Genomic DNA, 72,089 nt, shown 5'->3' on the forward strand with positions numbered 1-72,089 from the left:
CCATTTCGGAAAGAAGACACCCCAAGGTATTCCGTGAGGGGCATATTGAGTCCATTAAAGATTGACATTTTTGTCCCAAGTTAGCGGAAAGGGAGACTTTGTGAGAAAAAAAATTAAATAAAAAATTTCCGCTAACTTGTGCCAAAAAAAAACAAATTATATGAACTCGCCATGCCCCTCATTGTATACCTTGGGGTGTCTTCTTTCCAAAATTGGGTCACATGTGGGGTATTTATATTGCCCTGGCATTTTAGGGGCCCTAAAGCGTGAGAAGAAGTCTGGGATCCAAATGTCTAAAAATGCCCTCATAAAAGGAATGTGGGCCCCTTTGCGCATCTAGGCTGCAAAAAAGCGTCACACATCTGGTATCGCCGTACTCGGGAGAAGTTGGGCAATGTGTTTTGGGGTGTCATTTTACATATACCCATACTGGGTGAGATAAATATCTTGGTCAAATGCCAACTTTGTATAAAAAATGGGAAAAGTTCTCTTTTGCCGAGATATTTCTCTCACCCAGCATGAGTATATGTAAAAAGACACCCCAAAACACATTGCCCAACTTCTCCTGAATAAGGCGATACCACATGTGTGACACTTTTTTGCAGCCTAGGTGGGCAAAGGGGCCCACATTCCAAAGAGCACCTTTAGGATTTCACAGGTCATTTACCTACTTACCACACATTAGGGCCCCTAGAATGCCAGGGCAGTATAACTACCCCAGAAGTGACCCCATTTTGTATAGAAGACACCCCAAGGTATTCCGTGAGGGGCATGGCGAGTTCCTAGAATTTTTTATTTTTTGTCACAAGTTAGCGGAAAATGATGATTTTATTTTTTTCTTTTTTTTTTCTTAGAAAGTCTCATATTTCACTAACTTGTGACAAAAAATAAAAACTTCCATGAACTCACTATGCCCATCACGAAATACCTGGGGGTGTCTTCTTTCCAAAATGGGGTCACTTGTGGGGTAGTTATACTGCCCTGGCATTTTAGGGGCCCGAATGCGTGAGAAGTAGTTTGAAATCAAAATCTGTAAAAAATGGCCGGTGAAATCCGAAAGGTGCTCTTTGGAATGTGGGCCCCTTTGCCCACCTAGGCTGCAAAAAAGTGTCACACATCTGGGATAACCGTACTCAGGAGAAGTTGGGCAATGTGTTTTGGGGTGTCTTTTTACATATACCCATGCTGGGTGAGAGAAATATTAGTTGTATGACCGAGCAATAAACGGTGAAAGTAGTGTAGTGCAGAAGTGTAAAAAGTGGCCTGGTCATTAAGGGTGTTTAAGCTAGGGGGGCTGAAGTGGTTAATGGTGTTTATCGGACTGGGTCGATCATGATATATATTTATAGTGCCGACCGTCACGGATGCGGCAATACCAAATATGTCTATTTTATTCAAATTTTTCTATTTTTAACATTTTTATTTTTATTTCTTACATGTGGAATACAGCGCTGTACAGCCTCAGAGCAGGGCTGATCGAGGTCTCTGAAAGACCTCACACAGCTCCTGCACTCTCCGGTCCCGGCGATCACATGGCCGCTGGGCTGGAACAGGAAGCGCATAGCGCTCGGCGAGCTCTGTGTATACAGCGATCTAGAAGGCAGTGACATCGGGGCACTGTCCCTGCCTTCTCTAAGGGTTGCCCTGCTGTCACTGACAGTGGGCAACCCGATCTGCAGCTGCACGATTAGCGTGCAGCTGCGATCTCTGAATGGACATTCAGAAACATCCATTCAGAGATAGAGAACCACCTCCCGGACGTTTATATTCAATGGGCGGACGGGAGGTGGTTAAATGTAGAAAATGCTGCAGAATTTTAAAAAATACTATATTAGTAAGCGCCATATGATCAATCATCTCTCAAACACCTTTGTCAACAATAAGCAGAAAGTGGCTAACCCCTTCAATGTTCAAATTGTACGCCAACTACAATTTATTGATACTTCCTGACTTCTGCCACAAGGTGGCGCAGGTATTCTCTCATGATAAACTGAAAATGACAGCTGTGCCCATGCGCAGTGCTTTACTTCCTACATGGTGCTCAGCACAAACAGAAGTTGGGAGCTGGTGCTGGTGACAGCGGTAAGTAATGTACACAATTTGCATCAGTTTCTCTAGTCACTCGGTCTAACAGAGGTGAGATTTGTTTCAGCAGTCGCTGAAGCCCAATACAACAAGGTAAGAGACTGAGCAGAGCAGCAGAATAGTGTATTTGTAAACAGCTTGTTGTATGTGTTTGTATGTTTCCTAGCTAGACACGCCCCAGACCTGGGTAATACAGAACACTGACCTCACGAACACTGACGGGGTGGCATAGCATTATATTGATTTATGATGCTATGTAACCCTTACATGGAATGTATTGGATAACACTTACAAAAAAATGTGCGTATTCTGCTACATTGGCAGGTGACCTAAGCCAAAATCAGGAGTGGATCATTACAGGAGAGAAAGTATAAAAGACAGATACGACTTCTCTTCTCTATTTTTTTTATTCACTCCTGGTTTTGGGTTTACATCAGGAAACCTGACCATGTGGTCACACCCTAAGGGCTCATGCACACGACCGTTGTTGTTTTGTGGTCTGTTTTTCACGGATCTGTTGTTCCATATCTGAGGTTTTTTTTTCTCTGATTTAAGTCCTTTTCTGTTCCGTTATTCCACAAAACATATCCGTATGGTTTCCGTATGCGATCCGTTCTTTGCAGATCGGAAACGGAAACAGTAACTTATTAATCACCAAACACATGAGCAATATGGGTGGGGCATAGCATTTCTACAGTATGGATCCGCAAAATACGGATGACATACGGATGTGTTCCGTGTGCGTTCCGTATTTTTTGCGGACCCATTGACTTGAATGGGGTCTCGGACTGTGATTTGTGGCCAATAATAGGACATGTACTACTTTTTTGCGGAACGGAAATACGGAAATTGAATGCACACGGAGTGCCTTTTGTTGTTTTTGCAGACCCACGGAAGCGTAAAGAAAATTTGTTTGTGTGCATGAGCCCTAAGGAGAATTTCATACAAATATATAATATAGGAGCAAATCCTGGGCTGATCGCAGGTCTGATTCTGGTCAGGTTCATAGTGATCAGACCCACAGCTTGTCTGCTATTTACGACTTTCTCATGCATACAGAAATGCTTATGTTATTTAATGTTCCCTGGAGAATGGCTGAATGAAGAGTTTTTCTCATGAAGCATAACTCCCAACGTTTGAAAAGTAGAAAGAGGGACATTTTGTGCAGCACATTTTTCATAATAAGTTAAGCCTGTAACTTTGCCCAAAAATAATTATACACACCCAATCCCACCCAGTCCCCTCAATGCCCCCACATAGAAATTATTCCCCCTTTATGCCATTACACAGTAGCTATGCCCACATTGGGCCCCCTTCACGGTAGTTGTGCCCACATGTGTGCCATTCACACTATTCATATTTGGTATTGTCGAGTCCGTAACAACCTGCTCTATAAAAATAGCTCATGAGCCAACCTGTCAGATGAACGTTAACAAAAAATAAAAACAGTGCCAAAACAGCAATTTTTTTGTTACCTTGCCTCACAAAAAGTCAAATATAGAACAAGCAAAAATCTTCTGTACCCTAAAATAGTAGCAACAAAACTGCCATCTTCTCCCGTAGTTTCCGAAAGGGGGTCACTTTTTTGTAGTTTCTACTCTAGGGGTGCATCAGGGGGTCTTCAAATGAGGCATGGCAACTTAAAATTATCCCAGTGAAATCTTCCCTCCAAAAACCATATGGCTTTCCTTCTGCGCCCTGCCGTGTGCCCGTACAGCTTTTTCACGACCACATATGGGGTGTTTCTGTAAACTACAGAATCAGGGCAATAAATATTGATTTAGTTTGGCTGTTATTTCTTTGCTTTGATAGCGGAAAAAAATGATTAAAATTGAAAATCTGCCAATTAATTCTTGTGGAACAGCTAAAGGGTTAACAAAGTTTGTAAAATCAGTTTTGAATGCCTTGAGGTGTGTAGTTTCTAAAATGGGGTCACTTTTTGGGAGTTTCTACTCTAGGGGTGCATCAGGGTGGCTTCAAATGGGACATTGTGTCAAAAAACCAGTCCATCAAAATCTGCCTTCCAAAAACCATATGGCTTTCTTTCTGCGCCCTGCCGTGTGCCCATACAGAAGTTTACGACAACATATGGGGTGTTTCTGTAAACTACAGAATCAGGGCAATAAATATTTAGTTTTGTTTGCCTGTTAACCTTTGCTTTGTTAGCGGAAAAAAATTATTAAAATGGAAAATCTGCCCAAAAAAGTGAAATTCTGAAATTTCATCTCCATATTCCATTAATTTTTGTGGAACACCTAAAGGGTTAACAACATTTGTAAAAATCCGTTTTTAATACCTTGAGGGGTGTAGTTTCTAAAATGGGGTCATTTTTGGAAGGTTTCTATTATGTAAGCCTCACAAAGTGACTTCAGACCTGAACTGGTCCTAAAAAGTGGGTTTTGGAAATTTTCTGAAAAATTTCAAGATTTGCTTCTAAACTTCTAAGCCTTCTAACTTCCCCAAAAAATAAAATGGCACTCACAAAATGATCCAAACATGAAGTAGACATATGGGAAATGTAAAATAATAACTATTATATGAGGTATCACTATCTGTTTTAAAAGCAGAAAAATTGAAATTTAGAAAGTTGCGAATTTTTCCTAATTTTTGGTAAATTTGGTATTTTTTTATAAATAAAAATGAAATATTTTGATTCAAATTTACCACTGTCATGAAGTACAATATGTGACGAGGCTTAGAATAGCCTGGATAAGTAAAAGCGTTTTAAAGTTATTACCACATAAAGTGACACATGTCAGATTTGCAAAAATCAGTCTGGTCCTTAAGGTTAAAAAATTACCCGGTTAACCGCCTCCGGACCGCCTAACGCAGGATCGCGTTCCGGAGGTGGCAGCCCTGCGCACAGTCACGCATATATGCGTCATCTCGCGAGATGCGAGATTTCGCTCCAAGCCGGCCCGCGCATGCGCATCGCGGGCCGGCAAAAGTTAGAGGACAAGTTCGTCACCAGCCTGCCAGCCAATGATCGTTGCTGGCAGGCTGGCGATTTTCAAAAAAGCAAATGAAAAGCCAGATAACACATCATATTAGTAAATATGATGTGTTAAATGGCTTGTCTGCTCCTCTGCTGGTCCTTTTCGTTGGTTGGTTCCAGCAGAGGAGCAGACATCACAGTGAGTAGCACCAACACTTCACCTTAGCCCCAGATCACCCCCATTACCCGAATTAACCCCTTGATCACCCCTTGATCGCCCCCTGTCAATCACCTAGTGAAAGGAAAAAAGTGATCAGTGTAAACTGTCACTTTTTTTTTCACTGGTATTGACGGTTAGGTTTAGGATAGTTTAGGCCCCTTGGTTAGGTAGTTTAGCGTCAGTTAGCGCCCAGCCCACCGCACCGCAGTCACTGATTCGCTGATTAGCGTATCGCTAATCAGCATTTGTACTTTTATAGTATCTGTAAGTGATCAAAACTGATCACAGTCAGATCTAAAATAGTATTAGTGTCACCTTAGCTCGCCCTCCACCCAAAACGCAGTGTTTGCCCGATCAGGCCTGATCAGTCGCACACACGTGCGTTCACCCACACCCGCCCTGCCACAGTGACAATAAAATATATATTTTTTTGATCACTGCACAATCACTTTCCAAGCGCTGCGGCGATAAAAAAATCTGTTTTGATATTTTTTATCGACCGCAGCGGCCTCCGGTACTTCGCTAGCCTCCCCTTTGTAAGACAGGCTTGCTTTTTTTCTTGGGTAGTCTCAGGGAATACCCCTAAATTTAGTAGTCCAAATGTCAAACAGGGGGTATTCTTCTGAAGAGGCCTACAGGATTCTGACCCAGTCGGATGAGGAATGGGAATCCTCATCTGACGAATCTAGCGGGTCAGAATATGAACCTGTAGAAAGCAGTGGCAGTCTGACCCAAAGTTCGGACAAGGAGGTGGAGGTCCCTGATAGAACCAGGCGTACCCGGCCCCGTGTCGCTAGACCACAGGTTGCGCAGGATCCGCTTCAAGAGCAGCAGAGTGGGGCTGGCGCTGTCGGATCACGTGGTAAGGCATACACCAGCAGCGCAGCCCTCCCTGGACCTAATACCAGCACTGCCATACAACATGGCGAAGTGGCGAGCACTCGAAGGGCAGTTGAAGCTGGTACGGTGGCACGTGCAGTAGTTACCCTGTCGCAGCCCCTAGAGTCCCTGAGGTGCTGGCAAATCCTGATTGGCAGTCACCAACTTCAGCCGCACCATTAGTTCCCCCTTTCACCGCCCAGTCTGTAGTTCGGGTGGAGACAGCTCAGATCTGGGATTTTTTGAGCTGTTCTTGACTGCGGAGCTCTTGGACTTAGTCGTGGCAGAAACAAATCGGTATGCCACTCAATTTATATCCGCCAACCCGGGAAGCTTTTATGCCCAGCCTTTCCGGTGGAAACCAGTCCAAGTTTCCGAAATTAAAATTTTTCTGGGCCTTCTCCTCAACATGGGTCTAACCAAAAAGCATGAATTGCGGTCATATTGGTCCACGAACCCGATTCATCACATGCCCATGTTCTCTGCTGCTATGTCCAGGGCACGATTTGAGGCCATCCTGCGTTTCCTGCACTTTAGCGACAACACCACCTCCCGTCCCAGAGGCCACCCAGCTTTTGCTCGGCTCCACAGAATTCGGCCCCTCATAGACCACTTCAACCAGAAATTTGCAGATTTGTATACCCCAGAGCAAAACATCTGCGTAGACGAGTCCCTAATACATTTTACCGGGCGCCTTGGCTTCAAACAATACATCCCAAGCAAGCGCGCCCGGTATGGGGTCAAATTGTATAAGCTCTGTGAAAGGGCCACAGGCTATACCCACAAATTTCGGATCTATGAGGGAAAAGATCAGACCCTGGAGCCGGTCGGTTGCCCTGACTACCTGGGGAGCAGTGGGAAGACAGTCTGGGACTTGGTGTCACCCTTATTTGGCAAGGGGTACCATCTTTATGTGGACAATTTCTACACAAGTGTGGCCCTCTTCAGGCATTTGTTCCTAGAACAGATTGGCTGCTGTGGCACCGCGCAAACTAGTCGCGTGGGCTTCCCCCAACGGCTCGTTACCACCCGTCTTGCAAGGGGGGAGAGGGCTGCCTTGTGTAACGAAGAACTGCTCGCGGTAAAATGGAGAGACAAGCGTGACGTTTACATGCTCTCCTCCATTCACGCAGACACGACAATACAAATTGAGCGAGCAAACCGTGTCATTGAAAAGCCCCTCTGTGTCCACGACTATAATTTGCTCATGGGAGGGGTGGACTTCAATGACCAGATGTTGTCTCCGTATTTAGTTTCCCGACGCACCAGATGCTGGTATAAGAAGGTGTCTGTATATTTAATTCAATTGGCTGCATATAATAGTTTTGTTCTCTACAGTAAGGCTGGGAGAACACGATCCTTCCTCAAATTTCAGGAAGAGATCATCGAGAACCTCCTGTATCCAGAAGGTTCCGTGGCCCCATCCACCAGTGTAGTTAGCCGTCTACACGAGCGACATTTCCCCAGTGTCGTTACTGGTACCTCAACCCAACCGTCACCCCGAAATAGATGTCGTGTCTGTAGCAGGAGTAGAATAAGGCGTGACACCCGCTATTTCTGTCCTGACTGTCCTGACCACCCTGCCCTATGCTTTAGAGAGTGTTTCCGGAAGTACCACACACAGGTACACTTAGCATAGGGATTGCATCTCACAGGACAGGCACACAGGGCTATTAGGGCCCTTACACTCACAGCTGCTGCAAACCTCTCCTTTCACCTGGGATAAAGTGCATAATGTACTTCGCCACATCTTTGGGCGATTTGCGCTTTGCACATTGTCCCATGGGGAAGGAGAGGTTTGTCCTATAAAAGGTAAAAAAAAAAAACACCAGTAAGCAAAAAAGTTAACTTCAGTTCAAAAAGTTAAAAAAAAGTTTATATGTTCTGTTCAAAAGTTATTATAAAGTTAATAAAATTTATTGCGTTGCGGCCTGGTTTTTTCTTTTTTGTTTTGTTTTTTTTACCTTCCAGGTGGACCAACCATCGACTAGCTGCAGCACTGATGTGCATTCTGACAGAAGCATTGCGCTGCTGTCAGATTATGGTGAGAGAAATATCTTGACAATAGACAACTTTACCATTTTTTTATACAAAGTTAGGCTGCAAAAAAGTGTCACACATGGGGTATCTCCGTACTCAGGAGAAGTTGGGCAATGTGTTTTGGGGTGTCTTTTTACATATACCCATGCTGGGTGAGAGAAATATCTTGACAATAGACAACTTTACCATTTTTTTATACAAAGTTGGCATTTGACCAAGATATTTCTCTTACCCAGCATGGGTATATGTAAAATGACACCCCAAAACACATTGCCCAACTTCTCCTGAGTACGGAGATACCACATGTGTGACACTTTTTTGCAGCCTAGGTGGGCAAAGGGGCCCACATTCCAAAGAGCACCTTTCGGATTTCACCGGCCATTATTTACAGATTTTGATTTCAAACTACTTACCACACATTTGGGCCCCTAGAATGCCAGGGCAGTATAACTACCCCACAAGTGACCCCATTTTGGAAAGAAGACACCCCAAGGTATTCCGTGAGGGGCATGGCGAGTTCCGAGAATTTTTTATTTTTTGTCACAAGTTAGCGGAAAATGATGATTTTTATTTTTATTTTTTTCTTACAAAGTCTCATATTCCCCTAACTTGTGACTAAAAATAAAAACTTCCATGAACTCACTATGCCCATCAGCGAATACCTTGGGGTGTCTTCTTTCCAAAATGTGGTCACTTGTGGGGTAGTTATACTGCCCTGGGATTCTAGGGGCCCTAATGTGTGGTAAGTAGTTTGAAATCAAAATCTGTAAAAAATGGCCGGTGAAATCCGAAAGGTGCTCTTTGGAATATGGGCCCCTTTGCCCACCTAGGCTGCAAAAAAGTGTCACACATGTGGTATCTCCGTACTCAGGAGAAGTTGGGGAATGTGTTTTGGGGTGTCTTTTTACATATACCCATGCTGGGTGAGAGAAATATCTTGACAATAGACAACTTTACAATTTTTTTATACAAAGTTGGCATTTGACCTGAGTACGGAGATACCACATGTGTGACACTTTTTTGCAGCCTAGGTGGGCAAAGGGGCCCACATTCCAAAGAGCACCTTTCGGATTTCACCGGCCATTTTTTACAGATTTTGATTTCAAACTACTTACCACACATTTGGGCCCCTAGAATGCCAGGGCAGTATAACTACCCCACAAGTGACCCCATTTTGGAAAGAAGACACCCCAAGGTATTCGCTGATGGGCATAGTGAGTTCATAGAAGTTTTTATTTTTTGTCACAAGTTAGTGGAATATGAGACTTTGTAAGAAAAAAAAAATAAAATCATCATTTTCCACTAACTTGTGACAAAAAATAAAAAGTTCTATGAACTCACTATGCCCATCAGCGAATACCTTTTTAACTCCTCCTGAGGAAGCAAACTATACGCGAAACGCGCGTTGAGGAGCGCCATTGCCCTGGTACCTGTCCCAGCTCTGTTGGTATGTAGCCCTATACACCTGCTTTACCTTGTATTTTTTGATCTTGTGTCTGCTATTCTGGTATTCATGCACACTGGTGTATTGAGGCAAGCGCACCCTTGCTGTAGATTCTCCATTCTTTTGGCATTATATCCATGGGGATAATTGACCATTCATATATTATATACATGGAGATTTCATTACGTCCATCCATTTGATGGGGCAGGTAGCAGTGTGATGCAGGATTGTGGCTGTCCCTGCTCATTTATTGTCTTATAATATGTATCATGTATGTCTTTTATGGATATTGAATAAAATTGATTTGCATTTTCTCATACCGGTGTGTTATGCACTCTTTTTCTTTATTGTGGTATTATGTAACTGCGGGAGTGTACCGTTTATTGTTAAGACCGCAGGTGATTTAAAGAATACCTTAGGATGTCTACTTTCCGAAATGGGGTCATTTGTGGGGTGTTTGTACTGTCTGGCCATTGTAGAACCTCAGGAAACATGACAGGTGCTCAGAAAGTCAGAGCTGCTTCAAAAAGCGGAAATTCACATTTTTGTACCATAGTTTGTAAACGTTATAACTTTTACCCAAACCATTTTTTTTTTACCATAACTTTTTATCAAAGGCATGTAGAACAATAAATTTAGAGAAAAATTTATATATGGAGCTCGTTTTTTTTGCAAAATTTTACAACTGAAAGTGAAAAATGTCATTTTTTTGCAAAAAAATCATTAAATTTCGATTAATAACAAAAAAAGTTAAAATGTCAGCAGCAATGAAATACCACCAAATGAAAGCTCTATTAGTGAGAAGAAAAGGAGGTAAAATTCATAAAGTTGCACGACCGAGCAATAAACGGTGAAAGTACTGTAGGTCAGAAGTGTAAAAAGTGGCCTGGTCATTAAGGGTGTTTAAGCTATGGGGGCTGAGGTGGTTAAAATAGTCTTATTTAAAATTTTGTGGTATTTTCTATATTTTATAAAGTATGCTCTATTGTTTACAAGGGTCCTGTCCATAAAATGATGGAGGGTCATGTGACCAGGCAAATAACCCCCATGAGATGTCTTCTCCATTGAAACACACTGCATCTGCACTAAACTTCTAAGGCCCCTTTCACACGGGCGAGTATTCCGCGGGGATGCGATGCGTGAGGTGAACGCATTGCACCCGCACTGAATACCGACCCATTCATTTCTATGGGGCTGTTCAGATAAGCGGTGATTTTCACGCATCACTTGTGCGTTGCGTGAAAATCGCAGCATGCTCTATATTCTGCATTTTTCACGCAACGCAGGCCCCATAGAAGTGAAAGGGGTTGCGTGAAAATCGCAAGCATTTGCAAGCAAGTGCGGATGCGGTGCGATTTTCACGCACGGTTGCTAGGAGACGATCGGGATGGAGACCCGATCATTATTATTTTCCCTTATAACATGGTTATAAGGGAAAATAATAGCATTCTGAATACAGAATGCATAGTAAAATAGCGCTGGAGGGGTTAAAAAATAATTTAACTCACCTTAGTCCACTTGTTCGCGATGCCGGCATCTCCTTCTGTCTCCTTTGCTGAACAGGACCTGTGGTGAGCATTAATTACAGGTAAAGGACCTGTGGTGACGTCACTCCGGTCATCACATGATCCATCACATGATCTTTTACCATGGTGATGGATCATGTGATGACCGGAGTGACGTCACCACAGGTACTTTACCTCTAATTAATGCTCACCACAGGTCCTGTTCAGCAAAGGAGACAGAAGGAGATGCCGGCATCGCGAACAAGTGGACTAAGGTGAGTTAAATTAATTAATTTATTTTTTTAACCCCTCCAGCGCTATTTTACTATGCATTCTGTATTCAGAATGCTATTATTTTCCCTTATAACTATGTTATAAGGGGAAATAATACAATCTACAGAACACCGATCCCAAGCCCGAACTTCTGTGAAGAAGTTCAGGTTTGGGTACCAAACATGCACGATTTTTCTCACGCGAGTGCAAAACGCATTACAATGTTTTTCACTCGCGCGGAAAAATCGCGGGTGTTCCCGTAACGCACCCGGACATTTTCCCGCAACGCCCGTGTGAAAGAGGCCTAACAGAACGGGTGCAGTGTATCTGAATCAACAAGACATTACATGGAAGTGATTTGCCAGGTCACATGACCCACCGTCAGCAGCAATTATATGGACAGTACCTCTGTGTAGACAGCACAAAATACATTGTAAACAAGGGGGCATACTTTATTAACCACTTCACATCTGGGCCATTTGCCCCCTTCCTGACCAAGGCTAATTTTGCAAATCTGACATATCTCACTTTATGTGGTAATAACTTTGGAACGCTTTTACTTATCCAAGTCATTCAGAGATTGTTTACTCGTGACACATTGTACTTCATGCTAGTCATAAATTTGAGTCAATATATTTCACCTTTATTTATGATAAAATCCCAAATTTACCAAAAATTTTGAAAAATTCGCTTTTAAAACAGAAAGTGATACCTCATAAAATATTTATTACTTAACATTCCCCAAATGTCTACTTTTATGTTGGCATCATTTTGGAAATGTCATTTTATTTTTTTAGGATGTTAGAAGGCTTAGAAGTTTAGAAGCATATCTTAAAATTTTTAAGAAAAATGCCCAAATCCACTTTTTAAGGACCAGTTCAGGTCTGAAGTCACTTTGTGGGGCCTACATAGTGGATACCCCCATAAATGACCCTATTGTATAAACGACACCCCTCAAGTTACTTAAAACCGATTTTTACTAACTTTGTTAACCCTTTAGGCGTTCCACAAGAATTAAAGGAAAATGGAGATCAAATTTTTAAATTTCACTTTTTTGGCAGATTTTCCATTTTAATCCAATTTTTTTCTTTAACACATCCATGGTTAACAGCCAAACAAAACTTAATATTTATAACCCAGATTCTGCGGTTTACAGAAACACCCCACATGTGGGCATAAACTGCTGTATGGGCACACGGCAGGGCGCAGAAGAAAAGGAGCGCCACATGGTTTTTAGATGCCATGTCCCATTTGAAAACAGACTTGAAAAAGTATAATTAAGGATAGACTACACGTATCAGGCTTAAGTATAGAAAATATAGAGTTTAACGTGCTTGATTAAAAACGATACCTTTATTTATTCAACTGGGTTATAGAGCAAAAACGGTTTGCTCCAAGTGATATCCTAAGTATGATAGACAAGAACTCCTATTATAAAATGGAAAAAATTCTTAGGTAGGGTCAATAAAGTACTGACTGGGTAAGAGATGGGGGTAGTGGGTAGACGGATGGGAAAGGAACTTTCCCTAGATGACCCTCAAGATCTAAGAATCCTGTGCACAGGGATGTCCCCTGATGGTGGAGACACCCTGCCCCCGTACCTAAGTCTCTCTATTGCCCTATAAAAGCCCTACTAAAAGAACCTGGATTGGAAATAAATAAATCCAGGGAAAACAGAAAAACAAACATACAGATGGAAATATGTATAAACAATAAGACAACCCCCATTTGAAGCCCCCCTGATGCACCCTTACAGTAGAAACTCCCAAGAAGTGACCCCATTTTGGAAACTAGGGGATAAGGTGCCAGTTTTATTGGTACTATTTTTGGGTACATATGATTTTTTGATCATTCATTATAACACTTTATGGGGCAAGGTGACCAAAAAATGGTTTGTTTTAGCACAGTTTTCATTTATTTATTTTTACAGCGTTTACCTGAGGGGTTCGGTCAAGTAACATTTTTATAGAGCAGATCGTTACGGACGTGGCAATACCTAATATGTATACTTTTTCTTATTTATTTAAGTTTTACACAATAATAGCATCTTTGAAACAAAAAAATTATGTTTTAATGTGTCCATGTTCTTAGAGCTATATTTTTAATTTTTTTTTGCGATTTTCTTATGTAGTATGCAGGGGCTGATTTTTTCCGGTATGACTTGACAGTTTTATTGGTACTATTTTGTGGGACATACGCCTTTTTAATCACTTGGTGTTGCACTTTTTGTGATGTAAGGTTAAAAAATTGCTTTTTTTTACATCGTTTATTTTTTTATTTTTTTATTTTACTGTGTTCACCTGAGGGGTTAGGTCATGTGATATTTTTATTGAGCTGGCTGTTATGGACGCGGCGATACCAAATATGTATACTTTTTTTATTTATTTTACTTTAACACAATAATAGCATTTTTGAAACCAAAAAAATGATGTTTTAGTGTCTCCATGTTCTGAGAGCTATATTTTTTTTTATTTTTTGAGCGATTTTCTTATGTAGGGGCTCATTTTTGTGGTATGAGGTGACGGTTTTATTGGTACCATTTTGTGGAACATACGCCTTTTTGATCACTTGGTGTTGCACTTTTTGTGATGTAAGGTGACAAAAATGGCTTTTTTTCACACCGTTTTTTTTTATGGTGTATTTTGGACTGGGTCGAACATGTGATATATTTATAGAGCCAACCGTCACGGACGCGGCAATACCAAATATGTCTTTTTTATTTTATTTTTTCTATTTTTTAATTATTTTTTTTTACATGTGAAACCTTTTTTTATTTTTATTTTTTAACACTTTATTTTTATTTTTTTTATTTTACACTTTGTGTCCCCCATAAGGTCATACAAGACATCTGGGGGGCATTTACTTCACTTTTTTTTTTTTTTCACTGTTGATTTCTCCTGTAACTGGGGCTGACATAGTAGGCCCAGTTATAGGAGAAATGCACCCTCCAGAGAGGCTGTACATAGAAACATAGAAACATAGAATGTGTGGGCAGATAAGAACCATTTGGCCCATCTAGTCTGCCCAATATATCTGAATCCTATTAATAGTCCCTGGCCCTATCTTATATGAAGGATAACCTTATGCCTATCCCATGCATGCTTAAACCCCTTCACTGTATTTGCAGCTACCACTTCTGCAGGAAGGCTATTCCATGCATCCACTACTCTCTCAGTAAAGTAATACTTCCTTATATTACTTTTAAACCTTTGCCCCTCTAATTTAAAACAGTGCAATACAGCACTGTACAGCCTCAGAGCAGAGCTAATCGAGGTCTCTGAAAGACCTCACACAGCTCCTGCACTCTCCGGCGATCACATGATCACCGGGCAGGAACAGGAAGCGCATAGCGCTTCCTGCTCTGTATACACAGCGCTTAGTGAGTGCTGTGTATACAACGATCTAGAAGGCAGGGACACCTGGGCACTGTCCTTGCCTACTCTAAGGGTTGCCCTGCTGTCACTGACAGCGGGCAACCCGATTAGCAGCTGCACGATTAGCGTGCAGCTGCGATCTCTCAATCTCTGAATGGACGTTTTAAAACGTCCATTCAGAGATAGAGAACCACCTCCCGGACGTTTATATTCAATGGGCGAATGGGAGGTGGTAAAATGTAGAAAATGCTGAAGAATTTCAAAAAAGACAATATTAGTAAGTGCCATATAATCATCTCTCAAACACCTTTGTCAACAATAAGCAGAAAGTGGCTAACCCCTTCAATGTTCAAATTGTACGCGAACTACAATTTATTGATACTTCCTGACTTCTGCCACAAGGTGGCGCAGGTATTCTCTCATGATAAACTGAAAATGACAGCTGTGCCCATGCACAGTGCTTTACTTCCTACATGGGGCTCAGCAGAAACAGACGTTGGGAGCTGGTGCTGGTGACAGCGGTGAGTAATGTACACAATTTGCATCAGTTTCTCTAGTCACTCGGTCTAACAGAGGTGAGATTTGTTTCAGCAGTCGCTGAAGCCCAATACAACAAGGTAAGAGACTGAGCAGAGCAGCAGAATTGTGTATTTGTAAACAGCTTGTTGTATGTAAACGCAAAATACAAATGCAATAGCACTCTGCAACCAGCATTCTGCCCTGCCTCTATGCTGGATGAGGCATTGGTGTACATTTTGGCCAAAGCGTAATAAGCCACTCACCACGTCAAGGTCGCCTCTATGGAGTGGTCCCTAACACTAGTTCCTACCTGTTTATGGGCCATGACAGCCACACAAAGTCCAGGGAATGCAGGTGCAGCATGCACGCCAAGTACACTCTGCTTTTAACCCCGTCCGGTGCTTTACAGCTTTCATCGGATCCAGGGATGCAAGTACCAACATGCATGCTGAGCCCACTATATACTTCTCCTGGAGCCAAATGGCTACTGGTAGGTGCTATAAAAGCAGACTCAGTTTAATACTGACTTTAAAACCAGCCTCCAGGACAGATTGACTGGTCAGGTGTGCATGACTGCATGGAGATCGCCACGCCTCCAATATATACTACAAAGAAAAAATGTGGGTGATTCAGTCAGCACAACCCTGTATGCAGGTGCACATCGCTATGGCGAAATACATATACAAACGCAAAATACAAATGCAATAGCACTCTGCAACCAGCATCCCTGGATCCGATGAAAGCTGTAATGGCACCGGACGGGGTTAAAAGCAGAGTGTACTTGGCGTGCATGCTGCACCTGCATTCCCTGGACTTTGTGTGGCTGTCATGGCCCATAAACAGGTAGGAACTAGTGTTAGGGACCACTCCATAGAGGCGACCTTGACGTGGTGAGTGGCTTATTACGCTTTGGCCAAAATGTAAACCAATGCCTCATCCAGCATAGAGGCAGGGCAGAATGCTGGTTGCAGAGTGCTATTGCATTTGTATTTTGCGTTTGTATATGTATTTCGCCATAGCGATGTGCACCTGCATACAGGGTTGTGCTGACTGAATCACCCACATTTTTTCTTTGTAGTATATATTGGAGGCGTGGCGATCTCCATGCAGTCATGCACACCTGACCAGTAAATCTGTCCTGGAGGCTGGTTTTAAAGTCAGTATAAAATTGAGTCTGCTTATATAGCACCTACCAGTAGCCATTTGGCTCCAGGAGAAGTATATAGTGGGCTCAGCATGCATGTTGGTACTTGCATCCCTGGATCCGTTGAAAGCTGTAATGGCACCGGACGGGGTTAAAAGCAGAGTGTACTTGGCGTGCATGCTGCACCTGCATTCCCTGGACTTTGTGTGGCTGTCATGGCCCATAAACAGGTAGGAACTAGTGTTAGGGACCACTCCATAGAGGCGACCTTGACGTGGTGAGTGGCTTATTACGCTTTGGCCAAAATGTACACCAATGCCTCATCCAGCATAGAGGAAGGGCAGAATGCTGGTTGCAGAGTGCTATTGCATTTGTATTTTGCGTTTGTATATGTATTTCGCCATAGCGATGTGCACCTGCATACAGGGTTGTGCTGACTGAATCACCCACATTTTTTCTTTGTAGCTTGTTGTATGTGTTTGTATGTTTCCTAGCTAGACACGCCCCAGACCTGGGTAATACAGAACACTGACCTCACGAACACTGACGGGGTGGCATAGCATTATATTGATTTATGATGCTATGTAACCCTTACATGGAATGTATTGGATAACACTGACAAAAAAATGCGCGTATTCTGCTACATTGGCAGGTGACCTAAGCCAAAATCAGGAGTGGATCATTACAGGAGAGAAAGTATAAAAGACAGATACGACTTCTCTTCTCTATTTTTTTTATTCACTCCTGGTTTTGGGTTTACATCAGGAAACCTGACCATGTGGTCACACCCTAAGGGCTCATGCACACGACCGTTGTTGTTTTGTGGTCTGTTTTTCACGGATCTGTTGTTCCATATCTGAGGTTTTTTATTTTTCTCTGATTTAAGTCCTTTTCTGTTCCGTTATTCCACAAAACATATCCGTATGGTTTCCGTATGCGATCCGTTCTTTGCAGATCGGAAACGGAAACAGTAACTTATTAATCACCAAACACATGAGCAATATGGGTGGGGCATAACATTTCTACAGTATGGATCCGCAAAATACGGATGACATATGGATGTGTTCCGTGTGCGTTCCGTATTTTTTGCGGACCCATTGACTTGAATGGGGTCTCGGACTGTGATTTGTGGCCAATAATAGCACATGTACTACTTTTTTGCGGAACGGAAATACGGAAATGGAATGCACACGGATTGCCTTTCGTTGTTTTTGCAGACCCACGGAAGCGTAAAGAAAATTTGTTTGTGTGCATGAGCCCTAAGGAGAATTTCATACAAATATATAATATAGGAGCAAATCCTGGGCTGATCGCAGGTCTGATTCTGGTCAGGTTCATAGTGATCAGACCCACGGCTTGTCTGCTATTTATGACTTTCTCATGGATACAGAAATGCTTATGTTATTTAATGTTCCCTGGAGAAAGGCTGAATGAAGAGTTTTTCTCATGAAGCATAACTCCCAACGTTTGAAAAGTAGAAAGAGGGACATTTTGTGCAGCACATTTTTCATAATAAGTTAAGCCTGTAACTTTGCCCAAAAATAATTATACACATCCAATCCCACCCAGTCCCCTCAATGCCCCCACATAGTAATTATTCCCCCTTTATGCCATTACACAGTAGCTATGCCCACATTGGGCCCCCTTCACGATAGTTGTGCCCACATGTGTGCCATTCACACTAGTCATATTTGGTATTGTCGAGTCCGTAACAACCTGCTCTATAAAAATAGCTCATGATCCAACCTGTCAGATGAACGTTGTAAATAACAAAAAATAAAAACACTGCCAAAACAGCAATTTTTTTGTTACCTTGCCTCACAAAAAGTGTAATATAGAACAAGCAAAAATAATCTGTACCCTAAAATAGTACCAACAAAACTGCCATCTTATCCCGTAGTTTCCGAAAGGGGGTCACTTTTTTGTAGTTTCTACTCTAGGGGTGCATCAGGGGGTCTTCAAATGAGGCATGGCAACTTAAAATTATCCCAGTGAAATCTTCCCTCCAAAAACCATATGGCTTTCCTTCTGCGCCCTGCCGTGTGCCCGTACAGCATTTTTACGACCACATATGGGGTGTTTCTGTAAACTACAGAATCAGGGCAATAAATTTTGATTTAGTTTGGCTGTTATTTCTTTGCTTTGATAGTGGAAAAAAATGATTAAAATGGAAAATCTGCCAAAAAAAGTGAAATTCTGAAATGTCATATCTATTTTCAATTAATTCTTGTGGAACAGCTAAAGGGTTAACAAAGTTTGTAAAATCAGTTTTGAATGCCTTGAGGTGTGTATTTTCTAAAATGGGGTCACTTTTTGGGAGTTTCTACTCTAGGGGTGCATCAGGGTGGATTCAAATGGGACATTGTGTCAAAAAAACAGTCCATCAAAATCTGCCTTCCAAAAACCATATGGCTTTCTTTCTGCGCCCTGCCGTGTGCCCGTACAGCAGTTTACGACAACATATGGAGTGTTTCTGTAAACTACAGAATCAGGGCAATAAATATTTAGTTTTGTTTGCCTGTTAATACTTGCTTTGTTAGCGGAAAAAAAATATTAAAATGGAAATTCTGAAATTTCATCTCCATTTTCCATTAATTCTTGTGGAACACCTAAAGGGTTAACAACGTTTGTAAAAATCAGTTTTTAATACCTTGAGAGGTGTAGTTTCAAAAATTGGGTCATTTTTGTGAGGTTTCTATTATGTAAGCCTCACAAAGTGACTTCAGACCTGAACTGGTCCTAAAAAGAGGATTTTGGAAATTTTCTGAAAAATTTCCAAATTTGCTTCTAAACTTTTAAGCCTTCTAATTTCCCCAAAAAATAAAATGGCACTCACAAAATGATCCAAACATGAAGTAGACATATGGGAAATGTAAAATAATAACTTTTATATGAGGTATCACTATCTGTTTTAAAAGCAGAGAAATTGAAATTTAGAAAGTTGCGAATTTTTCCTAATTTTTGGTAAATTTGATATTTTTTTATAAATAAAAATGAAATATTTTGATTCAAATTTACCACTGTCATGAAGTACAATATATGACGAGAAAACAGTCTCAGAATAGCCTGGATAAGTAAAAGCGTTTTAAAGTTATTACCACATACAGGGAGTGCAGAATTATTAGGCAAATGAGTATTTTGACCACATCATCCTCTTTATGCATGTTGTCTTACTCCAAGCTGTATAGGCTCGAAAGCCTACTACCAATTAAGCATATTAGGTGATGTGCATCTCTGTAATGAGAAGGGGTGTGGTCTAATGACATCAACACCCTATATCAGGTGTGCATAATTATTAGGCAACTTCCTTTCCTTTGGCAAAATGGGTCAAAAGAAGGACTTGACAGGCTCAGAAAAGTCAAAAATAGTGAGATATCTTGCAGAGGGATGCAGCACTCTTAAAATTGCAAAGCTTCTGAAGCGTGATCATCGAACAATCAAGCGTTTCATTCAAAATAGTCAACAGGGTCGCAAGAAGAGTGTGGAAAAACCAAGGCGCAAAATAACTGCCCATGAACTGAGAAAAGTCAAGCGTGCAGCTGCCAAGATGCCACTTGCCACCAGTTTGGCCATATTTCAGAGCTGCAACATCACTGGAGTGCCCAAAAGCACAAGGTGTGCAATACTCAGAGACATGGCCAAGGTAAGAAAGGCTGAAACGTCAAGACTGGGCCAAGAAATATCTCAAGACTGATTTTTCTAAGGTTTTATGGACTGATGAAATAAGAGTGAGTCTTGATGGGCCAGATGGATGGGCCCGTGGCTGGATTGGTAAAGGGCAGAGAGCTCCAGTCCGACTCAGACGCCAGCAAGGTGGAGGTGGAGTACTGGTTTGGGCTGGTATCATCAAAGATGAGCTTGTGGGGCCTTTTCGGGTTGAGGATGGAGTCAAGCTCAACTCCCAGTCCTACTGCCAGTTTCTGGAAGACACCTTCTTCAAGCAGTGGTACATGAAAAAGTCTGCATCCTTCAAGAAAAACATGATTTTCATGCAGGACAATGCTCCATCACACGCGTCCAAGTACTCCACAGCGTGGCTGGCAAGAAAGGGTATAAAAGAAGAAAATCTAATGACATGGCCTCTTTGTTCACCTGATCTGAACCCCATTGAGAACCTGTGGTCCATCATCAAATGTGAGATTTACAAGGAGGGAAAACAGTACACCTCTCTGAACAGTGTCTGGGAGGCTGTGGTTGCTGCTGCACGCAATGTTGATGGTGAACAGATCAAAACACTGACAGAATCCATGGATGGCAGGCTTTTGAGTGTCCTTGCAAAGAAAGGTGGCTATATTGGTCACTGATTTGTTTTTGTTTTGTTTTTGAATGTCAGAAATGTATATTTGTGAATGTTGAGATGTTATATTGGTTTCACTGGTAAAAATAAATAATTGAAATGGGTATATATTTGTTTTTTGTTAAGTTGCCTAATAATTATGCACAGTAATAGTCACCTGCACACACAGATATCCCCCTAAAATAGCTAAAACTAAAAACAAACTAAAAACTACTTCCAAAAAAATTCAGCTTTGATATTAATGAGTTTTTTGGGTTCATTGAGAACATGGTTGTTGTTCAATAATAAAATTAATCCTCAAAAATACAACTTGCCTAATAATTCTGCACTCCCTGTAAAGTGACACGTGTCAGATTTGCAAAAATCAGTCTGGTCCTTAAGGTGAAAAATGACCCGGTTAATATAGTCTTATTTAAAATTTTGTGGTATTTTCTATATTTTATAAGGTATGCTCTATTGTTTACAAGGGTCCTGTCCATAAAATGATGGAGGGTCATATGACCAGGCAAATAACCTCCATGAGATGTCTTTTCCATTCAAACACACTGCATCTGCACTAAACTTCTAACAGAACGGGTGCAGTGTATCTGAATCGACGAGACATTACATGGAAGTGATTTGCCTGGTCACATGACCCACCATCAGCAGCAATTATATGGACAGTACCTCTGTGTGGACAGCACAAAAGACATTGTAAACAAGGGGGCATACTTTATTAACCACTTCACATCTGGGCCATTTGCCCCCTTCCTGACCAGGCCTAATTTTGCAAATCTGACATATCTCACTTTATGTGGTAATAACTTTGGAACGCTTTTACTTATCCAAGTCATTCAGAGATTGTTTACTCGTGACACATTTGTAACGGGGTTCCGAAGGTGCACTCGGTCCCCCATTAGCCGCAGACCTGCTGCTTAGCTTCGGGAACGAGGATCTGTGTTTTACCTCGTTCCCAGGGCGGCTTTACTAGCTGGGGGGCTCCCTGCTCCTAAGTCTGCCTTGAGCGCCGAGCTGATCACTCGGTGCTCGACTGGTTGGTCTGTCGGTCATGTGACGCTGGCCACATCACATGACCCTCACTTCCCACTGTAAATACAGGCAGCCTGCTGGCCACAGGTTGCCTGTTAATTTAGGTTCCACCTGTGATTTGGTCTTTCCTGGCGTACTTACCTCCTGCTGAATTTCTGACGATCCTCTGCCTGCTCGTTGTGTATTTTGCTGCTCTCCTGGTATTCTGACCCCGGCCTCCTCCTGACGATCCTCTGCTGACTCCTTTGGTACTTCACGTCTCTCCTGGTATTTATGACTCCGGCTTCTCCTGACAATTCTCTGCTTGCTCCATTTGTACTTTGTAGCTTTCCTGGTATTGACTCGGTCCGTTCACGTCCTGTTGTTTGTCTGTCTGTCATCCCTGCACTTATTCCAAGTTAGGGATTGCCGTCCAGTTGTCCCCTGTCATTAGGACTCGCGAGGCAAGTAGGCAGGGCCAGGGGTAAGAGTGGAGAACAGTGGTCACTTCCCTCCCCCCTGTGTGTGTGTGTGTACGTGACCGTTACAACATTGTACTTCATGCTAGTCATAAATTTGAGTCAATATATTTCACCTTTATTTTTGATAAAATCCCAAATTTACAAAAAATTCAGAAAAATTCGCTTTTAAAACAGAAAGTGATACCTCATAAAATATTATTCCCCAAATGTCAACTTTATGTTGGCATCATTTTGGAAATGTCATTTTATTTTTTTAGGACGTTAGAAGGCTTAGAAGTTTAGAAGCAATTCTTAAAATTTTTAAGAAAAATGCCAAAATCCACTTTTTAAGGACCAGTTCAGGTCTGAAGTCACTTTGTGGGGCCTACATAGTGGATACCCCCATAAATGACCCTATTGTAGAAACGACACCCCTCAAGTTACTTAAAACCGATTTTACAAACTTTGTTAACCCTTTAGGCGTTCCACAAGAATTTTAAGGAAAATAGAGATCAAATTTTTACATTTCACTTTTTTGGCAGATTTTCCATTTTGATCCAATTTTTTTCTTTAACACATCGATGGTTAACAGCCAAACAAAACTCAATCTTTATAGCCCAGATTCTGCGGTTTACAGAAACACCCCACATGTGGTCATAAACTGCTGTATGGGCACACGGCAGGACGCAGAAGAAAAGGAACGCCACATGGTTTTTAGATGCTATGTACCATTTGAAGCCCCCCTGATGCACCCTTACAGTAGAAACTCCCAAGAAGTGACCCCATTTTGGGAACTAGGGGATAAGGTGCCAGTTTTATTGGTACTATTTTTGGGTACATATGATTTTTTGATCATTCATTATAACACTTTATGGGGCAAGGTGACCAAAAAATTGGTTGTTTTAGCAGTTTTTATTTATTTATTTTTACAGTGTTCACCTGAGGGGTTCAGTCAAATAAAAGTTTTATAGAGCAGATCGTTACGGACGTGGCAATACCTAATATGTATACTTTTTCTTATTTATTTAAGTTTTACACAATAATAGCATTTTTGAAACAAAAAAATTATGTTTTAATGTGTCCATGTTCTGAGAGCTATATTTTTTTTATTTTTTGAGCGATTTTCTTATGTAGGGGCTCATTTTTTGTAGGATGAGGTGACGGTTTTATTGGTACCATTTTGTGGGACATACGCCTTTTTGATCACTTGGTGTTGCACTTTTTGTGATGTAAGGTGACAAAAATGGCTTTTTTTTACACCTTTTTTTTTTATGGTGTCTATTGGACTTGGTCGATCATGTGATATATTTATAGAGCCGACCGTCACGGATGCGGCAATACCAAATATGTCTATTTTATTTTATTTTTTCTATTTTTAACATTTCTTTTTTTCTTACATGGGGAATTATTTTTTTTTACATGTGAAACATAGAAACATAGAAACATAGAATGTGTCGGCAGATAAGAACCATTTGGCCCATCTAGTCTGCCCAATATACTGAATACTATGGATAGCCCCCGGCCCTATCTTATATGAAGGATGGCCTTATGCCTATCCCATGCATGCTTAAACTCCTTCACTTCTGCAGGAAGGCTATTCCATGCATCTACTACTCTTTCAGTAAAGTAATACTTCCTTATATTACTTTTAAACCTTTGCCCCTCTAATTTAAAACTGTGTCCTCTTGTGGTAGTTTTTCTTCTTTTAAATATGCTCTCTTCCTTTACCGAGTTGATTCCCTTTATGTATTTAAAAGTTTCTATCATATCCCCTCTGTCTCTTCTTTCTTCCAAGCTATACATATTAAGGTCCTTTAACCTTTCCTGGTAAGTTTTATCCTGCAATCCATGTACTAGTTTAGTAGCTCTTCTCTGAACTCTCTCTAGAGTATCTATATCCTTCTGGAGATATGGCCTCCAGTACTGCGCACAATACTCCAAGTGAGGTCTCACCAGTGTTCTGTACAGCGGCATAAGCACTTCACTATTTCTACTGCTTATACCTCTCCCTATACATCTAAGCATTCTGCTGGCATTTCGTGCTGCTCTATTACATTGTCTTCCCACCTTTAAGTCTTCTGAAATAATTACTCCTAAATCCCTTTCCTCAGATACCGAGGTCAGGACTGTGTCAAATATTCTATATTCTGCCCTTGGGTTTTTACGCCCCAGGTGCATTATCTTGCACTTATCCACATTAAATTTCAGTTTCCAGAGTTCTGACCATTTTTCTAGTTTTCCTAAATCCTTTTCCATTTGGAGTTTCCCTCCAGGAACATCAACCCTGTTACATATCTTTGTGTCATCAGCAAAAAGACAAACCTTACCAGCGAGGCCTTTTGCAATATCACTTATGAAGATATTAAACAAAATCGGTCCCAGTACAGATCCCTGTGGAACCCCACTGGTAACATGACCTTGTTTTGAATGTTCTCCATTGACTACAACCGTCTGTTGTCTGTCACTCAGCCACTGCCTAATCCACTCAACAATATGGGAGTCCATGCTCAATGACTGCAGTTTATTGATAAGTCTTCTATGTGGGACAGTGTCAAAAGCCTTACTAAAATCTAGATATGCAATGTCTACTGCACCTCCACCGTCTATTATTTTATTCACCCAGTCAAAAAAATCTATAAGATTTGTTTGACATGATCTCCCTGAAGTAAACCCATGTTGTTTTTCATCTTGCAATCCATGGGATTTTAGATGTTCCACAATCCTATCCTTTAATAGGGTTTCCATTAATTTGCCTACTATTGATGTCAGACTCACAGGTCTATAGTTGCTCGATTCCTCCCTACTACCTTTCTTGTGAATGGGCACGACATTTGCCAATTTCCAATCTTCCGGGACGACTCCTGTTACTAATGATTGGTTAAATAAATCTGTTAACGGTTTTGCCAGCTCACCACTAAGCTCTTTTAATAATTTTGGGTGTATCTCATCAGGCCCCTGTGACTTATTTGTCTTCACCTTAGACAGCAAACTTCCTCTGTAAAGATACATGCATCAAACGATTTAATAGTCATTCTTTCTAGTGGAGGTCCTTCTCCTTTTTCTTTTGTAAAAACTGAACAGAAGTATTCATTAAGGCAGTCGGCTAGCCCTTTATTCTCTTCTACATACCTTCCGTCCTTTGTTTTTAATTTAGTTATTCCTTGTTTTAATTTCCTTTTTTCATTTATATATCTGAAGAATGTCTTATCCCCTTTTTTCATAGACTGAGCTAGTTTTTCTTCTGCCTGCGCTTTAGAAGTTCTTATAACTTGCTTGGCCTCTCTCTGCCTAATCTTGTAGATTTCCTTATCTTCATTGCTCTGGGTTTTTTTATAATTACAAAAAGCTAGCTTTTTATTTTTAATGATTTGGGCCACTTCTGCTGAGTACCACATTGGTCTCCTCCTTTTTTTGCTTTTACTGACAAGTCTAATGCAATTTTCTGTTGCCTTCAATAATGCACCTTTTAAGTAGTCCCATTTCTCCTGGACTCCATGTAATCCGTTCCAGTCTGATAAGGACTCATTTATGACTAATTTCATTTTTGAAAAGTCTGTGAAACCTTTTTTTTATTTTTATTTTTTAACACTTTATTTTTTTATTTTTTATTTTACACTTTGTGTCCCCCATAAGGTCATACAAGACCTCTGGGGGACATTTACTTCACTTTTTTTTTTTTACTGTTGATTTCTCCTGTAACTGGGGCTGACATAGTAGGCCCAGTTACAGGAGAAATGCACCCTCCAGAGGGGCTATACAGCGCAATACAGCGCTGTACAGCCTCAGAGCAGGGCTGATCGAGGTCTCTGAAAGACCTTACACAGCTCCTGCACTCTCCGGCCCCGGCGATCACATGACCACCGGGATGGAACAGAAAGCTCATAGAGCTTCCTGCTCTGCATTCACAGCGCTTGGTGAGTGCTGTGTATACAACGATCTAGAAGGCAGGGACACCTGGGCACTGTACTTGCCTTCTCTAAGGGTTGCCCTGCTGTCACCGACAGTGGGCAACCCGATCAGCAGCTGCACGATTAGCGTGCAGCTGCGATCTCTCGATCTCTGAATGGACGTTTTAAAACGTCCATTCAGAGATAGAGAACCACCTCCCGGACGTTTATATTCAATGGGCGGATGGGAGGTGGTTAAATGTAGAAAATGCTGCAGAATTTCAAAAAAGACAATATTAGTAAGTGCCATATAATCATCTCTCAAGCACCTTTGTCAACAATAAGCAGAAAGTGGCTAACCCCTTCAATGTTTAAATTGTACGCCAACTACAATTTATTGATACTTCCTGACTTCTGCCACAAGGTGGCGCAGGTATTCTCTCATGATAAACTGAAAATGACAGCTGTGCCCATGCGCAGTGCTTTACTTCCTACATGGGACTCAGCAGAAACAGAAGTTGGGAGCTGGTGCTGGTGACAGCGGTGAGTAATGTAGACAATTTGCATCAGTTTCTCTAGTCACTCGGTCTAACAGAGGTGAGATTTGTTTCAGCAGTCGCTGAAGCCCAATACAACAAGGTAAGAGACTGAGCAGAGCAGCAGAATAGTGTATTTGTAAACAGCTTGTTGTATGTGTTTGTATGTTTCCTAGCTAGACACGTCCCAGACCTGGGTAATACAGAACACTGACCTCACGAACACTGACGGGGTGGCATAGCATTATATTGATTTATGATGCTATGTAACCCTTACATGGAATGTATTGGATAACACTGACAAAAAAATGCGCGTATTCTGCTACATTGGCAGGTGACCTAAGCCAAAATCAGGAGTGGATCATTACAGGAGAGAAAGTATAAAAGACAGATACGACTTCTCTTCTCTATTTTTTTTTATTCACTCCTGGTTTTGGGTTTACATCCCCTAAGGGCTCATGCACACGACCGTTGTTGTTTTGTGGTCTGTTTTTCACGGATCTGTTGTTCCGTATCTGAGTTTTTTTTTCTTTCTCTGATTTAAGTCCTTTTCTGTTCCGTTATTCCACAAAACATATCCGTATGGTTTCCGTATGCGATCCGTTTTTTGCAGATCGGAAACAGTAACTTATTAATCACCAAACACATGAGCAATATGGGCTGGGCATAGCATTTCCATTTCTACAGTATGGATCCGCAAAATACGGATGACATACGGATGTGTTCCGTGTGCGTTCCGTATTTTTTGCGGACCCATTGACTTGAATGGGGTCTCGGACTGTGATTTATGGACAATAATAGGACATGCACTACTTTTTTGCGGAACGGAAATATGGAAACGGAATGCACACGGAGTGCCTTTCGTTGTTTTTGCAGACCCACGGAAGCGTAAAGAAAATTTGTTTGTGTGCATGAGCCTTAAGGGGAATTTCATACAAATATATAATATAGGAGCAAATCCTGGGCTGATCGCAGGTCTGATTTTGGTCAGGTTCATAGTGATCAGACCCACGGCCTGTCTGCTATTTACGACTTTCTCATGGATACACACCCAATCCCACCCAGTCCCCTTAATGCCCCCACATAGTAATTATTCCCCCTTTATGCCATTACACAGTAGTGTGCCCCCTACATTGTGCCCCCTTCACAGTAGTTGTGCCCACATGTGTGCCATTCACACTAGTTATGCCCAGATGTGCCCCATTTACACGTTATGCCCAGATATGTGTCCCCTTTACAGGACATTGGTGGATCCAGGGGTGGGGGCAACGGGGCCCCCCGAGCTACTCAGAAGTGGGGGCGGCGACCGCAGGACACAGGGGGATGAGCGCTCATCTCCATAGTCATCTGTATCGCTGTCCTCAGGACAGCGATACAGATGGCTGTGCTGCAAATGCGAACGGGCAGGGGAGGGAGAGGAATGTCCCTTTCCCTGATAGGCTGCAGCCCTAGTGCCTGCAGCCTATCAGAGGCCGGCGTTGGCACATTAGGGGGGCCTCTTGTTACTGGCATATTAGGGGGACCTCTTGTTACTGGCACATTAGGGGGGCCTCTTGTTACTGGCACATTAGGGGGGCCTCTTGTTACTGGCACATTAGGGGGGCTCTTGTTACTGGCACATTAGGGGGGCCTCTTGTTACTGGCACATTAGGGGGACCTCTTGTTACTGGCACATTAGGGGGACCTCTTGTTACTTGCACATTAGGGGGGCCTCTTGTTACTGGCACATTAGGGGGGCCTCTTGTTACTTGCACATTAGGGGGGCCTCTTGTTACTGGCACATTAGGGGGACCTCTTGTTACTTGCACATTAGGGGGGCCTCTTGTTACTGGCACATTAGGGGGGCCTCTTGTTACTGGCACATGGTTGGGGGGGGCTCTTGTTACTGGCACATGATTGGGGGGGCTCTTGTTACTGGCACATGATTGTGGGGCATCTATGGGGGCACATTTTACTGGCACATTATTGGTGGGCACTATAGGGGCATCTACTGAGGCCACAAAGAAGGGGTATTTTATATGGGGGGCACTATGGAGTGCTATTTTATACTTGCAAATTATGAGGGACACTGAGGGCATCTACTGGGGCACTATATATGGTGCATTTTATACTGGTACATTATGGGGGGCACTATGGGGGCATTTACTGGGGGCACTATATAGGGCTATTTTATACTGTCACATTATGGGGACAATATGGAATATGTTTATGTTATACACATACAACCTACACTGTGCCACACAATATACAGTATACCTCTACACTGTGTAGTCTTGTGGCGGCGGACAGAAAATAATCTGGAAGTGCCGCTTCCCGAGACCAGGCTCTGGATCCGCCACTGTTACAGGAAGTAAAAAAAAAAACATCACTTGCCTCTCTTCAGCCCTCCAAAATACAGTCCCATGTAAATAACATCACTCCCCCCCCCTCATTTTAATGTGCGTATTCACACATTATTTTTTTTGTTTACCACGGTCCGTGTTTTTAGCACAGAAGCACGTTCTATTTTGTCCGTGTTCACGGATCCATCACGCCCATTATAGTCTTATGGGTCAGTGAAAACCATGCATACAACACGGATGCCATGTGTTTCACGGATCATTAGGAAGAGATGCTTTAAAAATTATTTTTCAGCTGTGCAGTTGACACACAGACAGCAAAAAATGCACACATGGACCCATCACGGACATCTTCACGGAGGCTTCACTGACCACCTTTTTTACGGATTAAAGCACGGACACAGACGTGTGAATGAGACTTTGGCCTCTTGCACACGACCGCATGCCCTCTGAGACATACGGTCCGTGAGCGGGCCATATGTCCCGGAGCGGTATTGATCGCGCGCCCGGTAGTACACGGCATGCATGCTGGTAACTGCTTTCCGTGGATATAATGGAGGCCATTTTGGCACCAAAAATGACAGAAATTCAGGCGGATCCAGCATGCATGTGGAACCTGAACTTTCTGAATTATATGATAGCCGTCATGGCACATAACAGGTAAAAATTTGTGTTAGGAATCCGTCTAACTAGAGATCGCCTTGACGTGCGGCAGACGGGCTCAAATTATTTTGTACAAAACGATTTGCCAAGCATCTCTAACTTATTAGTATAGCATTTGCAATTATGATGCAATTTTGTACTTTATTTGGTTTGCAGTGAGCTGTTGCATTGCATGTTTTGTTTAACAGTCTTGTTCTCAGCCATAGCAACGTGCCCCTGCGCTTTGAGATGTGCTGACTGACCCCCTTTTTTTCTACACAGCATCATAGATTACAATGATGCTGTGCACGTCGGGCCTCCCGCGGGACTATTGTCCTGCACTCATAAGATCATATGAGTGCAGGACAATAGCCCTGCAGGCGGCCCAACGTGCACAGCATCATTGTAATCTATTGTGCTGTGTACTCCCATGCGCAGGATCAATGCAGCTCCGGGACATATGGCCCACTCACGGACTGTATGTCTCAGAGGGCCTTAAGGCTACATGCAAACAAATGTAAAAAGAAACGGCACGTTGCCAATTTTCCATGGCCATTTTAACCCTTTGTGCATCCATTTTCTGGCCGTATTCAGCTGTTTTCAGCAGCATTTTGCATCTGGATGAATTTAATTGGATTATCCCAACACCTACAGTACACATAATGTCCCCCATAGTAGCCCCCATTGAAAATAATGCCCCATAGTGGCCCCTAGCATCAATTATATTCCTAAAAAATAAAAAATAAACTATGGCTTTCAGATTATGGAGACACAAAAAAATATATTTTTTTCAAAAATGCTTTATTATGTAAAACTGAAACAAACAACCAAAAAAAGTATTGTCATGTCCGCGACAACCTGCTCTATAAAAATACCACATGATCTTACCTGTCACATGAACATAGTAAATAACAAAAAATAAAAACGGTGCCAAAACAGTGCTTGCCTCACAAAAAGGGTAATATAAAGCAACCAAAAAACATATGTACCCTAAAATAGTACCAACAAAACTGCCACTTTATCCTGTAGTTTCCAAAAGGGGGTCATTTTTATTTTTTGGGAGTTTCTACTCTAGGGGTGCATAAGGGGGTCTTCAAATGTGACATGGCAACTTAAAATTATCCCAGTGAAATCTGTCTTCCAAAAACCATATGGCGTTCCTTTCCTTCTGCGCCCTGCCGTGTGCCCGTACAGCAGTTTACGACAACATATGGGGTGTTTCTGTAAGCTACAGAATCAAGGTAATAAATATTGAGTTTTGTTTGGCTGTTAATCCTTACTTTGTACTGGAAAAAATGGATTAAAATGTGAAATTCTGAAATTTCATCTACATTTTCCTTTAGGCTGGGTTCACACTTGAGCGTTTTACAGCGCGTTCAAACGCGCTGTAAAACGCTCAACACATGAAAACCAATGCTTCCCTATGGCCCTGGTTCTCACTTGAGCGTTTTACAGCGCGTTTGAACGCGCTGAAAAACGCCCTACGCTCAAACAAGTACTTGAGCTTCTTTGGGGCGTTTTGACGCGCGTTTGTGGCCATAGAACACTGCAGTCAATCACACAAACGCGCGTCAAACGCGCGTTTACTATTGCAAAAAACGCGCATAAAAACGCGCGACAAAAACGCGCGTTAAACGCGCATATATAATGCGCTCAAGTGTGAACCCAGCCTTAAGGGTACTTTCACACTTGCGTTGCTGGATTCCGGCAATCTGTATGCAAACGGGTACCATTTTTAGACAGATCCGGATGCGGATCCGTCTCACAAATGCATTGCAATACCGGATCCGTCTCTCCGGTTGTCATCCAGAAAAACTGATCCGGTATTTATCTTTTTCACAATTTTAAAGGTCTGCGTATTCCGTTTTTCCAGAACACTTGGGGCCGGATCCGGCATTAATGCATTTCAATGTATAATAATGCCGGATCCGGCATTCCGGCAAGTGTTCAGGAATTTTTTCAAAAACCGTACAGTAACTGAACTGAAGACATCCTGATGCATACTGAACGGATTGCGGTCCATTCAGAATGCATTAGGATAAAACTGAACTGTTTTTTTTTCCAGTATTGAGCCCCTAGGACGAAACTGAATGCCGGGAAAGTTTAACGCAAGTGTGAAAGTACCCTAATTCTTGTGGAACACTTAAAGGGTTGACAAAGTTTGTAAAATCAGTTTTGAATACCTTGAGGGGTGTAGTTTGTAAAATGGGTAGTTTCTATTATGTAAGCCTCACAAAGTGACTTCAGACCTGAACTGGTCCTTAAAAATTGGGTTTTGGAAATTTTCTTAAACATTTTAAGATTTGCTTCAAAACTTCTAAGCCTTCTAACGTCCCAAAAAAAAAAAATTTGTATTCACAAAATGATCCAAACATGAAGTAGACATATGGGAAATGTAAAGTAAAAACTATTTTAGGAGGTATCACTATCGGTTTTAAAAGCAGAGAAATAGAAATTTTGAAAATTGCTAATTTTTCCAAATTTTGGGTCAATTTTGTATTTTTTTATTTTGAAAAGTGAAATATTTTGACTCAAATTTACAACCGTCATGAAGTACAATATGTGACGAGAAATCTCAGAAGAATAGCTTGGATAAGTAAAAGCGTTTTAAAGTTATCACCACATAAAGTGACACATGTCAGATTTCCAAAAAATAGCCTGGTCCTTAAGGTGAAAAATGGCAGGGTCATGAAGGGGTTAATAACAATTTTCTGTTGTTGATTAGATGTGGTTTTGCCATAGATCTCACCCTTCATGGTAAAATCCACATGGCAGGTCAATCGCCGCACAGCAAAAATGTGTAATCTCATACACTTTCCTGGTACTGTAATATACTGCCGTTTTAAAGTGTCTTCTTTTTTAATGTGGATTTCGGTGCGAAAAAATTGGGGCAATCCTTGTAAAAAAGCCATAGGAATATACACTTCCTCAGCGAATATACGTAACGTAGCTACAGGTTGCAGTCCACTGTCCCAAGCCTTTATAGTACAGTACATTTTATTATGTCTAACGTAATGCAGGCCAAAGGCACACACCAGTATTTTCTCGAAAAGCATAGCTTTTATGCCTTTCATAGATTTACTCCTTTTGTCCTTCACTCTGTGAAGTTTTCCTTCATTGAAACTTTACCGCACAATCCATTGGCACCCAGCCAGGTTGCAGGAGCGGGTAGCCAAGGTGCCTATCTTTTTTATCTTCTTACCAGGCCGCCCTGACTACTTGTAAAATCTACAGTATTTTGTCTGTTCTTTTTATTATGTGACTGACATACACCCTGATCTTACACCCCAACAGTTGTTTGAAGCTCAGAATAGATAAGGGAGTCGATTATCACATGGCCATGGACATAATGTGCCCTGAGACACTGGTGGGAGCTGTCTAGTGACATTACGGATGCTCTGCATTTGCGTCATGAAGGAGGGGTCGGTCTTATTTTAGCACTTATGTGAGGAATACATGAGCCGACTGTAAGCACAAGCACTTGGAGGACACTATGAAGCTGTTCAACGCTCCAATGAAGAGGAGAGTGTTTGCCGCACTGACAGCAATTGTGAGCTCTTGTGTCAAATATGTGCCTGAGAGTGACTAAGGCCCCTATCACACGAGTGAGTTTTCCGCACGGATGCAATGTGCGTGATGTGAACGCATAGCACCCGCACTGAATCCTGACCCATTCATTTTAATGTGTCTGTGTACATGAGCGTTTTTTCTTTTCTTCACGCATCAGTTCTGCGTTGCGTGAAAAACGCAGCATGTTATATATTCTGCGTTTTTCACGCAGCCCCGGCCCCTTAGGAGTGAATGGGGCTTCAGTGAAAAAATGCATTGCATCTGGAAGCAGGTGCGGATGCAATGCAATGCATTTTTCACAGATGGTTGCTAGGAGATGTTGTTTGTAAACCTTCCGTTTTTATCACGTGTGTGAAAAACGCATCAAAACACATTGCACCCGCACGGAAAAAATGGAACAACTGAACGCAATCGCAGACAAAACTGACTGATCTTGCTTGCAAAATGGTGCAAGTTTCACTGAACGCACCCGGACCTAATCCGTATCGTTCGTGTGAAAGGGGCCTTATGGTTGTTTGAAGCAGACAGGGACTTATATATTTGTGTGACTTTAAAGTGCAAACTGTTCTTAGAGGGGTTGGGCCCTTTGGACAATCTCTTAAGTGGTCGTCGGGTTCAGGAAAATAATTTCTTATTAACTGGTGAATGAACAGACCTGATGACCTCCGTCTTCATCTTTTTAGCTCTACATCCGCAGATTCCCTGGCTCCCCTCCTGTCATCCAAGATGGCTGCCAGGCTTCTCAGACTATCTGTTGCATACTGTGCCCAAAACACTTCCTGCTGCCCTGCGATTGGCCAGCATTGCTGAGGTGAACAGTGTCGGCCAATCCAAGAGCAGGTCTGGACAAGCAGGAAATGTCTTGGATTACCGATGCACAGTGTGAATCAAGTAGTCTGAGAAGCAATGTGGCCATCTTGGATGACAGTAGAAGAGCCTGGAAATATGTTCTATATGGATTTTTATGTATATCCATAATTAGGTTGTTTTCTGGCTAATCTCAGGAAGTGTTTTCTTGCAGCAGGCTTCTCTTCTGGCCTAGCCTACTCTTCAAGAACACATGAACCTGTTGCCTCTAACTCTGCTCAGCTAAGAATTCCAATAGACAGGGGCAGAACCAGCCCATCACCCTGGGAACTAGGGCTAAGACTGCCAGTGTTAACTATTTGTTGTCCATACAGAGATAAAGAGATAAGTGATTTAACATTAAATCACAACACTTTGGGGGTCATTTACTATTCTGAAATGAGCCGTTGCGCCGCTATCTGCGACTTCGCCTCGCTCACGCCAGGTCTAAAAAAGTGGGCTTGGTGTTGGCGGGGAAGGGGATGGGACGGAAGGCCCTTCTCATTTACCATTTTCTACGCCTGTTTTAGGCATAGAACATGGTCTTACATTTAGAACTGGCGCTGGGTGCGCCGAAGTTATGGGGAGGCCGGTTTTAATAAATGTGCTACTTTGTGTCCTTGCAGACCGACACTAAGAAGCCATAGACTCTATAAGTACTGTTATAGCTGTCTGTGTTCATCCTGAGCTCCTGCTTCATGAAGGATGTGTAAAAACTTCCATTTTGTTTTAATTTGATGTCAAGAGAACCTGAGATTATCCATTGCATTAAATGATAACTTTCTGTTCCCAGCTCCTGTTTACAGGTCTCTGTAAGCCTTTCTGTGGACTTGCCATGTGTTCTGGAATAGTGGAGAATTATGTGGCAGCCATGGTGCTCAGTGGTGCCGGAGATGCCCTCGGTTACAGAAATGGCCAATGGGAATTCTGTACAAAGGGTTCGAAGATTCATGCTGCACTGGCCGAACTAGGAGGCATTGAGAACATAGATGTAAAAACGTGGATAGTAAGTGATGACACTGTCATGCATATTGCCACGGCAGAAGCTTTGGTGAAGGCAGGAAAAAACATTGAACCTTCCAATCTATATCCTTTACTGGCAAAGAAATACAAGGAGTGTATGGATGACATGGATGGCAGAGCACCAGGTAATAAAACATACTGTATTGATCCAATGCATATATTCTACAAAGAAGTAATTCTGCAAATAGCATATGTTAAACATATTATACCGCTCTGTGGCTGCAGCTATTGTGCAGAGCTTTTTGTCTCCGTGGTTACAGGCTGTAAACAAACCTGTGTGTGTCATCCAGGATTGTTCAGTTATTATTTTTCTGATCACCCGTATAATCAGCTCTTTCCCTATCCCTGCTCAGGGGGTGTGTCCATTCTTAGAGGCGGGGGAATCCTTTCTGCTGCAATTCTCTTCCTATCGCAGTTCGGGGGGGAACGGAGGGTCTGGGTCCATTCTCAGGGGGCATATCCTTTCTGCTGCAGGTCTCTCCCTATAACAGTCATAGTGTCTAACAGATCCAGCTGGTGGCAGTGTGCCAACAAACACTAATTTTTGTGTCCACATAATGGTATTTATCATGTAGAGAAAGTTAATACAAGGCATTTACTAATGTATTGTGACTGTCCATATTGCTTCCATTGCTGGCTTGATTCGTTTTTCCGTAACATTATACACTGCTTGTATCCAGGGGTTATGTCCACCATGCAATTCAGCAGTGGTGGGCGTGCTTGCACACTACAGGAAAAAGCGGCGGCCTCTCTGGTGGCCGGGAACATAGGAGTGCACATAGGTATAAATGCGCAACAACTGCCATCGCTCAACTCCCACTGTAGTGCAGATATGAGGTGGCTGGAGGGGAGCGCCGTTTCCTATAGTGTGCAGCACGGCCACTGATGCTGGATTGCAGGGTGGTTGTAACCATGGACACAAGCAGTGTATAGTGTGATGGAAAAATTAATCAAGCTAGTAAAGGAGGCAATATGGACAATCACAATACATTAGTAAGTGCCTTGTATTAACTTTATCTATATGATCAATGCCATTTGCTGAAGTGAGACATCCCCGCTCCTAGAGGCTAATTTGCATATTATAAAAGTAAGAATTTTGCAGTAACGGGGGCATGAATAATCACAAGAATAGCATAGTTAGGTGCAGCTGACATTAGCACATCACAAATGTCAGCCAGCTTAATAGTGAAATTTCTAGTGACAGAAACCCTTTAAAAAGGAAAGAGCAATGTTGTTGTGAACATGGCCTTAAAAAGGGTAGTTCAGGAATATAAAGTAGGAAATATTAAAAAAATAATAGTACTTAAATAGCATGCTGTCACTGCCTGCTGTTTACAGAGTAAACAGAGACTGGCGGGGTTCATCAAAGTGGCGGTGCTGGTGTGGTGGGGCATTTAACAGGTGAGAATAGTAACTTCCATTTAGTGGCAAACACAGTCTATGCAAAGGTCTATTCGATGGGGTTGAGCTGTGCCCAGGCCACGTGACGTGACGTGTCGTGATTAGTGATGGACTAACATCGGCCGGGACGGTTCGCGAACGCGATCAAATGTTCGCGAACCGCAAGTTCGTGGCGGGCCCCATTCAATTTAACGGCAGGCGAACCTGAAAAACCTTCAGCTCATATTCGCAGCCAGCAAACACTTACTAGAAGTACACAAATAGTCCCACAACATGGACAGTGATATACCAGAGGGGGATCATTGGCAAAAATTCCCACAAAAAATATGTATTTTAAACAGGGGCCATTTTTTTGCATCTTAACCACCTCAGCCCCCAGTGCTTAAACACCCTGAAAGACCAGGCCACTTTTTACACTTCTGACCTACACTACTTTCACCGTTTATTGCTCGGTCATGCAACTTACCACCCAAATGAATTTTACCTCCTTTTCTTCTCACTAATAGAGCTTTCATTTGGTGGTATTTCATTGCTGCTGACATTTTTACTTTTTTTGTTATTAATCGAAATTTAACGATTTTTTTGCAAAACAATGACTTTTTCACTTTCACTTTTTTGCAAAAAAACGAGATCCATATATAAATTTTGCTCTAAATTTATTGTTCTACATGTCTTTGATAAAAAAAAAAATGTTTGGGTAAAAAAAAAAATGGTTTGGGTAAAAGTTATAGCGTTTACAAACTATGGTACAAAAATGTGAATTTCCGCTTTTTGAAGCAGCTCTGACTTTCTGAGCACCTGTCATGTTTCCTGAGGTTCTACAATGGCCAGACAGTACAAACACCCCACAAATGACCCCATTTCGGAAAGTACACACCCTAAGGTATTCGCTGATGGGCATAGTGAGTTCATAGAACTTTTTATTTTTTGTCACAAGTTAGCGGAAAATGATGATTTTTATTTATTTTTTTCTTACAAAGTCTCATATTCCACTAACTTGTGACAAAAAATAAAAAGTTCTATGAACTCACTATGCCCATCACGAAATACCTTGGGGTCTCTTCTTTCCAAAATGGGGTCACTTGTGGGGTAGTTATACTGCCCTGGCATTCTAGGGGCCCAAATGTGTGGTAAGGAGTTTGAAATCAAATTCTGTAAAAAATGACCAGTGAAATCCGAAAGGTGCTCTTTGGAATATGGGCCCCTTTGCCCACCTAGGCTGCAAAAAAGTGTCACACATCTGGTGTCTCTGTATTCAGGAGAAGTTGAGCAATGTGTTTTGGGGTGTCTTTTTACATATACCCATGCTGGGTGAGATAAATATCTTGGTCAAATGCCAACTTTGTATAAAAAAATTGGAAAAGTTGTCTTTTGCCAAGATATTTCTCTCACCCAGCATGGGTATATGTAAAATGACACCCCAAAACACATTCCCCAACTTCTCCTGAGTACGGAGATACCAGATGTGTGACACTTTTTTGCAGCCTAGGTGGGCAAAGGGGCCCATATTCCAAAGAGCACCTTTCGGATTTCACTGGTCATTTTTTACAGAATTTAATTTCAAACTCCTTACCACACATTTGGGCCCCTAGAATGCCAGGGCAGTATAACTACCCCACAAGTGACCCCATTTTGGAAAGAAGAGACACCAAGGTATTTGCTGATGGGCATAGTGAGTTCATAGAACTTTTTATTTTTTTTCACAAGTTAGTGGAATATGAGACTTTGTATGAAAAAAATAAAATAAAAAAAAATCATCATATTCCACTAACTTGTGACAAAAAATAAAAAATTCTAGGAACTCGCCATGCCCCTCACGGAATACCTTGGGGTGTCTTCTTTCCAAAATGGGGTCACTTGTGGGGTAGTTATACTGCCCTGGCATTCTAGGAGCCCAAATGTGTGGTAAGGAGTTTGAAATCAAATTCTGTAAAAAATGACCAGTGAAATCCGAAAGGTGCTCTTTGGAATGTGGGCCCCTTTGCCCACCTAGGCTGCAAAAAAGTGTCACACATCTGGTATCTCTGTATTCAGGAGAAGTTGAGGAATGTGTTTTGGTGTGTCTTTTTACATATACCCATGCTGGGTGAGATAAATATCTTGGTCAAATGCCAACTTTGTATAAAAAAATGGGAAAAGTTGTCTTTTGCCAAGATATTTCTCTCACCCAGCATGGGTATATGTAAAATGACACCCCAAAACACATTCCCCAACTTCTCCTGAGTACGGCGATACCAGATGTGTGACACTTTTTTGCAGCCTAGATGCGCAAAGGTGCCCAAATTCCTTTTAGGAGGGCATTTTTAGACATTTGGATACCAGATTTCTTCTCACGCTTTGGGGCCCCTAGAATGCCAGGGCAGTATAAATACCCCACATGTGACCCCATTTTGGAAAGAAGACACCCCAAGGTATTCAATGAGGGGCATGGCGAGTTCATAGAAATTTATTTTTTTTGGCACAAGTTAGCGGAAATTGATATTTTTTATTTTTTTATCACAAAGTCTCCCTTTCCGCTAACTTGGGACAAAAATTTCAATCTTTCATGGACTCAATATGCCCCTCACGGAATACCTGGGGGTGTCTTCTTTCCGAAATGGGGTCACATGTGGGGTATTTATACTGCCCTGGCATTCTAGGGGCCCTAAAGCGTGAGAAGAAGTCTGGAATATAAATGTCTAAAAAAATTTACGCATTTGGATTCCGTGAGGGGTATGGTGAGTTCATGTGAGATTTTATTTTTTGACACAAGTTAGTGGAATATGAGACTTTGTAAGAAAAAAAAAAAAAATTCCGCTAACTTGGGCCAAAAAAATGTCTGAATGGAGCCTTACAGAGGGTGATCAATGACAGGGGGGTGATCAATGACAGGGGGGTGATCAATGACAGGAGGGTGATCAGAGAGTCTATATGGGGTGATCACCCCCCTGTCATTGATCACCCCCCTGTAAGGCTCCATTCAGATGTCCGTATGTGTTTTGCGGATCCGATCCATGTTTCCGTGGATCCGTAAAAATCATACGGACATCTGAATGGAGCTTTACAGGGGGTTGATCAATGACAGGGGTGTAATCAATGACAGGGGGGTGATCAGGGAGTCTATATGGGGTGATAACCACAGTCATTGATCACGCCCCTGTAAGGCTTCATTCAGACGTCCGTATGCGTTTTGCGGATCCGATCCATCTATCAGTGGATCCGTAAAAATCATGCGGACATCTGAATGGAGCTTTACAGGGGCGTGATCAATGACTGTGGTTATCACCCCATATAGACTCCCTGATCACCCCCCTGTCATTGATTACACCCCTGTCATTGATCAACCCCCTGTAAAGCTCCATTCAGATGTCCGCATGATTTTTACGGATCCACTGATAGATGGATCGGATCCGCAAAACGCATACGGACGTCTGAATGAAGCCTTACAGGGGCGTGATCAATGACTGTGGTTATCACCCCATATAGACTCCCTGATCAATGACAGGGGTGTAATCAATGACAGGGGGGTGATCAGGGAGTCTATATGGGGTGATCAGGGGTGATCAGGGGCTAATAAGGGGTTAATAAGTGACGGGGGGGGTGTAGTGTAGTGTAGTGGTGCTTGGTGCTACTTTACTGAGCTACCTGTGTCCTCTGGTGGTCGATCCAAACAAAGGGGACCACCAGAGGACCAGGTAGCAGGTATATTAGACGCTGTTATCAAAACAGCGTCTAATATACCTGTTAGGGGTTAAAAAAACACATCTCCAGCCTGCCAGCGAACGATCGCCGCTGGCAGGCTGGAGATTAACTCTCTTACCTTCCGTTCCTGTGAGCGCGCGCGCCTGTGTGAGCGCGCGCGCCTGTGTGAGCGCGCGCGCCTGTGTGCGCGCGTTCACAGGAAATCTCGCGTCTCGCGAGATGACGCGTATATGCGTGATTGTGCGCAGCGCTGCCACCTCCGGAACGCGATCCTGCGTTAGGCGGTCCGGACGTGGTTAAAGGGGAACTCTCAAAAATGTGCCCTGCTCGAGCCTAGAAAATGTTTATTTTCTATTGGTTTGATGTATACAAATGTGCAGCACTCTATGTTTTTGTATCCTGCAGAGTCTTTAAAAAAATGCATAAGTCAACGTAAAAAAAAATTCTACCATGGAACTGTATGGTGAACGGACGCCACTGTACGGCATCAGTCTGAGGCATCTGTTAATGCATACATTTTTGGTATGCATTAAATGGATGGCAAGAATAGGATGCAAACCAAGCCCTAGTGTCAGAATAAGCACCAGTACACATCGGAGCAGCAGGGGAGGCCGCCATGTACTGACAGAGTGCTAACTGGTCCTGGTGGTCAGGGGTGAGGACTGTGTTTCCCAAGGATCATTTTCTACTGGGAAATACAGGGCACAGTATAATACACTAGAATCTATATAATATAAAGATATTAGCCCTACCCCCAAATGATAATACAATTAGGTGATCATTTATTATATAGAAATACGTCTATGTTAGGCGTATTTCTGACACAGATTGTGACGCAAAGGTCCTTAGCATCGCAATCTGAATATTTTTCCTGCTCATGCCAGGTCTAAAAAAGTATGGCGTGGGCAGGGAAAGGGATACAGTTTTGGCCATCCAGATATTGGATACCACCGCCATACAATGACCGGATAACACCTCCGCACAGTGACCGAATAACACCGCCATACCGTGACCGGATAAAAGAGTATAAGAGGGCACAGTACAGGGAATGACTAGGGGCAATACACAGGGTGTGGTAAGAGGGCACAATGCGGGGTATAAGGGGGCACAGTACAGGGTGGGGGGCACAGTCACATGACCCTGTGAGATTAGAAGGTCCTTATGGTGAATGCGGTTCATACGCCACCATGAGAGGCAGAGGAGTGAGACAAGGGTGTGATTATGTGGCTAGAGATAAAAAAATTAACTGTCGACCAGCACAGGCCCCAAAAATTAGCCAATGGGCATTCACCTGACAGCAAAGAACTTTGGATTCTGTGGCTGGAGGTACATTAGGCGGTCACAGCATAAAAATTTAACTGTCGGCCAGTACAGATCCCAGAAAATTAGGCATTCAACGGACATAAAAGGCCTTTTATGCCGCTTTATTTACCTAAGACAGGGACCACGATTTGTTCTGGGTCGTGGCGGATATTTCTGGGCTGTTATGAGGAAATTCAATCAAACGTGGTCGACTTGTCACATGTGTTGAATTCCTCAGAGATCCATGCCTCATGAATTTTTAGAAATGTGAGGTAGTCCACACTGTCGTGAGCTAGGCGAGTGCGCTTATTGGTCACGATTCCCCCCCCCCTGCTGCGCTGAACGTCCTTTCGGCCAGGACACTGGACGAGGAGCAAACCAACAGTTCCATGGCAAATTGTGCCAGCTCTGGCCACAGGTCAAGCCTGCACACCCAGTAGTCCAGGGGTTCATCGCTTCTCAGAGCGTCCACATCGGCTGTTAACCCCATGTAGTCGGACACCTGTCGGTCTAAGCGTTCCCTGAGGCTGGATCCGGCGTACGGCTGTCGATTGGTTGTCTGCAAGAAAGATCTCATATCCGAAGTGACCAACACATCTTCAAACCGCCCTCTTCTTGCATGCGCTGTTGGATTGGTACCCGCAACTGTTTCTCTGTGAGTGGAAATTCCTTCGCCAGCGCCCGCAAAAGCAGGATGCAGCATTTCTCGAAGTAAGGCCTGGAAGTGCTGCATTCTGACAGCCCTCTGTGATGGTGGTAACATTTCCACCATTTTGTGTTTGTACCGGGGGTCTAAGTACGTTGCCAGCCAGTACTGGTCCTTGCCCTTTATGCTTTTTGCCCTCTTCAAACACTGGAACATGTAGGCCCCCATTTGCACTAAACTGGAAGCGGTGGAGTGGCCTGTTTCCTGCTCATCATCCAGGATAATGTCGTCCTCGTTCTCCTCCCCCCAGCCACGGACAACACCAGGGAACCCAGAAACGTTTAAAGCATGCTCTTCTTGCTCCTCCTCCGCCCCGGCACCATCCTCCTCTGACTCTTCTTCAGACTCCTGTTGTTGACTTGTCTCAGATGGAGTAGCCCCCACTGGGAATTCATTCAGCATTGCGACTTCCTCATTTTCCTGCTCCTGCTCCTCGACGGCTTGATCAATGACACGACGCAATGCACGTGTCAATGCACGCTGCGACTGACGAGTTTGGTGATCTCATCAAATGGCCGCAGAATTTTGCATGCGTCGTGCATGAGCAGCCACTGGCGCAGTGGAAAAAAAACAATCTCCCCAGAACCTGTCCTGCCACAGAGTTCGTACAGGTAGTCGTTAACTGCACGTTTCTGCTGGAGCAGCCTATCAAGCATATACAAGGTGGAGTTCCATCGCGTTAGGCAGTCACAAACCAAACGTCTGACGGGCAGGTGGTGTCGTCGCTGAATGTCAGCAAGCGAGCCATGGCCGTGTAAGATCTTCTAAAATGGCCAGAGATTTTCCTGGCCTGCCGCAAGACGTCCTGGACCCTGGTGCATTTGGCAACAAATCGCTGCACGACTAAGTTCAGGACGTGTGCCATGCACGGCACGTGTGTCATTTTGCCCTGTTTCAGCCTGCTCAGCAGATTGGCACCGTTGTCGCACACTACTTTACCAACTGTAAAATTGAGCGGGGTTAGCCACTGATCGGCCTGTGACCGCAAAGATGAAAGGAGTGCAGGACCAGTGTGTCTCTTGGCTTCTGGGCACAACAGACGCAGCACAGCATGGCAACGTCTCACCTGGCACGTCGAATAGGTTCTGGGGAGCTTGGGGGGCACAGCAGAAGAGACGGTAGCAGCAGAAATGGAGGAGTCAGCCGAGGAGGAGAGGGAGGAGGGAGTAGGAGAAGAAGAGGCAGGCCTGCATGCAATCTGTGGCGATAACACCAAATCTACACTGGTGCCACGGGTTGCATGCTTGACGGCCGTCAGAAGGTTTACCCAGAGGGCAGTAAAAGTTATGTACCTTCCATGCCCGTGTTTGCTAGACCACGTGTCTGTGGTCAGATGTATCTTGGCACCGACACTGTGTGCCAGAGATACATTCACTTGCCGCTGAACGTGGCCATATAGCTCTGGGATGCCCTTCTGGGAGAAATATTTTCTTCCGGGGACCTTCCATTGCGGTGTTCCAATGGCCACAAATTTTCTAAAGGCCTCCGAGTCCACCACTTTATATGGCAGTAGTTGACAGGCTAGCAGTTCTGACAAGCCAGCAGTCAGCCGTTGGGCAAGAGGGTTATCCGGCGTCATCATCTTTTTTCCCTCGAACATTTGGGGCAAGGAAGCCTGCGTTTTGCAAGATGAACGCGACTACGACACGGTGGAAGGTGGAGTGGAGGACAACTGTCTGCCTCCTGTGCACTGCAAGTTCTGCCTGCTTCTCCTTCTCCCTATCTGCTGGTCCGTCTCTCCCTCTGAACTCCCCTCCTCTTCCTCTCTTGTGGGCACCCACGTGACGTCCATCGACACGTCATCATCGTCACCACCACTGACATTAGAGATCTCGGAGTAGGCAGCAACAGCAGGTACCACCCTCCTTGGACTGATCTGGGTACTGTCGTCAGACCGCTGGGTGGCGGCCGTTGCTACCTCCTCTTCCTCATCTGATGCCAAGAATATCTGCGCATTGGTAAGGTCTGGGAATGGATGGGAAAATCATTCCTCTGACTCAAGTGGAGGGACTATGGTGGTGGTGGTGTCTTTGGAGGTGCACACAGCAGAGAGTGAGGAGGGTGCGGATACAGAGGATGAGGAGGGTGCAGAAGCCACTCAACCAAGTGAGGAGGGTGCAGTGGTGAGCCACTCAACCAAGTCTGGTGCGTCCTTTGACGTAATCGCACACACCTTCTGCAACTTCACACTTAGGCTGCGGCCTGGTGCACCTGCCTGACCCCTACCACCCCTGTGGAATGTCCTGCCTCTTCCTCTGCCTGTCATTTTCAAAATGACCCTGTGACAAAAGTATTTGTGGAAGGTATATCGCACCCCTGCCTCAATCATTTTTTTTGGGGGGCAACTGGTAAATCACACCAGTAGAAATTATTTCTTCAAATAGTGCTTTTCACTCTGTGTAGATGCGGTAACGCAGCAAAACTGCAAACAAATGCTGCACCACCTAAATGAACTATATAGAAAGTATATTATTGGTATATAACACCCCTGCTTCAATCAGTTTTTTGGGGGGGCAACTGGTAAATCACACCAGTAGAAATTATTTGTTCCAATAGCGTTTGGCACTCTGTGTGGCTGCAGTATCACAGCAGACACAACTGCTGCACAATACAATTGCACTATAATATACTTTCTATGTTAGAAAGTATATTATAAGTATATTACACTTCTCAGTATGTCACACCTATCGATAGCACACCTATACCAGTCCTTAAAAGGACTTTTGTGGCCCTATTAGCTAGCGATTTGTGTCCCTAACAGCCTGTCCCTGCTCCACACAGCAACCTCTCCCTACACTGGCAAAAGGCTGAATGTAAAATGGCGGCCAGATCAGGTTTATTTATAAGGTAGGGGCTATGTCCATGTGCTGAAATGTCTCAATTGGCTGTCCTGTACCATCTGATGGATGTGTCATGGGTCAAAGTTCTTCACAATGTAAAAGAATATGGCGGGCGCGAATATCGCTTTATGTTGGCCCGTTCGGGAAACAGCGAACAAGCAAAGTTCGCCGCGAAACGACCACCGGGCGAACCGCAAGGCCATCTCTAGTCATGATTCAACGTAACAGGCGGTGTTTCTCTATGAAAAACACAAAAGGCGCACCATAGGATAGTACAGTCCAGTTAAATAAATGAACATAAAATACTCCAGATTGGAAGCTCACCTTAATGGGTTGTGCAATTAATAGGCACAACACTACTGAAGGCTTGGAGGGGGTCGTAATATGCCCCCAAGACAGATGGTCATGCAGCCAGGGATGTACGCACTTCCACATAGGGATGCCTGGAGTCCCCAAGAAGGGGGATAAATCCAAATAGAAAGAAGAAACTCTCACGGCACAAATACCAATCTTTGATGATAATACAAACTTGATTTAATGACTTGGCAGGTGGTACAATGCGTTTCGGGGCAGAAAACACCCCTTCATCAGGTACAGACTGCTCATACCTCATAAATATGTAACTGAATCAACATCTAGTAATTATACCCAGCATGGGGTCAGAGGTCATTATACCCAGCATGGGGTCTAAGGTGTTGATTCCATTATCCTAATTGGAGTCAGTAGGTGATAATGACTTTAAGTTTGCATCACAACTGCACAGAACAGCAGAACATAAAAGCTGTTCAGCCTGGTGAATTATAGACCTAATGTTCAGTTTTTCAGTCCAATGTAAAAAAAAACGCTTTGCTTCAATGTTGAAGATATTACTGGCTAAACTGGTATATTTCTTGTGTCCATACAGGAGGTACTTGCATGAGCAGTGCATATGAGCTAAATCCTGCAACTCCAGATGGATGGATGATCCCATTCCATAAATCAGCAGGAGGGTGCGGTGCAGCTATGAGAGCTATGTGCATAGGACTGAGGTTTCCACGCCCAGAGCAACTGAATGACCTGATACGCATCAGTGTAGAGAGTGGTAGAATGACACACCACAATCCTACAGGATACCTGGGTTCACTGGTGTCTGCATTGTTCACCTCCTATGCCATAAACCGTAAGCCTCTGCACGAGTGGGGTAAGGGTTTGCTGGACGTGTTGCCTTTGGTAAAGGACTATGTCATAGATGCCGGGCGGGATGTGTCGCAAAATCTGGGTGCATGGTAAGTGTGCTATCATGTTTGCTTTAGTTTACAGTAGGAAAATTCATCTCCTTGTATGTGATGTACAGTAGTGCCACATTGTCCAAGGCTAATTTATCAATGCTAGGTACTGTGCCCAATAGAGAGTAGGTCTGAACTGTAGTTCCAGGCTTGGCACATGTAGTGGCCTAATCAATAAGCAGGATGTCTTGCAGAAATTCTACCAAGAGGGTAACTATGGGTGGAGAGGGAGTCTCCCACCTGAGTGCCAAACAAGACCATACAGAAGTCCACTCCACAGTACATGAAAGGAGAAGGAACCTGCATTTCCACAAGCCTATGATAGTGGTGGACAGGCTGCTGTTGAACAAGGGAGAAGGGAGGGAGTCTCCCGCTTCTCAGTTTGGCCACCGAAGATTAGACAAGCTGCAGGTGAGATGGCTACAGAAGATAATGGCTGCAGATGTGAAGAGCCAATGTCGTGGCCCGTGCATCAATCCTGGGAAATACTACATGCAGCTGTGACACCAGGAATAACTCCTTCAATGTTCCTGAAAGAAGACCCCAAGCTTAAGCACCAGAGGCCGAAACATTGCCCTCCATAGGACTTTTCAGCTGTAAATACAGAATGTTTACAGGTGAAGGACTGTGCCTCTGAATAAAAACCATTATGCATAATGTGCCTTTAGGAGACTGCAACAGTCACAATTTATGTACCCTCATACTGAGTGAATTAACTGTTGCAGTGTTTTCAGCTTTTATGAACAGTGCTCAGACATTGTGGGAGAACAAAAAAACTGGTTTACTTTACTTAGGACAAAGCAGAAACCATTAAAGGGTTTCTCTGGGCTCACCTATATTTATGATCTATCCTCAGGATATCAGATCGGCGGGGGGCTGACACCGGCCGCCAATCAGCTGTATGAGGAAACGGCATGTGCAGTGCGCACGTGCCATCTCCCTTCTGTCTTCCTGCGCACCGCTACTACCTATTGCAAAGCAGCGGCAAGCAGGAAGAGAGAAGAGAGACGGCACATGCTCACCGCACACCGTCTCCTCATCTCGGCTGGGGTGCCAGGTGTTGGAACTCCACCGATCTGATATTGATGACCTATCCTGAGGTCATCAATATCCGAGAGCCCAGAGAACCCCTTTAACTGTAACATCATCATCAATATAGAGACTACCAGTGATAACATCTCATAACCAGACAGTCCATACACTGGAATAACTGCACTTGAATAAACAGTAATGCTTAACACAGCACCATCTACTATCTGGTTAAAGGGGTTATTCAAACCCTATAATGCCCCCTCTAATGCCCAGGCTCCTCACACAGGTTGTACTTACCTTTCTCCCCGGCACCCGTGTTGCTTCTGATGCCCGCACGGCCGCCGATACATTTTCCCATTAGCGCGGATCTAAACATCCAGCGGGGGTGGGGAGGGGGAACAGGCCAGTCAATGGCAGGCCGTTACAGGGACGAGCCTCCCTGGCATCACGGGTGACGCTAGGGAGGCTCGTCCCTGTCGCGACCTGCTATTGGCTGTCTCCCTCCCCATCGCTGGATGTTTTGATCGCGCAACGGGAGATGCAGAGTCTGCATCAGAAGCGACGGGGTGCCGAGGAGCAAGGTAAGTACAACCTGTGTGAGGGGCTCGGGCATTAGAGGGGGCATTATAAGGGTTGGATAACTCCTTTAACATAGTTTCTCCACCAATAATTTGAGCTGTCAAAATGTTTGTGGTGCCCACCTATGGGCTTAAGATACTGTATGTATTGTGGGGAGTTGCCATGGTAGGCAGATGGTAGTGATGCAGTGAGACAGGGACACAAGCAGGTTAAAGTCTGAAAACAGCGTTTTATTTACACTTTCAATAAAAAACAGAAACAGCCTTAATTCAGGCACAAATAAACACCTCAGCCACTAATACATAACAATCCCTTCCTATATGAGGGCCCGGCTGCCAGACCCACCCTATAGTTCCACAGAACCAGGTGGCACAGTTACCTTGGTTGGTACAGCATCAGTCCCCAGGTAGTTCACCCCTCTGATTCTCTGAAAGAGAACATATCAGTGTAAGCTGTGTACTGGGGTGGGCTCCCCAGGATACAGCGAAGTCACGAACGAGGAAAGCAACTCTAACACCAGCTTTTGCCAACACAGTATTTTACTTAAATGTGGCAGTGAGCACAACCACATATGCTGGGAAGGCACAATAAATTTACATAAACGCAGCCCAAAGGCTGAGACCCTTGTGCTGCACAGCGCGGTGCCCTCTGATGGATGCCGGAGGAAAGTGCCGTAATTTACCTACTGGCGGGCACAATTGAATAGCCATGCCTTACCTGTTATTACCCTAAAAGATCAAGAACAACTGTTTGGGTGTGTGGTACGGGCTGGCCTGCGGTGCAGCACAAGAGCTTACAATCTTACAGTGCTCTACAGTATTCCCCCTCCTATAACTGGTCTTGTAACACGTACCAGAATACTCCTGAGCCAAAACGCCAGCCTGGCTTGAGTTTGTGGGGAATTTTATCAGCTCTCCAGTGTAAAATGTCACTTAAAATTGTGGAGTCCTTGCAATGAACAGCCAGCAACACTTGTGGCCTGACACAAACAGAAATCCTATCTAACTAACTACAGGCCTGGTCTCAGTCTCTAGGATTCTAGGCGCCAACACTGTGATGAGGTGCGTGCACGATCAGTCTTACTGACCCGGGTCTGCTCTGCCTCCACTGGTGGCTGTGAACCGAACAAAAGCTTCTCCAACAAGCATGCAGTACCGCAGTGTATGTTGCTTTGCTCCTCAGCTCTCATCAGCGTTCCTGGAAGCAATCCTCATTCCTCTAGACAGGATCAGGGCCTTGGACACACTCAGATTCACTGGGCTGTAGTTCTGGTCACCGAAGGGTGCTCCCACACCTGGATGTCAATGGATCCTCCTTTACACACAGCTACTGGATCCTCTTCCAAGCTCTCTCCAAGATGGATGCTCTATCTCTTCATCTCCAGGCTTTGTAACTCCACCTCTTATGAATATGGAACAATATGCAGTCTGTAGCTGTGTTTAAGAAACAGCGGCATCTTGTGAACAAACAGCAGAATGTCAGTCCAGATATTTAACTTAATTTACACAGTGTTCAGACAATGAGAGATGTTTCCCCATCTCACACAGCATCAGTCCCCAAGTAGTTCACCCCTCTAATTCTCTGAAGGAGAACATAGAATCCTAACAAGGCACATGACCCACAGCTGTGAGCTAGGGAACAAACCTGAGATGGAGTGTAGGGTCTAACTGCCAACCTACCATTCACTCCATAAAAAGCAAGCCCATAACAGACTTTACAAAAAAACTATGCCTGGCATAGATTAACATGTTCCTACTTTCTGTGTCTGTCTCAGCCAGCTCACAGGTGGAGACAGACTAATCCTAGGTTTCACCATACACACAATGCAATCTGCTGGGCAACATATACGTGTTTTGCCAGACCATTCCCTTCACAGTACATACTGTACTATACAGTAAAGTTAACGTTTGCTGCAAATACTTGATGTTATCCATAGCTGTATTAGGGATTAGAGCAGCAATGAGAAGAATGCCAGAGTGAGACACTTCTGAGGTCATTTTTTATTGCATTATCTGTATTAAGAGATAAAAACATATTAGCAGGTGTCGTTTATCATAAAGTTTTCCTCCATTTGTCTTCTGCAGCCTTCATGTATTCTCATACATTGTTGGCTGTTTTGTCGTGTTCAATACCACGACCATGCCAAGAAAGGACATGTGGCCCCTAAGGCCTCTTTCACACTTGCGTTGTCCGCATCCGGCGTGTACTCCACTTGCCGGAATTACACTCCGGATCCGGAAAAACGCAAGTGTACTGAAAGCATTTGAAGACGGAACCGTCTTCAAAATGCTTTCAGTGTTACTATGGCAGCCAGGACGCTATTAAAGTCCTGGTTGCCATAGTAGGAGCGGGGGAGCAGTATACTTACAGTCCGTGCGGCTCCCGGGGCGCTCCAGAATGACGTCAGAGCGCCCCATGCGCATGGATGACGTGTCCAATGCGATCACGTGATCCATGCGCTTGGGGCGCCCTGACGTCACTCTGGAGCGCCCCGGGAGCCGCACGGACGGTAAGTATGCTGCTCCCACGCTCCCCGCTACACTTTACCATGGCTGCCAGGACTTTAGCGTCCCGGCAGCTATGGTAACCATTCAGAAAAAGCTAAATGTCGGCTCCGGCAATGCGCCGAAACGACGTTTAGCTTAAGGCCGGATCCGGATCAATGCCTTTCAATGGGCATTAATTCCGGATCCGGCCTTGCGGCAAGTCTTCTGGATTTTTGGCCGGAGCAAAAAGCGCAGCATGCTGCGGTATTTTCTCCGGCCAAAAAACGTTCCGTTCCGGAACTGAAGACATCCTGATGCATCCTGAACGGATTTCACTCCATTCAGAATGCATGGGGATAATCCTGATCAGGATTCTTCCGGCATAGAGCCCCGACGACGGAACTCTATGCCGGAAGAAAAGAACGCAGGTGTGAAAGAGCTCTAAGACAAGCGTTCTGAAGGATCGACCCCTCTCTTTTAGCTGACACCTTTTACGACAAAATAAAAAGGCATGAGCCATCAAATTGATTATCTGACTGATTTTACAGTAAGTGGTCAGAGCAGCCTGCAGTGTATGAAAGTACATGTAGGCTGTAGAAGACAAACGGAACAAACTTTTTAATAAAAACAATTGTAAATAATGTTTCTAGCCCGTATTTTAATGCAGTAAACAATTTTTTTCACTCCTGGACTTGCCACAGCACAATCATGCACATTGGCAGTTAAAGCAGTTCTTGTGTGGACCCCCCCCCCCCCTTTATAAATATCTCTGTATAGCTTAGTTTCATGGACTCTTACTAGTATGACATAGAGTAATTGGAATAATAACTGCAGTCACATCTAAATTTGCATTGAGTTACCGTATTGTTTGGACTATAAGACCATAAGATGCACCTAGGCTTTAGACAAGGAAAATAAAAAAAATATTTTCAATCGACCTCAGATCACACCCCCCCAAACTCCATCAGACCTCTGATCAGGTCCCTATTCCTTTTTTAGAACTCAGATCAGACCCCCATTTCTTTTCAGATCAGACCTCCAAGCTCCATCAGACCTCAGATCAGATCCCAATCAGACCTCTGTATTAGACCCCCATTCATCACCAGACCTCATATTAGATCCCCAAGCTCCATCAGATCTCTGTATCAGACCCCTATTTCTTGTTATATCTCAGATCACACCCCCATTTCAGTTCAGACCTCAGATCATAGCCCTATCAGACCCCCAAGATCCATCAGATCTCTTTGAGACCTCTGTATCAGACCCCCAATACTCCTCAGATCAGACTCCCATTCCTCCTCAGACCTCAGATCAGACCCCCATGCTCAATTAATTGAAAAAAAGAATAATAATATACACTCACCTAAAGAATTATTAGGAACACCTGTTCTATTTCTCATTAATGCAATTCTCTAGTCAACCAATCACATGGCAGTTGCTTCAATGCATTTAGGGGTGTGGTCCTGGTCAAGACAATCTCCTGAACTCTAAACTGAATGTCAGAATGGGAAAGAAAGGTGATTTAAACCATTTTTGAGCGTGGCATGGTTGTTGGTGCCAGACGGGCCGGTCTGAGTATTTCACAATCTGCTCAGTTACTGGGATTTTCACGCACAACCATTTCTAGGGTTTACAAAGAATGGTGTGAAAAGGGAAAAACATCCAGTATGCGACAGTCCTGTGGGCAAAAATGCCTTGTGGATGCTAGAGGTCAGAGGAGAATGTGCCGACTGATTCAAGCTGATAGAAGAGCAACGTTGACTGAAATAACCACTCGTTACAACCGAGGTATGCAGCAAAGCATTTGTGAAGCCACAACACGGACAACCTTGAGGCGGATGGGCTACAACAGCAGAAGACCCCACCGGGTACCACTCATCTCCACTACAAATAGGAAAAAGAGGCTACAATTTGCACAAGCTCACCAAAATTGGACTGTTGAAGACTGGAAAAATGTTGACTGGTCTGATGAGTCTCGATTTCTGTTGAGACATTCAAATGGTAGAGTCCGAATTTGGCGTAAACAGAATGAGAACATGTATCCATCCTCTGATGGCTACTTTCAGCAGGATAATGCACCATGTCACAAAGCTCGAATCATTTTAAATTGGTTTCTTGAACATGACAATGAGTTCACTGTACTAAAATGGCCCCCACAGTCACCAGATCTCAACCCAATAGAGCATCTTTGGGATGTGGTGGAACGGGAGCTTCGTGCCCTGGATGTGCATCCCTCAAATCTACAACTGCAAGATGCTATCCTATCAATATGGGCCAACATTTCTAAAGAATGCTATCAGCACCTTGTTGAATCAATGCCACGTAGAATTAAGGCAGTTCTCAAGGCAAAAGGGGGTCCAACACCGTATTAGTATGGGGTTCCTAATAATTCTTTAGGTGAGTGTGTGTGTATGTATATATATATATATATATATATATATATATATACACTTACCTCTCCTGTTCTGGACCATGCTGGAACTCACCACTTCTTGGTCTTATTCTTGCTTGCACTGCACTATGACTTGACATTGCATAGCATCAGGTCATAGTGCGTGCCTACTTTCACTACGTTTTGATGCTGCACACTTCAGAACACATGCAGTGCAACGCCCGGAAGAAGACCAGGGAGAAGTGAGCACTGCCATTTCCCCCCTGCTTTTCGGGAAAAAGTGTGTCTTATAGTCCGAAAAATTATGAAAGATTTTAACCCTTCTGTGACCAATTTTTCGGTGTTTTTGTTTTTTACTTCTTGCCTTCTTGGAGCCATAACTTTTTTTATTTTTCCAATTACATAGCCTTATTAGGGCTTGTTTTTGTGGAACAAAATTTACTTTCTAATGGCACTATTGTGTATTGCATAGGATGTAATGGGAAGCTGGAAAAAAATTCCAAATGGGATGGAACTGGAAAAATATGTTATATGAAATATGTTATCTGCTTTAAAAACAGCTATTGTGCACAGCCCATAAAAACCATCCTACGTTATTCAAAATCATGCTGGTTTCTTACTCTTGGCTCCGCAGAAATAGATATCTTTTGTCTCAGTTATCGCATGTATATGGCCAGCTTTAGTTTCTATAGATAACGCATGCACACGCATGAAACATTTGTCTACATAGAAGGTCCTCAGAATATAAGGCATGGTGAAAACTTACAGAGCCATATTGTTCTAATAAAGCATCCCAATTATTTTGTCTAGGTCTTACTTTGAAGAACAGTGGATCTCCTATCTTGGAAAAAGGGACATTTTGAATGGAACATCTCAGCCACAGTTTCCAGAGAAATATGATGTTGAGGAACGAGATCAGTTTTACACTTCAGTAAGCTACAATGGATGGGGTGGAGGCAGTGGGCATGATGCACCCATGATTGCTTATGATGCGATCCTTGGTTCTGGTGAGAACTGGACAGAACTCTCTCACCGTGCATTTTTCCATGGTGGGGATAGTGATTCAACTGCGGCCATTGCAGGTGCCTGGTTTGGAAGCATGTATGGATTCAAAGGTGTCCCCAAAGCCAACTATAAGAAATTGGAATACAGAGAGAGACTAGAAAAGCTTGGAAAGGAGCTCTACCATCTTGCATAAAGCATGGGACTCATTTGTAAAGCTTCTATCAATAAAGTAAAAAATTCCTTTCACTGAAAAATGATCTTTCCCTACTTACAGTACTCAAACTGTGTTGACATTGCTCTTAGAATCCTGTTACTGGAAACAATACATGCCATAGTAACCAGTAGACCACAGAACCTGTCACCAGTACTATTCTGCCCTCTCTGCAGACCCGCTGAACCTCCATCACTGTGAGAGAAACGAGTCCGACGAGACTTGTGGCCTCTCCCTCCCCCGCCTTCTGCCAGTGACTGGCAGGTTTCTTTCCTTTGCTTAAGGCTACTTTCACACTTGCGGCAGTGTGATCCGGCCGGAACTGCCCGCCGGATCCACCGATCTGCCGCTGACTGAAAGCATTTGTGAGACGGATCTGGATGCGGATCCGTCTCACAAATGCATTGCAAGGACGGATCCGTCTCTCCGCTTGTCATGCGGACAGACGGATCCGTCTTATACATTTTTTCAAATTTTTATCGGTCTGCGCATGCGCAGGCCGGAAGGACGGATCCGGCATTCCGGTACACTGAATGCCAGATCCGGCGCTAATACATTCCTATAGGAAAAAATGCCGGATCTGGCATTCAGGCAAGTCTTCAGTTTTTTTCGCCGGAGAGAAAACCGTAGCATGCTACGGTTTTCTCTTTTGCCTGATCAGTCAAAACGACTGAACTGAAGACATCCTGATGCAAACTGAACGGATTACTCTCTATTCAGAATGCATGGGGATAAAACTGATCAGTTCTTTTCCGGTATAGAGCCCCTGTGACGGAACTCTATGCCGGAAAAGAAAAACGTAAGTGTGAAAGTAGCCTAACATAAAAGAACCCTGTCAGTCAAGGGGAGAGGGGGGCACAAGTCTCTTCAGACTCGTCTTCCCTCACAGTGCTGAGAGGTTCTTCCTGTCAGTACTAATAAATACAGAATTTTAGCCCAAAAGTGAAATCAGCAGGTTTGTCACTATGCTTCCTTTAGAGAGGGCAGCATAGTACAAGTGAGAGATTCCCTTTAAAGTGAGAAATTTATCAAGCTCTACGCTCCAAAAAATTTGGCATAAAAAAAGGCTCTGCTACCTTTTAGGCTTGTTTGCACCAAAATTTTGCGACATTTATAATTTTTACACCAGTCACAACACTTTTGAAAAGAAAGTGTATAAGAGCGTGTTGTCTGTCATGCTGATTTCAGCCAGATTTATCGACTTCAGTCTTTAAAAAATTCTCCAAAAATTTTGCAATCTTTCTCCATTAAAGGGGTGGCATAGAAAGTGGAGTAACATCTCCAGACAGTGTTAGACTTGCATCAAATGTACCAAATTTGTCAAACATTGTAAAACTAACTTTAAAATTCCCCTTGTGATCAATCTTCCCTAAAAGTTCAAATTTCCATTAATACATTTCTGAGAGGTGCTGAAGGTACAGTCAGGTCCATAAATATTGGGACATCGACACAATTATAAGATTTCTGGCTCTATACACCACCACAATGGATTTGAAATGAAACAAACAAGATGTGCTATAAAGAGGACCTTTCACTAGAATAAAAAATCTAAACTAAGCATACAGACATGGAGAGCGGCGCCCAGGGATCTCCCTGCACTTACTGTTAAACCTGGGCGCCGCTCTGTTCTCCTGGTATAAGCTCCGGTATCTTCATATGTTCGGCTCCACCCAGTTGAGCCTGCGGCGTCTCCTTCTCCCAGGCTGTAGTGCTGGCCAATCGCAGCGCTCAGCTCATAGCCTGAGAGAAAAAAAACCCTCTCAGGCTATGAGCTGAGCGCTGCGATTGGCCAGCGCTACAGCATGGGAGAAGGAGACGCCGGCAGGCTCAACTGGGTGGAGCTGAACATATGAAGATACCGGAGCCTATACCGGGAGAACGGAGCGGCACCCAGGTATAACAGTAAGTGCAGGGAGATCCCTGGGCGCCGCTCTCCATGTCTGTATGCTTAGTTTAGATTTTTTATTCTAGTGAAAGGTCCTCTTTAATTGCAGACTGTCAGCTTGAATTTGAGGGTATTTACATCCAAATCAGGTAAACGGTGTAGGAATTACATATGCATATGTGCCTCCCACTTGTTAAGGGACCAAAAGTAATGGGACAGAATAATAATCATAAATCAAACTTTCACTTTTTAATACTTGGTTGCAAATCCTTTGCAGTCAATTACAGCCTGAAGTCTGGAACGCATAGACATCACCAGATGCTGGGTTTCATCCCTGGTGATGCTCTGCCAGGTAGGGATCGACCGATATTGATTTTTTAGGGCCGATACCGATAATTTGTGAACTTTCAGGCCGATAGCCGATAATTTATACCGATATTATGGGAATTTTCATTTTTGAAAAAAAAATAATTCCTACACAAATCTGCTGAAAATTTATATGTTTATTGTTAACGTGTATTTATAATTTTTTTTGAATCTTTCTTTTTTATTTATACTTAATATTTTGGTGTTTTTTTTTTTTTACTTTCTATTTTATTTTACTAACTTTTAGCCCCCTTAGGGACTAGAACCCTTGTCCTATTCACCCTTAGGCCTCTTTCACACGGGCGTTGCGGGAAAATGTGCGGGTGCATTGCGGGAACACCCGCGATTTTTCCGCGCGAGTGCAAAACATTGTAATGCGTTTTGCACTCGCGTGAGAAAAATCGCACATGTTTGGTACCCAAACCCAAACTTCTTCACAGAAGTTCGGGCTTGGGATCGGTGTTCTGTAGATTGTATTATTTTCCCTTATAACATGGTTATAAGGGAAAATAATAGCATTCTGAATACAGAATGCATAGTAAAACAGCGCTGGAGGGGTTAAAAAAAAATAAAAATCATTTAACTCACCTTAGTCCAATTGATCGCGGCCCGGCATCTCCTTCTGTCCCCTTTACTGAATAGGACCTGTGGTGAGCATTAATTATAGGTAAAGGACCTTTGATGACGTCACTCCGGTCATCACATGGTACGTCACATGATCTTTTACCATGGTGATTCACCATGGTAAAAGATCATGTGACGTACCATGTGATGACCGGAGTGACGTCATCAAAGGTCCTTGACCTATAATTAATGCTCACCACAGGTCCTATTCAGTAAAGGGGACAGAAGGAGATGCCGGCATCGCGATCAAGTGGACTAAGGTGAGTTAAATGATTTTATTTATTTTTTTAACCCCTCCAGCGCTGTTTTACTATGCATTCTGTATTCAGAATGCTATTATTTTCCCTTATAACCATGTTATAAGGGAAAATAATAATGATCGGGTCTCCATCCCGATCGTCTCATAGCAACCGTGCGTGAAAATCGCACCGCATCCGCACTTGCTTGCGGATGCTTGCGATTTTCACGCAACCCCATTAATTTCTATGGGGCTTGCGTTACGTGAAAAACGCACAAAGAGGAGCATGCTGCGATTTTCACGCAACGCACAAGTGATGCGTGAAAATCACCGCTCATGTGAACAGCCCCATAGAAATGAATGGGTCAGGATTCCGTGCGGATGCTGTGCGTTCACCTCCCGCAACGCATCCACGCGGAAAACTCGCTCATGTGAAAGGGGCCTTATAGAGCTCTATCAGGGTGAATAGGAGCTCACACTGTCCCTGCGGCTCTGTGCTTTGTGCACACAGCAACATGGAGCTTACCATGGCAGCCAGGGCTTCAGTAGCGTCCTGGCTGCCATGGTAACCGATCGGAGCCCTAGGATTACACTGCTGGGGCTCCGATCGGAGGAGCAGGGGAGAGGGGATCCTGTGGCCACTGCCACCAATGATTAATACTGGTGGCGGGGCGCACTGCGCCACCAATGATTAATACTGGGGGGCTTGGGGGGGCACACTGCGCCACCAATGAAGATAAATCTCTCATTTATTTATATACAGGAGGTGGGAGCTGGCTGCAGAATCACATAGCCGGCTCCCGACCTCTATGAGCGGTAGCTGCGATCCGCGGCACCTGAGGGGTTAACTACCGCAGATCGCAGCTACTTGTCATAGAGGTCGGGAGCCGGCTATGTGATTCTGCAGCCAGCTCCTGCCTCCTGTATATGAATGAATGAGTTATCTTCATTAGTGGCGCAATGGCCATCGCCCCTCCCCTTCTCTTGTCCTCTCATTGACAGCAGCAGCACAGGGGGAGGGAGACACTGCTTCCTTCTCCCCTGTGCTGCTGAGGGAACACAAAGAGCGCAATCTGTGTTCCCAATACGTTATCGGAATATCGGCAAAATAGATGCTGATACCGATAACGGTGAAAATACTGAATATCGGCCGATCATATCGGTAAAACCGATAATCGGTCGATCCCTACTGCCTGGCCTCTACTGCAACTGTCTTCAGTTCCTGCTTGTTCTAGGGGCATTTTCCCTTTAGTTTTGTCTTCAGCAAGTGAAATGCATGCTCAATCGGATTCAGGTCAGGTGATTGACTTGGCCATTGCATAACATTCGACTTCTTTCCCTTAAAGAACTCTTTGGTTGCTTTTGCAGTATGCTCTTTGGGTCATTGTCCATCTGCACTGTGAAGCGCCGTCCAATGAGTTCTGAAGCATTTGGCTGAATATGAGCAGATAATATTTCCCAAAACACTTCAGAATTCATCCTGCTGCTTTTGTCAGCAGTCACATCATCAATAAATACAAGCGAACCAGTTCCATTGGCAGCCATACATGCCCACGCCATGACACCACCACCACCATGCTTCACTGATGAGGTAATATGCTTAGGATAATGAGCAGTTCCTTTCCTTCTCCATACTCTTCTCTTCCCATCACTCTGGTACAAGTTGTTCTTGGTCTCATCTGTCTATAGGATGTTGTTCCAGAACTGTGAAGGCTTTTTTAGATGTCGTTTGGCAAACTCTAATCTGGCCTTCCTGTTTTTGAGGCTCACCAATGGTTTACATCTTGTGGTGAACCCTCTGTATTCACTCTGCTAAAGTCTTCTCTTGATTGTTGACTTTGACACACATACACATATCTCTTGGAGAGTGTTCTTGATCTGGCCAACTGTTGTGAAGGGTGTTTTCTTCACCAGGGAAAGAATTCTTTGGTAATCCACCACAGTTGTTTTCCGTGGTCCTCCGGGTCTTTTTAAGAATGTTCCAAACTGTTGTTTTGGCCACGCCTAATGTTTTTGCTATCTTTCTGATGGGTTTGTTTTGTTTTTTCAGCCTAATGATGGCTTGCTTCACTGATAGTGACAGCTCTTTGGATCTCTTCTTGAGAGTTGACAGCAACAGATTCCAAATGCAAATAGCACACTTGAAATGAGCTCTGGACCTTTTATCTGCTCATTGTAATTGGGATAATGAGGGAATAACACACACCTGGCCATGGAACAGCTGAGAAGCCAATTGTCCCATTACTTTTGATCCCTTAACAAGTGGGAGGCACATATGCAAACTGTTGTAATTCCTACACCGTTCACCTGATTTGGATGTAAATCCCCTTAAATTAAAGCTGACAGTCTGCAGTTAAAGCACATCTTGTTCGTTTCATTTCAAATCCATTGTGGTGGTGTATAGAGCCAAAAATTTTAGCATTGTGTCAATGCCCCAATATTTATGGACCTGACTGTATATATGGACACTATAGAGCCTCTTATTGTGGAAATCAGTGGTAGTCCAAAATTACAGACATCATCAAATTGATTTTCTCACATGTATCTATGACATGTTAGGAGATCATTTTAACAGGAATTGTGCTTCAAATTCATCAGAAGAGGTTTCCCGGGGGAGAAAACGGCCAGAAAGGGTCAAAAATTATAAAGCAATTCTTACCTCAGTGTTTCCTCTTTGATGCTGCTCTGGTCTGTTTAAGACACTTAAATTCGCTGGAAATGCTTGATCGCTATTTTCGGTGGACCAGTAGGAAGTCTTGGTGGTGGCCAAACCCGGCACCGCTGGCCACCACTTTGCCAGCCTCGTTTTAGAGATAGGTGCTGGTCCTACATCTGTAACCCGCACCTATCAGACAATGGGGGCATATCCTAGCAATATGCTCCCATTGTCTGAGATGGGAATACCCCTTTAATTCATACCCACAAGTGACATTTATAGACTGGATTACTTATCCTAACTGTGGGGTGTTTACTTGTTTCCAATGTATAGTTATGACTAGTTTCACTAGTATGAGTATAAAACCAACTACAATTCAGGTTTTAGGGGAACCTCATGCATTATGAGGAAAAGTAGGGCTAACCCTGGGGAAGGTGTTATACAGGTTTTACGAGTTTCTGATATTTAGGGTCCATTCACACGTCCGCAACTTGGGTCCGGATCCGTGCCGCAATTTTTCGGAACAGGTGCGGACCCATTCATTTTCAATGGGGCTGGAACGAATGCGGACAGCACGCTATGTGCTGTCCGCATCCGCATTTCCGGATCCGCACTTCCGGATCTGCAATTCCTTTCCCCAAAAAAATAGAACATGTCCTATTCTTGTCCGCAACTGCGGACAAGAAAAGGCATTTTCTATTATAGTGGCGGATATGTGCGGTCCGTGAAATGCGGAACGCACATTGCCGGTATCCGTGTTTTGCGGATCGCAAAACACCTACGGATGTGTGAATGGACCCTAAAGAAAATACGTCCTGCCAGAACGTTTATAGTTTAGGACATGACAGTTTGTCCACCTTTCCTCCAACAACATGCTGATGTACCAGGGTAAATAATACTTAATCGTCTTGGGGCATACTACCACAGTAAAAGTGTTTTTACAGCCTCCTCGGAATGAGTGACACATTTAAATGTAGAAGCAATGCAAGTGGTAGCTCTATGCCAAAGTGTAAAGCTTTTACGGAGTTGTGATTTCTTCACTAAAATTTTATTGATGATGGGTCTTAACATTTTTAAGTTCTTCGAAAAAAATTTATTTTTATTTTTAATCCTTTCTCCCATGTAAACATTTTTAATTATATATTTAATTTTAGTTGTAAGCCATAGAGTTCCTATGGAGGTGCTAGTTTCTCTCTGATGCTAGTTTGGAGAATCAGACAGTTAAAGGTCACGTGACAAACAGTGAAATGAATTTTATACTGTAGAAATGCACTTTTTATCTTAGATGTACCATAAACTAATAGATGGACCACGTGCCTTAACCACTTGGTAACCACCTGGCGAAGATATACATCAGATTAGTCTTCCTATAGCTCTTTAGTTCTTATGATTACTCATTCAGACATCTTGACTCCAAAAAGAGAAGGCAGGTGTGGTTTATTGCCTTATTTGCCTTCACAATTCCTGAAGACATCAGTACTTGCCACTGGCTCTATAGATCCTAGCGATCCCAGTAAAAATAAATCAAAGCTAAAATGTAAAAGTAATAAAGGAAAAGTAACAATGTAGCAAAATAAAATAAAACAAGTCACTTGTGATCATCCGTGAACATATTACAAACAACTTCTATATATAATTGTCGATATAGGATTGGCACACTTAAACATGCAGAGCCCCACGGAGTTGAAACAATTTATTATGACTATGTTTGATAAAATATAGTAAAATACAATAAAATACAAATATAAAATACAATTGTGAATAAAATTGAATTAAACAATAGTTGTAGTTGCTCTTAAATTGTTCAAATCAACTCATTACAGATACTGGTATGTATCCTAAACAAGTGTAATGCTCTGAGTGTTTTTAATAGCGTATGGACCTGCAATGATATACAGTATGGTCTGTGTATATTCGATTGCAGATCTTAACAACAGAATGTCAACATGCAAATTAATCGCACTCTTTATCACTACAATTCATGCATTTCCTGAATTTTTTTTTTTCTGAAAGATTTTTCCACACAAAGTTCCGATTATATTCACATTCGAAAAAAAACACTAGAAAAATCTTCATGCGAAATCGCATGCAATAGTTCGCTTCCCTGCTCAGACATTTCCACTGCGCCTGTTCCTCGGAGCACTATGACATCATCGGCGCAGGCGCAGTGGAGAAGTCTGAGCAGGGAAGCGGTCAGACATTCACTGCGCATGCGCCGAATACATACGCTCACAGGGAGGATCGCATTCCGGAGGAGATGGGCGGGCTGGAGGGACGCGCTGGGCGGCGGCAGTTTGTGAAGGTAGACCGAGCCTCTAGGTGCTAATGATGCCCTCATAGCACCTAGAGGCTCATTAGCATATCAATATAAGTTCTTTTTTTAGCGAAACGGCTGCCCCAAAACCTATTATATTAGGATGGTTTGGTAGAGCAGACACTAGCGGATCGCTAGTGTCTGAAAGCTAATTATGTGAAAACGAAGTGGTAGAAACCCTTTAAAATGACTTTTGTGGCCCTATTAGCTAGCGTTTGGTGTCCCTAACAGCCTGTCCCTGCTCCACAAAGCAACCTCTCCCTACACTGGCAAAACACAGAATGTAAAATGGCTGCCAGATCAGGTTCTGTTATAGGGTGGGGGTGTGTCCATGTGCTGAAATGTCTCAATTGCCTGTCCTATCCCACCTGATGGATGTGTCATGGGTCAAAGTTCGGCGCAATGCAAAAGAATATGGCGCCGGCGGACATCGCCATATGTTCGCATGTTTGGACAATGCGCAAAGTTCGCCGTGAAATGACTGCCGGGCGAACCGCAAGGCTATCTCTACTCTTGTATAAACAACTGCCTGTTATTTAATGAAAACCTAAGAGGAGAATGTATAGACAGACAAAACTTCTTCAAACAGGTATCTCATGAGTTCATTCCAAGGCTAGGCATGCTTGCAAGAAAGAAATGTAGAAATTTTGTAAAAACTGTAACATCAAAGCTATAAATGTATATCTGCAGTGCTTGCATGCACCCCATGTGGGCATGGAACTTTGTGTCTTAAAATAATGACATATGTTCAAATGTCAATAACAAAAGTCTTGGATGTACTCTCCTGCAAAGCTGTTGTATAAATTAAGAGGCTACCAGCCTAATGGTAAACATCCTGTGTCTGTGTGGTTCTCTGCTACCATCAAGCTGCCATCTTGGTGTGCAAGTAATATTAGTTGTATGGAAGGAGCATGTCTGTATGCTGTAATACTGTATGATTGTGGTGATATGCCCCCACTTGTTAGGAGAAATGTTAGTGACACTCTGCCTCTGTGACAAGGAAACTGTACTAGGTTGAGGGAGTGTTCTCTGTGTGAGCTTTCCCAGGAAGTGTGACCAGAGTGTCACGGCGCGGTGTGGGTGGTAAATTCCACACCGAACACAGGAGGGAAGGGAAAGGGTACTAGGCCTGGAAACTAGGGAAAGGGGAAAGGTCACCACCTAGTGAATCCCTAAACCGAGCCCTGACTACTATTAGTATGAACAGACCTCAATGGTAGGAATGTTCATACGCACGAACCTAGAACTCTATCTGAACCTAAAGGGCCCTGGAAATAGTGTCAGGACAAAAGATGACCTGTTCCTTCCCAGCTGAAGGAACAGGAGACTCCCTCAGGCCTAATACCAAAAGATAGGGGAATACACTTAACTCCGAAGTATACGTACGAGCAGGAACTCGGAGGAGAACCAAACACCAGCTCTTCCACAACCAGAAAGGAGCTATCTAACCGCATAGCATGATGGGTGAGACCAGACTAAATAGAAGAGTTGGAATGACCACTTAAGCTACACCTGAGACAAGAGGTGTGGTCATAACCAGCAACAACACAGAAACAAGTTAAACCAAAGAGGCTACCAGATAACATCATGTGCAGCCTGTCTCTTAGATCTTCTAACCCCTGTCACGGGAGAGACCTTGACACAGAGGGTCTGAGAGAGGGTATTTTCTGTGTGAGCTCCCAGATGTCGACCATCTACTAGCTCTCAGGTAGAGATAGGCGAAGTTTAAAAAATTTGATTCGGTAGCTTCAATGAAGTTTGACAAGCAATTTGATTTGTTACTAATTAATTTGTCACAAATCCCTGTAAATCAGGTATACCCAAGCCAATCTGCCTAAATGTAAGAGTGGCCTGTAATATTGATGCACAGTAACTCGACAGCTAACAGAATGATTAGTTATGACTCTTGGTGCACTGCACAGTTATGTACATAGCGATAAATTGTAGTAGTCTGTAGTTCAGCAGTCTCCTATGCTCTCCCTCTACTCACCCTGCACTCTCCTTCTCCAATATTTTCTTACACTAACAGTTTACACTGTCCCCGGTGCATGAGCGTCTTGTCATGTCTCTCCTTAAACTCAGCTCACAGGAAAATGGTGGCAACCTCGTGGGATTATTATTATTTATTATTAAAGCGCCATTCATTCCATAGCGCTGTACATATGAGAAGAGGTATACATACATAATACAGACAATTGCACTAATCATAAACAAGACGAGTTACAGACCGGTACAGAAGGAGAGAGGGCCCTGCCCGTGAGGGCTTACAATCTACATGGTATGGGAGAAGGACAGTTGGTCATGGCGGTATAGAGGAAAGCAGGGTCACTGGTTGTAGGCTTGTCTGAAGAGGTGGGTTTTCAGGTTTCTTTTGAAGGATACCATTGTAGGTGTGAGTCTGATATGTTGGGGTAGCGAGTTCCAGAGTATGGGGTATGCACGGGAGAAATCTTGGAGTCTATTGTGGGAAGAGGCGATAAGAGGAGATGGGATCAGAGTTTTATAGGGCTCTGCCTAGCTGTGACATCACTGGGGGGTGACTACCTGCTGCACGCCATTATGGGACATCTCATGTTTTCAAGCTTGTCTCCTCTACACTTACTTTCACTTTCTAACATGTGCAGCCTCCATTTTAGAGAAAAATTATTCATTCCTATGAAGTGCGAGCGAATTCGGATTAGTTTAGAATCAAAATTTTCCTAAACTTCGGACCGAATTCCACTTCGGATGCTTAGCTCAATACTACTATCAGGCTCCTGAATAGATGAGTTCTGGGATGACCATGTGTCCTTAAGGGACCGTACATTTACTGTACTTACTTAATGCATGGTGTCAGGGGTCAAGTCCTGGGAAAAAAAGTGTGGGAACTCACCCAAGATCCAGTGCCTCCGCGTGAAGTCACGGCACGCGGCGTACGCAAAGGGCAGGGAAGGTCGGGAGGAGGAGCAAGCAAGTGCCTTATTTTTCAATCCCTCCCTCCCTTGTCACTCTCTCTTTCTCCCCCCTCCCTCCCTTGTCACTCTCTCTTTCTCCCCCCTCCCTCCCTTGTCACTCTCTCTTTCTCCCCCTTGTCACTCTCTCTCTTTCCCCTCCCTCCCTTGTCACTCTCTCTCTTTCTCCCCCTCCCTCCCTTGTCACTCTCTCTTTCTCCTCCTTGTCACTCTCTCTCTTTCCCCTCCCTCCCTTGTCACTCTCTCTCTTTCCCCTCCCTCCCTTGTCACTCTCTCTCTTTCTTCCCCCTCCCTCCCTTGTCACTCTCTCTCTTTCTTCCCCCTCCCTCCCTTGTCACTCTCTCTCTTTCTTCCCCCTCCCTCCCTTGTCACTCTCTCTCTTTCTTCCCCCTCCCTCCCTCCCTTGTCACTTTCTCTCTTTCTTCCCCCTCCCTCCCTTGTCACTCTCTCTCTTTCTTCCCCCTCCCTCCCTTGTCACTCTCTCTCTTTCTTCCCCCTCTCTCCCTTGTCACTCTCTCTCTTTCTTCCCCCTCCCTTGTCACTTTCTCTCTTTCTTCCCCCTCCCTCCCTTGTCACTCTCTTTCTCCCCCATCCCTCCCTCCCTTGTCACTCTCTCTTTCTCCCCACCCACCTCGGGTGTAGCGTGGCCGAGCTCTGTCCGGTCCGTGGTACAGGAGCATTTGTTTTCTGTACCCGGCCGGACTGACAGGAAGTGCACACTAAGTGAGCACTTCCTGTCAGTCCGGCCGGGTACCGGAAACAAAAGCTCCTGTACCACGGACCGGACAGAGCTCGGCCACGCTACACTTGAGGCGCTTCCCTCCTGTCAGTCCCTCTCTTCATGCTGCGCCAGAGCGGGGCGCCGACAGTGTTGAGGGGCACAATGCGCTGCCCTGCTGAAAGGGAACGGCATTCCTGCTAAGAAAAAAGTGCAGGAACGCCGTTCCCACGCGTTCCCGCAGGACTCGAGCCCTGCATGGTGTGAGGAATATGGATTATTATTTACTGGCAGCCCTGATTGTCAATTGATTCACCTTTTGGCTTGTACACAGTCAGTGTACATGCAAAATATGTTCCCACCCCCCAGCCATCTGATTGTCAGCTAGCAAGGGAGAAAGCCCCAGGGGTCCAGGCTTCAAGGAGGCCCCAGGTGGATAATGTCACACCTCAACCAGCCAGTTTGGAGGCAACCAAATTTGCAGGAAAACCCACAGCAGGGGGTCTCAGCTCTTGCCCAAGTTCAATGATACCTCCCAGACATGTTGGCACCTACATTTCATAAGGAATTATGAACCGCCCGGCCATCGCAGGCGCAAACCGGATACATATTTGTGTCCCGGTGGGCACGAGGAAAGTGCCCATGTTGGTTTGATATTGGGATGCCAGGGAAGGGAGATATACATATCTCCCCACAGAAACCAACTAACAGTACCATGTTTGGACTCTAGTTGTAGCCGGAACCCAGGCAGATCCGTTGGTCCCAGAACCATCTCCCTGTGACCTTCTGGACTGGAGCTTTGAACCCTAAAGTGTTTTGTGGGTCATTTGCAGCCAGTCCATCAGGGGAGAGTGGACCCCTCCCAAAGGCTGGGGGGAGGGGCCGACTACAGGTTAAAAGGCTTGTGCCAGCAAGCGGGCGTGTCTTTCTCTGAAGAAGGGTCACATCGTGTAATGTGTTTAGGGGGACCCAGGAACTAGCTGAGATCACTGCCCTTCATGTGACTACAGCAAAGAACACCTCACAACCCAAAGGAACTTGGTAACTGACTTTTACTCTGCTTAACCCTGTTGTACCCATATAACCTGTAACCTCAGACCACTGTATATATTATCTGTGTATATTGTGTTATATCTAGTGTGCCCTTACGGCGATTAAATATATAATTTAATCTTGTGCCATCTTGTATCTCGATCACGAATCCCCACGTCCGTGTTTCGGCCTAGTTATAAGCTACCCCGGGTTGGTTTTTCACCCTATATAATCCCGTTAGCGGACCGGGCTTATATCAAATGAGAAGCTGGTGGCAGTTACCCGGGCTGAGACAGCGCTGTTTTCACTGCGGCAGTAAGAAAGCTCTCTCAGCTTGTCGCCTCTCTGTGTCCACATGGACAGGAGGTGTCTGTGTAAACTGTACCAAGCTGACCTTACCTGCTCCTTTGGAGGGCGTAATGTCACTCTTTGGTAACCCATGACCATACCGTGTCTCGTGAGCTCAACGTAGGCAACGTCAATCTGGTACGAGGTGTGGTATTCGTCACACATGCCCTCACTTGCAATGTGCTCCAGGAACCGTAGGGTGGGAGGTAGAGAAGAAGGTGTCTTGGCATCACAGGTAGTATGGTCTCATCTGAGTTATAGAGCAGTGAAAGTCACTTGGAAAGCTTGGACATCCAAGGATGGAGTGTTAATGTGAAGAGATTACTTGAGTCTGGGAAGAATGAGAGAGACTGGATACATAAAAATAATTATGTGTCAATTGTGAATGCATGGATAAACGTGTCTGGGGTTGTTGGGAATATCAACCATACTGAAACAAAGGATGGTAATTGTTACATGTACACTAAGATTCCCCTGACAAATCAGGATTCAGGTGAGGTATACAGTTGAGTGACACTAATGCATACAAGTATCCCCTGTGGGGATTCGCTCTGGTAGTTAGGATTAGCGGATGCAGCACAGAGGCAAAGAACAAGTTCTTGGTTCAAAACATCAGTATTTATTCACACGTGAAAGCAAAACAAAAACGCAAGTTGCTAGCTGATCGTTCACACACATGAAAAGTTCTTATACAAAACAGTCACCTTTTCACCCTGTTGGAAGTTCTGCTTTGTCAAGTCCACAGGCAGGCGTTAGGCGGCCTGTTTGCCCTTACAGGGGTCTGAGCCCTCCAGCCCGGCTAAATCCGCGGATCCCAGTAAAGCCCTCAGATCACAGCACACAGACCTCCTGAGCTCCACTGTCAGACGGAGGTAATCCTCTCCACCTGGCAGTGCTGGCTGTTTTTTATGCCTGGCTAAACCCGGCCTGGAACATGGGGAGTAGTCACCCACCCAGCACTTTGACTACTCCCAGTAAGAGCCGTCCTGAATCAGCTATTACAGCCATGCTAAGTATCAAGGTGTCAAACAGCAACTGCTGCTGAAACATAAAAACTGCTCCGTAACTCCACTGAGGCCAGGAACCTCGGTGACACGTACCTATGATCCACAATGATTCCTTGTACCTTATTACACCCCCTATATATGTTCCTCACCCTCCCCACTATGACACTCAGGCTGCAGTCTGAGCTATAGCAATTTAAAGTGTCAAGGGGTGAACCTGTGTGTACTCCATATCACAGATCATTCACAAACTACCTTCAGCCCCAGAGAATCCCTCAACTGGCCCACAAGGGCCAGCCTCGGTCTATCCCATCCACCAGCAGGTCGCCCTACAGTAGGTACTCCAGACGCTGCTGGCAATTGTGCAGAGACAACAACCACTTGGTATATGTCCTGGTCCAAATCTGAACAGATAACCATTGTTAGGCAATTACCTGACCCATGGTGAAAAGTAAAAAAATATTTTGTTACCTACACTGACACCAGGGCTGATCTTGCAGGATTGGTGCAGAAAGCAGCAGGGGAGACACTACCAGCCCATATAGCAGGCAAATCTAATCTCCAGCCTGCAAACAGTATTTGTTTTTCAATGCCCTTAACACCAGGCTAGCTGAAGAAAAACAGAGATCTCTTATGTTTGATGAACTTGGCCTGGAACATGGGGAGTAGTCACCCACCCAGCACTTTGACTACTCCCAGTAAGAGCCGTCCCGGATCAGTTATTACAGCCATACTAAGTATCAAGGTGTCAAACAGCAACTGCTGCTGACACATAAAAACTGGCCAGGAACCTCGGTGACACGTACCTATCATCCACGATGATTCCTTGTACCTTCATACATACCTCCCCCTTTGTTCAACCCTGAGGGGGTGAACACAAGCCATACAGTATACCCAGGACAGGGAATCCGCGTTTCCCTGCAACCGGCCTACCCTGTGTTCTACGGAGAACTTAAAGTTTTGTAAGGACAGGAATTACCTGGTGACTCGGGTATTTCTCTCTTTGTCCTGGCTCATCCACTTGAGAGGAGAGTTATCAGTCACCAGGCAGAATGTTCTCCCTAACAAATAATAGCGGAGAGATTCAAATGCCCACTTGATAGCCAGGCACTCTCTCTCCACTATACTGTACCTGGTCTTGGCTGGGGTGAGCTTGTGGCTTAGAAATACAACGGGATGCTCCTCCCCATTTTCTTCCTGAGACAGTATAGCACCGAGGCCTACTTCGGAGGCGTCTGTCTGTACTATGAGTTCCCGCTTGAAGTCGGGCGTCACCAAAACCGGGGACCTACACAGGGCCGACTTCAAAGCGCCCGGTCATTCCAGTGAACCATCACTGACTTGCGTCAATTCAATAACCCTGTCAATGGCGCGGCTACAGTAGCAAAGTGGGGAATAAATCTCATGTAATAGCCTATAATTCCTAGGACTGACTTTACTTGTTTAGTGTTGACAGGTCGGGGCCAATTTCTTATCGCCTCTATTTTGTTTACTTGGGGTTTGATCACTCCACACCCAATGACATACCCCAGATATTTTGTCTCTAGAAACCCTATCGTGCATTATTTTGGGTTAGTGGTTAGTCCAGCTTTTCAAAGGGAGTCTACTACAGCCTGCACTTTGGGCAGGTGAATTTCCCAGTCGGTACTGTAGATGACAATATCGTCCAGGTAAGCCGAAGCGTACCGACGATGTGGTCGCAGCACAATGTCCATTAGCCTTTCGAAAGTGGCGGCGTCGCCATGCAGACCAAAGGGTAACACCTTATACTGGTATAGCCCCTCTGGTGTAATGAAGACCGTTTTCTCTTTGGCAGCCTCCGTTAAGGGTACCTGCCAGTACCCTTTGGTGAGGTCCAAAACAGAAAAATACCGGGCTTGTCCTATCCTCTCAAGCAGCTCATCTACCCAGGGCATGGGATACGCATCGAACTTGGAGATTTCATTTAGTTTCCGGAAATAGTTACAGAATCGTAACGACCCGTCCAGCTTTGGTATTAAGACTATCGGACTGCCCACTCACTTTTGGACTCCTCAATGACGTCTAGTTGCAGCATTAGCTGCACTTCCTCCGAGATGGCATGCCGCTTGCCGAGTGACAATGTCATGCTGGATTATGGAAGTGCGTCCAGGGAGGTCTGAGAACATGTCCGTGTTCCTGCTGACAAACTCCCTGGCCTCCTGAGTCTGTTTAGTGGAGAGGCTGTCAGCAATCTTCACTGTGGCAACCGCTTCCCTTACATCAGACTGAGGGTCCGGAACCTCTCCTCCTAGAAAACTCGGCTGTGCGCTATGGTTAGTACTGGTCTCCCTATCTTTCCAAGGTTTGAGCAAATTCACATGGTACACCTGCTCCGGCTTCTGCCCCCCTGGCTGGTGTACCTTGTAGTTTACTTCTCCAGCCTTTTCGAGTACCTCGTAGGGTCCCTGCCACCTAGCCAGTAACCTACTGTCCACTGTCGGTACCAGAACCAAAACCCGATCTCCCAGGTTAAAGATCCTGACCCAAGCCTGCCAATTATGCACCCGACTTTAAGCTCACTGAGCTGCCTCCATATGTTCCTTTACCAGCGGCAACACGGTTTCCATATGTTCCTGCATCTGGGTAACATATTCAATAACCCTTTTATATGGTGTGGGTTGTTGCTCCTACGCCTCTTTGGCTATATCCAACAAACCACGTGGATTTCTGCCATATAGAAGTTCGAAGGGCAAGAACCCTGTAGAGGCCTGGGGCACTTCTCGCACTGCAAACATAAGATAGAGCAGAAGGAGGTCCCAGTCCTTCCCATCCTTAGACACTACTCGTTTTGACATGGTTTTTAACATTTTATTAAACCTTTCTACTAGGCCGTCAGTTTGCAGGTGATAGACGGACGTCCGTATCTGCTTGATGTTCAGCAACTTACAGAGTTCCCGCATGACCTTGGACATAAATGGGGTCCACTGGTCAGTCAGAACCTCTTTAGGTAGCCCCATTCTGGAGAACATCTCCATTAACTCCTTTGCTATGAGTTTGGCCGATGTATGTCGCAGTGGCACCGCCTCCAGGTACCGAGTGGCGTAGTCTAGGACTACCAAGATATGTTGGTGCCCTCTAGCGGACTTCGGTACTGTGCCTACGAGATCCATAGAAATTCTTTCAAATGGAGTCTCGATAATCGGGAGAGGCACTAAGGGACTGCGGAACAGCTGCAGGGGGCTAGTTTGGCAGGTCGGGCAAGACTTACAAAAGTCATCCACCTCTCTAAACACACTGGGCCAGTAAAACCGTTGTAGTATCCGGTCCTGTATCTTCTGCAGTCCCAGATGACCCCCAAGAACATGTTGGTGGGCTAACTCTAACACGAGTTTTCGATAAGCCTGGGGCACCACCAAAATGTTCAATGGGTTCACCCCACAGCTGGTTTACCCGATATAGCATATTCTGGTTGACCACAAAACAGGGAAACATCGACTCGGCCCCAGGTTCTTGGGGTACCCCATCAACTATTACCACATTCTCCAAAGCCCAGGATAGGGTTGGGTCTCGGCTTTGGGCTGTACCGAAATTCTCACCGGAGACGTTGAGGTCTGCCAACTCAGGTCCCGGTGGCAATTCTCCCACGTCTCCCACCATTACCCTACACCAGGGGTGGGGAACCTTTTTTCTGCCAAGGGCCATTTGGATTTTTGTAACATCATTCGGGGGCCATACAAAATGATCAACTTAAAAATTAGCCTGTTATTATTTGGTCAAACATTTTTTTTGTATAATCTTTATTTATATACTCAATTTTTACAAATAAAGAACAGCACCCTGCATCACTGGACCCCTTTACATTACACAGCACCCTGCATCACTGGACCCCTTTACATTACACAGCGCCCTGCATCACTGGACCCCTTTACATTACACAGCACCCTGCATCACTGGACCCCTTTACATTACACAGCGCCCTGCATCACTGGACCCTTTACAATAGACAGCACCCTGCATCACTGGACCCCTTTACATTACACAGCACCCTGTACCTCTGGACCCCTT

At 44.1% G+C, this 72,089-nt stretch overlaps 1 protein-coding gene across 4 annotated transcripts; it reads left to right on the forward strand.

Annotated features, from left to right (window-relative positions):
* Positions 1 to 2,026: 2,026 nt before the first annotated feature.
* Positions 2,027 to 54,204, forward strand: ADPRH (ADP-ribosylarginine hydrolase). 4 transcript variants are annotated; one of them, XM_040440249.1, is made up of 4 exons: positions 2,027 to 2,082; positions 34,798 to 35,152; positions 45,862 to 46,222; positions 53,522 to 54,204. In XM_040440249.1, exons 1-4 carry the CDS (start codon positions 2,035 to 2,037, stop codon positions 53,907 to 53,909), a joined length of 1,152 nt encoding a protein of 383 aa, XP_040296183.1. In that variant the 5' UTR covers positions 2,027 to 2,034; the 3' UTR covers positions 53,910 to 54,204. The 4 variants fall into 4 exon arrangements, with proteins under 4 accessions (XP_040296183.1, XP_040296185.1, XP_040296186.1 ...); XM_040440251.1 differs by lacking the exon at positions 2,027 to 2,082 and adding an exon at positions 15,226 to 15,276; XM_040440252.1 differs by lacking the exon at positions 2,027 to 2,082 and adding an exon at positions 26,579 to 26,614.
* Positions 54,205 to 72,089: the final 17,885 nt, after the last annotated feature.

This window comes from Bufo bufo, chromosome 7, assembly GCF_905171765.1.
Source record: "Bufo bufo chromosome 7, aBufBuf1.1, whole genome shotgun sequence".
Classification (NCBI taxonomy): Eukaryota; Metazoa; Chordata; class Amphibia; order Anura; family Bufonidae; genus Bufo; species Bufo bufo.

Excerpts from the sequence above, each read along its gene's own strand:
- ADPRH (XM_040440249.1), top strand. The coding sequence starts at position 2,035 with ATGGTGCTCAGCACAAACAGAAGTTGGGAGCTGGTGCTGGTGACAGCG. Across the intron at positions 2,083-34,797 it reads AGCTGGTGCTGGTGACAGCG|CTCCTGTTTACAGGTCTCTG; the intron begins GTAAGTAATGTA and ends TTCTGTTCCCAG. Across the intron at positions 46,223-53,521 it reads TCGCAAAATCTGGGTGCATG|GTCTTACTTTGAAGAACAGT; the intron begins GTAAGTGTGCTA and ends TATTTTGTCTAG.